Genomic DNA, 72,089 nt, shown 5'->3' with positions numbered 1-72,089 from the left:
CTGAGGCTACATACAAATATTATTTCATTTGATGTAATTGCGTCCAAAATTCCAGTGAATGCTTCATACTCGTTTTCGGTGACAAAGTTTGCTAAAGCATCATATATGACGATCGCTATACCAGAGTGACAGTCTTTAGTGACATTGTCTGACGTTAAATGCCTATATTCTGAGTTCTACGAATATAACACCTGGCATGTGACCTTTAAAAAATGTCAATGTTCAGGAAAGTCCAAAAAATATTGTTAGATCAGGAACACTCATTGTTAATATGATGGTAGTGAGGAAATAACATTTCTTTCGAACATTGGTTAACATAGTCCTCAATTAGTGTTTTTAGATATAATTTTTAGATAGTGGTATATTACATAATGTATTAAATATTGTTGTACTATATATTATATTTCTAATCCTGCAATGTCATATTTGTTTGTTTGCATACCAACCAAAAGAGTTTATTTCAATTAACTAACAGATATGTAGGTTTAACGTATGATAAACGAAAACTGATAATATCTTGATACCCTATGTACTTTCTGTATTTTCCTACCTTATATCAAAATAGGTTGTATTATATGTATTCAAGATTCAAGATTTTTATTGTCATAAACACACAACAGCGTCGAGCGTACAAGCGTCGATATTATAATACAACACATAAATTCTTTCTAGATTATGTACGTTCAATGATACAAATATCATAATGCAACAAAGTAAAAATGTGGTAAAAGTATGCACAGTAGTAACAAGCATCTGTACAAAGTGTAAAAATGACTAGAAAAATATTACTTTAAAAATCTATGTTCCAACACTAAAACTAACAGTAACGTTTCCATCATATATTGACAATTTCATCAACTTTATAAAGACATTCATCAATGAGAACATATTATTCCAGTATTGCAGTATTGATCAATTACAAATATATATCACGTTTAAGAGTAAATAAGTCTTAAAAATATTTATAAAACATTTCCAAAAAATACCTAATTTTTGTATGTCAATTTGTTTAAATATTATTCCAAACTAAACGATCTCTTGCAGGGTTATCTTTCCACGTTAATATCGATCAAGATAGGTTTTAAATAGACATAAACTGCATTATTGTATGAAAAATCTATATAGAATGCCTCGTAGAATATATCACTGACACAGACACAGTATAAGAACGAGAAACAAACCCTCCAGTAAAACAACAACTCTTAACGCACACATCCCTTGTCCAAGTACACAGATACACCCCGACCTCTCAATGTGACTGTAGCCATTCATCTACCAGGATAAGGCAATGGAATGCTTAAAGCTGAAGACAAATGGTTTGTATCCAACACGCTCGTAATCTACGACACTTGATACGCATTGGCGACGTTTTGGATAAACATATATCATTGTGAAACTCTTTTAGTTAACCAAATATAAAATTATATTTATCAAAAAGTTATTGTTTAACCAATATGTAGATGGCTGTAAATTAAAATCAAAAATAAATCTTTTTCAATGATAATGTGAATATATAAAGGTTTAATGAATTAACTTTGAAGTGTAACTCGCATCTAGGAATTTGAATTGTCCTCATTTGGAATAGCGGAAGGTGTAAATATAAATTTATTGTGATGTTACTTGCATTAAATAAAATTAATACAAAGACAGACAACTTTTTTACGGTTTGCTGTTATGGATATATTTTTCATACAGTGAAGACTGTTGCAGTACGATGTAATGCTGTAACAAGCTGGGGATATTAAGGTAATATTTAAATGAAACTGGATTTCAAACGTAATCCACCTATGCAACAACCACAGAAAGATTAAGTCAGATTTGTTGTCCAGCGACTCGTGGTCATTATAAGTACATCTGTCAAAGTCCTACACAGTGAACTGAGAGATGAATTACTTTTGATATGAACTTCAGTTGCAACAAAATTACTAAATGTATTTTATGAAGTGTTTTATCATGACCTTTCTACAATACTTTTTTTAATAGATGTGTACACAGATTTTATTTTTTTGAACACAATTGCAGACAAAATAATACTCAAACTCTCAAAAAGGTTACTGTTCCAAATTTAAGAACAATTTTCTATCTTTGTTAGTTATAAAATTATGACGTAATATATTCTTCATCATGAAAATCCAACTATAAATTGTATTGGGAAATACTAAAATCCTAATATTTTTTATATTGAAGAATTACGATACTACATACAATTCTCATTATTTTAGGTAAAAATACGTAATATTTGAATTTTTTGAACTACCTCTTCCCCTAAAATAGATTGTATGTATCAAGTGTTGTCAATATTAGATTTGATGTAAAAAAAAAATAAAATAATATTACAGTATTTCATTTTAAAAGTAAAAATGTTGTCGTTGAGTTAATAAATACAAAATATTTGTATAACTGTAAGAATATTCTCAGAGATTACGTTAAAAACATTTGTTTCCCATGTAATGTGGCCCAAATAAATCAAATGTTAACGCTTTTAACAGATTGCTTAAATGCTGGGAAAAAACAAGTTATCATAAAATATAAATGTTATTTCAAAGTTTTATAAAAGTAAAGCAATTGTCATAAAGGAAAATCAGGGCGCAGGAAATTGAAGTCGGAAACGAAGATACGATTCACTTCAGTCCCTTCATATTTTCTCCTTGAAAACCATAAATGGCTCCCTTTTTGCTCGTTTTTATGTAAATCTCATACATTCTCCAAATTTTCTAAGGTTGAAAATATAACTTTGCAGCACTATTAGTTGTCTAAATGTATGACAACAGTTGCTAATTTCGACCAAGCAGCTGGGATACAAAATTAGAACTGTCAAAGTAGGATTGTTTACAGTTATGTTTATGTTTTTTTAATTTAACAAATAATATTTGATAGTGTGTGAATAAGGTGTTGTATTTTTAAGTGCGCAATTCATTACCTTGTTGACTTACTTTTTTTCAAAAATTTTATAAAAAACGATTGTATTTGTATGGTTTATTTCCCAAAAAAATTATTCCCGGGAAACAAAAGTAGTCAAAATGTTTCTATAATGTTTTTAAATTTATTATATGCCTTGCACCCAGTTAAGTAGAAGTTAAGTTTTGTAGTTAATGTTTCATGCATATAAACATATAAGATTTGCACAGTGTAAACGTGTGTATCCCTCAGGGGATTATTACGTGATCGCAATATGGAAGCTTTTGCTTACATTTCATGTTGCATAAGTGTAATATTTACTTTGTCAAAAATAAGCGTAAGATTAGTTGGATCAGACTTAGATAAATAAGAAAACATTTTTTAAAATGACAACGTTGGTCAATAAAAGGACATAGCAGTAACACCCACACTGGGATTCATAAAATTTAAAGTTACCTACAACTTTCATGAGGTATAATAAAAAATAAATTTAATATTTTTATATAATACTAGCTGTACCCGCGGGCTTTGCTCCGTTTAACTTCTTAATTTTCAAGATGAGCTCGTTCGCATGGCTCAATCACGTCCTGGTTGAAGTGCGTTCGCTATGCTCACTCACCTTTAGGTTGGAGCTCGTTCGCTGCGCTCACTTGCCTTTAGGTTAGCTCGTTCGCTACGTTAACTCGCCTCCAGGTTGAAGTTCGTTCGCTACGCTCACTCACCTTTTGGTTGCAAATTACCTGTTGTCATAAATTTAAAAAATAATAATAGTGCTGCAGCCTGTTGGCAATCCTTGTAACTTTAAAGCTATTGAACATCATAGAACAGAACCAACTTGTTTAATTGAAACAGCTGATAAGATTCATTAATTCCTTTTAAATATGAAAAATCATAAAGTTAACATGGGAAACTCCAGAGCCACTGGGGCGGAGCCCGAGAGTCCGATCAGAATAAAAACAACTTAGTTTCCCTATTTAATGCCTAAAGAATCGGTGTACCAAATTTCAGCCTCCTAGGTAAATGGGAAGTGGGAGAATTAGCGATGAGTGAGTGAGTGAGTGAGTGAGTGTGTCAGTGAGGGCTTTGCCTTTTATATATTTAGATTAAGTTATTAGGTACTAAAGAAAAAAATAGTTATTGGGGCAAGATAATAAAGTGAAGAGAAAAGGGAGAAATAGTGTGAAGGTCAAGATGGAAAATAAAGATATGGAAAGGTTGTAATTCAAATAATAAAAGGGGGGGGGGGGTTAGTGTACATTTGTACAGTGATTTAGAAACAAGAACTAACCACTTATTTTCGTTTTAAGATTACATTTGGAAGTTTGAAACATATGATACAGGGAATAAATAAATTAGTTATAAGCACATGGTTCTTAAGAAAAAGAAAACTTAGGTAAACCAAATAATTTAAAATAAAATGTCAAATGTTAAAATAAAAGTAAAAGATTTCACTGATAATTGAGTTTATGAAACATCATTTACGGAATATTAAGACTTCCTAAAAGCGTTTTTTACCTAAAACTTAAGGACACGGAAGCTTAACAAGCATTATTTGTAGCGGAACATTATCTAACGTTAAACTATTATGTTGTTTTGTTATTTTATCTTTCATCAATGTCTACTGCATTTTTAATTATTCTTTTATCTTCCAAATGATATTTACCTAAAAAAAGTACTTTTAAGGGACCTACTAAGCAAATGTTTTAGTATATTGTTTGTATGTTTATATGTTTCACTTTTACTGCATCATTATTTAATTTTTCTCCATTTGAATAAGGTTTAAATTAACCAGCCCATTTTTTTTCTTGTACCTTATATGATAGATCTACTTATATTTTAAAATAAAATTGTATATTTTACACTATGGGTTGGACATTTTTTGTAATATTTCCATGGAAATAAAATTGATAACAACTTCTATAAAATACGGGAAGTTATTTCAATGAAAGAAAAAAATATGCTTTTTAAATACCGATAAGAGCCATTATTTCTGTTTAGTAAAACACGAGGCTATTTGTTACAACCATTTGTCACTGGTACCACTGTGAGGGTTTATTACTTTTGTGTTATGTCTGCATTGACTCACAACATGGGCATTTGTTTTAGCTTAGTATACCTACCAGTAAAAAATGTATACTTAAACAGTTTATTATAAAGTTTACTCCAAGGGGCTTATTAATCACCCTCTTCTGTTCTCTGTTCTCTGCATATATAATTGTACATTTTAATCAACTTGCTTAGCAGGCTCAGCACCGGCCGTCGCATTGCTCAGTATGTAGTCACGAGACACCCGGTAGTGAGTGTTAAGTAATATTGACAAGCAAGTCTTCAGTGTCAAACGTACTTCTGTAAAATGCTATCAAAACATTTAACTATCTCCAAATTTCCAATTAAAATGATATCCCCTAAAAAGGTCAAAATTGTCTCCTTATTTGGAAGCCAACTGCAGAAAACTACAATACAAACATTGGTTTAACCACATAATATTGAAACTGAGATTCTGCTGAGTTTAAGAGAAAAACTACGATATACATCATGAATAGCTGTGGTTATTCTGATGAACTACCGTGCTACCAGCTTTTAGTTGCCATGGAGACTATGAGCTACAAATCATGAGCCTTATAAAAGAAACTTTCTCTGATTCACTATTCTAATTCTGTTGAAAAGCACGGATGCACATAGTCTCTGTATATCAGGGTTATTAAAACTCCGAGAAAAGTGTTTTTTTCCTATCTGATGGCAAAGCTGCCTGATTCCCTTTGAACAAAATTGATCCTCTACAGTGTGTATACGAGTTGCGATATAAAGAACCTACCCGGGACGTTATGACAATAAAAAGCAGCACACGGATGGTTTTTTACCTATAGGTTCACAGGAAAACAATAAGAGAGCAAACCTCTTAATTTACTCCACGGTTTAACCACAGTCACCTGCCACCTTCACTAGGAAATGTCTTTTGATGCCTTAAAGGTAGGGTGATGAAATTCATTTTTACCAAATATTTCCATGCGGAAAAAGTTCCTATGGATCTTTTGCAATAGCTAAGTAACAAAAAATTATGCCCACTATCATACTAACAGGTCATATATCTATATCTACATATCTATATACCAAAAATTGTAGTAACGATACTTGAGTTAGAGAGATTAAGCTATAAATGTTTTACTTGTTACTTAATTTTCAAATAATCGTAACAGATGAATGAGTATCGTCCATTGACTTTGGTTCTGAGAGATTGATAATTATCTCTTGTTAACTTCTTAAAATTAATCTCTTAAGTCTTGTTAACAGTATTATATTTTCCATTTAAGTAGACATTAAACATTTCCTTTAGTACCAAGCCCAATATTCATAACACCACTAAATATTGAATTTCATTGTCTTACATCATAATCTTACTAATGTGTTTTTTAGAGTATACAATGGGATTATACCAATATTTCAGTTTTATATCTGAGGGTCAACTTTTATCATAATAGTTATAACCGTACTTATTTCATGTTAAAATAGAGAAATTATCCTCTTCAGTAAACTAAAAAATTTTATATTTACTTGAACTTCAACTAAATTTTCTTGAAAACGCATTATTCCTTCGTGTGGTATTATATACAACACAAGAAATATACTCCCACGGTGTTACCCGGTGACAAATGGTTGTAACAAATGGGCCGATACTTTCCCTAAACATCACAAGCTGCTTCTAACTGCTGTGTAAATATACATTCGGCAGTATAGTTGTTGCTTATATGGAAATGGCAAAATATTATATATTTTGCTGTTTTAAAGTTTTTTTGTTTTGTTTTTAAACTTATGGCTAAGAATAGTTAAAGTTATATATATTTTTACATTTTATTATGCTGATATTTAAGCATACAGTACCAGGCGTGTTTCTGTAGCAATATAAAGTCTTATAGTTGAAAGCAATACGGTATTTTCTTGCCAATAAGGCGAACTCCAGCCTACCAAACTTGTATGTAGCAATTAAAACAAAACATGGATCCAAGTACAGGAAAAGGACAAACTGTACAGACAAAGTTGATGAAACTGTTCCAAACCACAGACAAAGCGCACGAGTAACCATCGATGTATAATAACTCTACATCGAGTTATTATATCGAGTTATTAGAGGGAGTTGTTAGACATCGATGCGAGTGACGTGGTTGTATAAATTTGTACGAATCATAATTTTGAGCATCTAGTAACCTCGTGTAACGATTACATAGAGTTACATTAAAAATAACATGGCAATTCACCTGAGCAACTTCATAAAGCAGAGATTAGTTGTAAACAACTCTCCCATTAAGTTTCCAAACCAATAGAACTTGTTATACAAAGGCAACAAGACCTTAAAATTTCAATTCAAACTACTGGACTTTTTACTTTCAAATACGCTCTGGAACCAAATAAAGTTGAGTTTATAAACCGAATATTACCGGCAAGCCCATATCCAAGTTTTGATTGTTTCTTAATGTAATTTCAGTTCTGTGATGGTTCTAGATTAAGCCACATACTGTATTGAACTGCCAAACCGGAACCAGCAATGACCATTGCAATCCAGAGATGTGGGTTAGGAGTTTGCACCTGTATATAAAGGCTTGCAAAACTGCTATACTTTACCGGTCTCTCAATAATTACAAAACTTGTTTTAGATTCTAATTTAAATATTTCAGTGTATTTGGTATTTCACTCGCTTATATGTAATGACACAGAACACCTATTGCCATTAAGGGTTTAGTTTTAATGTACTACATTATTAAGTTCACTTTTTTCAATATACATGCATCTTAATTTTATTTTACAAAAATACTACAGTAGCTGCAAAACCTGGCGTTGTCCGGGTCGAAATAAAGTTCACAAAAAGGGTTATAATAGTATATTACGTTACTAGTCCTGAAAAAATAACATTTTGGACGAGTGACGTATGATAATTTACGCCATACTACTAAATCTGTACAAATCCTTATACAGGGTTAGTAAAAAGTGTGGAGACCCCCTGTTATTTTTTAACGGCCCATACTAGAAAAACTAAACTCGGCACACCTTTATGACATGTTATGAAGTACTTTTTGGGCATAACCGTCACTTGGTGTACATCCCCAAAATGGGGGATTTTGGGGGAAACTCAAAATTTTCAAACATAAAGACCCATCGAGTGACCCCTCATTTTGAAGGTCCTTGTAAAAGAAAACCAACAACGCAAATTAGAGGTCTTTATCTCAATCCAGTAAAAAATGGCAGCCAATTGAAATTCTCAGAAGTTAAATTTAACTTGTAGCTTTCCCAAGTCTGGAGACCCGCAGTAAATTTTGTAGTGTCTCACACTAGGATAACTAATCTCTACACACCTTTTTGGCATGTTATGAAGTACTTTTTAAGCCTAATAGCCACTTGCTCACCAAACCCAAAATGGGGGATTTTGGGGGAAACTCAAAAGTTTTAAATGATAAGCCCCATCGAGTGACCCCTCATTTTGAAGGTCCTGGTGAAAGAAAACTAACAATGCAAACTAGAGATTTCTATCTCAATCCAGTAAAAAATGGAAGCTGATTGAAATCTTTAGAAATCAGAAATAACTTGCAATTTTATATTCAATTGGCTGCCATATTTCACTGTGTTAAGATAGAGACCTATAGTTTGCATTGTTCGTTTTATTTTATTATGACCTTCAAAATGTGGGGTCACTCGATGGGGCTTATCATTTAAAATTTTTGAGTTTCCCCCAAAATCCCCCATTTTGTGTTTTGGAACCTATGAGAATTTCAATTGGCTGCCATTTTCTACTGAACTGAGATAGAGACCTCTAATTTGCGTTGTTGGTTTTCTTCTACCAGGACCTTCAAAATGAGGGGTCACTCGATGGGTCTTTGTATTTGAAGTTCTTTAGTTTCCCCCAAAATCCCCCATTTTGGGGATGAACTCCAAGTGGCGGTTATGCCCAAAAAGTACTTCATAACATGCTGTAATGGTGTGCCGGGTTTAGTTTTTCTAGTATGGACCGTTAAAAAAATAACAGGGGGTCTCCACACTTTTTGCTAACCCTGTATATTACCACCCACTAAAGGACTAAAAATCACTAGTCGAGAGGTTATGTTTTTGTTTATAACTACTCATTGCCTCCCAAATACAAATAGTATAATCAATACAAATACAAATAGTATCAATACAAATAGTATGATGGGATTGGTGTCCGGTAAAACTCATTACAGTACGCAATGAAACCCCATTTGATTAAGCTGGTGGCAAACAGTTTTTTTTTGTGGACTAAATCCTTGCATGGGAAGTTCGTAAAAATAGTGTAGTGTGGCGTAAAATATGTTTTTTTTTTAATAATACATTATCTTGAACGTAGCTGATTCAAACGATCAATACCTCAAATGAAAGCCTTTATTACTTTATGTCTTAGAGTATTTTAAGACCAAGACATAAAAAAGTTACTAGAATAAAAATGGTGTTACATATCATGGATTGCAGATAATTCCTTAAGTAATTATAATTATTGATAAATTTAGATTCAACACAGCGCATCAAGTACGTCCGATCATAATAACCAATGGCTCAAAATAAAGCTGGTTTTTCTCTGAAGGTTCTGATGGGATAATGTTGTTAGAACTGGTGATATATATATCTTTAATTTAAGTAAGATCGAAAAATATATAATTTATGTTTTTTTATTGAGTAATACAGTAGATGAGTGAATGGCCATGCTTGATGGAAAGTCTGTGCGTACATGCGTTTAATTTAAGAACAAAATTATGAAAATCCGTAGGGCAGAAGAGCTGAACCTATTCGGAAAAGAAAACCCAATATTTTTTATATATTTCAGTTTGACAAACTAATGTAGCACTTTAAGATCAATTTGTATTAATACTCGGTTATTTTACGCCTCAAACAAGTCACAGTGTACCTGACTGCATTATTTTACGTGGCAATTTTTCATCCTTTTGAGCCAGTTTATTTCGTGGATATTTTTTGAGTATGTAAATGAGGAACCTAGGCGCCTCCTTCTACTTGCTCTCAAGGTGGTTTTGTATACTCTGTATGACCATAGGGTTGTAGAAATAAAAGGTCAAACTTATTCTATTTAGAAAAAGTAATTATTGCTGGATCTTTTACATCTCCTGATAAATTATAGTTTTGTGTACGCTACACCATCGATGCAATTATTCTTTTGTTAGAAAATTGAAAACCGAAAATTGAAAACCCAACATCCACCCTACTCACGAAAAGACGTTTTAGAAATAAGTCTTTCATGTTATGGAACGCTGCCGGGTATGTTACCTGTTTAATCAGCTATTTAAAAACGATAAATTTAAATAGAATATTCATTTCCGTCACTATTTGACACCTAATATTGAATTTAAAAATGACATTATTTATCTCAGTGTAGCATATATTAACCAAAATAAAAATCTAATAATGCAACAATTATATTCTGGTCAAGTACCAAAGTCAAACAGTTTATAAAGTAAGTCGTGACTCTAGGTAGTTAAGCGAAGTTGACACAAACTTGTCGCAGAAGTCAAACACTGGCTGTGGCCAGCCATCTCGTACTTGGCAATATATTATGCAAAGGCACCTGTGACTCTTTGAAGTGTATTTACTCGTAGACCTAATAAGCAAAAAAAATTTTGTTGAAACTAAATTCAATGAAACAGTGTCGTCAGGATAAAGAATGTATTATTGCATACTTTACTCAAGAAAGGTGTTGATAATCAAATTACTAACAAACAACAATTTACGTATGAGCAGGTGGTGTTATTGTGATAATATACTTTAGCTCTGACCATAAGAGCATTGTATTTATTTATACAGATACGGTGTAATTTATATAGGGTGAGGTGTATGTGATCACTTCCCCTCAAACCACCTAAATTTGTAAACGAAGTAAAGTAAGGGTTTGAATCACAGACTATACAGTAAACTTTTTACCCTCTATAGTCTGTGATTCGAACTGTTTTATAATATTATTGTAACAGTTTTTAATTATTGCAGTAACCATTTGTCATTATTATGTTTAAGACATTGGGATTCTGCCATTTGTTCGCAACGACAAAAACAATTTCAGTAACATCATTGCTTTAGAATCAATGCTTTAAAGTATTATAAGTAGCTACAACTAAACTCAGTGGTATTTTAAATAAATCTTGGGATGGTTTGATTCCTTGTGATTATAATATCCATTAACTTGATTTTACTAGCAAACAATGCGAGCTAAAAACCAAATCGTGGCACATTCTCTCCGCCTTAAAGTTAATTAAGTTAAGTTAAGTCTTTAAAGTTAATTGTAATATTATGAGGCCACTTCTTACTTTTATGGTTTGACTGTATTTGTATTTAATGTTGCTTGAATAAGTATCCTAGTACATTACAATTTTAATAAATCTGGTAGTAAGGCCTTTTTTTCTATCTTAAAAAAGTTATAGGAGACAACATCTAAATAGATATTACGTATTTAATTCTAAAAAAACAGTAACACACTAGTATGAGAACCAACAAAAAATAATAATGTTTTGGTTATCCCGTAAAATACTATATTGATATAAAGCTATATTCCTATAAAAAAAGGATTTATTATCAAAAATATTTCTTCTTGTACTTAAAATGATAATTTATAGGCAATTATTGATATTGACATAAAGTTTCTTGCTTTAACCAATACCTTCATGGCAATAACATCAAAACACGTTCTCTCCAAGTGAATTTAATACTTGTCTCAGCATGGAAAATGTATTCAATATGTGTGCATCATCTACGTGTATTCGCAATATTTCAGATACCACCAGAATATTTATATGTATTATAGCATTACTCATATATTCTTGGTACCTTTATAATATCTTCATTTTATTACAAACCATTTAGCTTGAATTTAATGATCCAGAGGCTATTGCAATCACTAAATTTTAGCTTAAATTGCTTAAATTTTGTTAAAAACGGAATAGAAGTAACTAAATTATATTCACTGTGCATTATTTACACAATCCTTGTTCATCGCTACAAACCAGGTCCAAACTAATGTTTTGTTTAAGTTTATAGCTCGTTTGAGTCCCAAACGATGGTTAAACGGTTTCTTCTTCCAAGTTTATGTCCTAACAAAAATACTAAATATAAGTAATTGGTACAGCAATTATCATTCTGGTGTATGACGTATCTTCATGGAATGATCTAGGCTCTACAAATTCAACTATTTTAAAAGTAGTTTAATCACAATTTTTGAACACTCTGTGTAGTGCATATAAACGCTAACCTTCACATGTACAGTGTTAGTTATACTGTACTACGTCGGCTTAAACTAACAATACATGTCGTATTCGGATCAATATTTTATTTAAAAGACTACTTTTGACGTTCACTAAATAATACTTACTGTTTAGTTAAGTGCTTAAACGGCTAGCTACTACCGGAACTTGATATCAATTGTTTGTATCATTGTATCAACTTTACTTAACGAAAGTGTTAAGTAGTTAAATAGTTCTTCGGTCACGTCTTATTTTATTACTTGATCAAACTATAATCAATAACAAGATACATTTCTATGTTGTTAAAAATCTCTTTCACAGGTAAGAATAAACTAGTTCAAAAGTTGACTAGTTATTGACTTATATCAGCAAGTTTTACTGCTTCAGTGACCGAGTAAAGGTTTTGTTCAGCAAATGTATGGAACAAATTGTTACAACCATTTGTCACCAGGCAACCCTAAGGTGTTTTGTTGTTCTTTATTGAAGGTAATTGACTTTCTTCCACCATACATATTTAATGTTACCTTGCTTTCTTGTTTCACACAAATGTATACAATGAATTAATGTTTTAAAAGTTTTAATAATTTCAACATAAAATATTTGTTTCAAAATGATAATTTATCTTTAAAAAATATTATATGCATTTAAAAAAAAAAAATTCAAACATGTACTATAAAGATAATTCAGGTTAATGTCACAAGTTGAAATGATTCCCAGTTCTCGAGAGTTAGAGGAAGGTGATTAGGCAAATTTGTGACAAACTTTGACCTCGGATATAAAAAGTCAAACATCTTAGGATTTTGTTTGATCCCAAACTTTTCATTTCATTTCCTGCTTGTGTAGTAACAATAAAGAATTGCAGGACTAAAGTTTATCAATAAAAGGGTTGTACAGTCGGCAACATAAACACATTTCAAGTGTCATTATAAATAAATGTTTTGAATAAGGTAAAGTTAAAATTATATTAAATTATATTAGTAGATTTCTCATTCATTGATGGTATCCCGACTTAATACTTCTTTACTAAATACATAATGTTAATTCATTCAAGCACAAGTACCCATCCAAATCCAACCGCAAGATCACGATCAGAATAGTCGTCAAAACATTCGGGTGTTGCCAAAAATATACTTTATATCCCCATCTGCATATTTCCATCACTATATTTGATAATATCACTGTACCTCTTCTTAACTAATGCGAACAACTATCTAATAACCCTTTTAACCTTTACACATTCGAATTATTATAAATAATTGGAAATAAATATCAAATTCTTAATAGGTACATTTCATTTACTGTCCGAGTAAACGCTATATACTAAATGCACTATATACTCCTTTTTCAAACGAAATATAATAATTTATTGATAAAATTTCGAATTTTTGTACTCATTTATCCTTTATTTGTATAGCCAAAACTGATTTCTCCATAACGCATTAACTAGATTATAAATTTATATTTTTTATGAGCCTTAAACTATATAATAATAATAAATTTTAAAATCCACAGGCAAATCGTCTAAAAAGAAAAAAAATCAATAGCAAAGATTATTCTTCTTGCAATGGTAATTTATTTAGTAAAAAATATCCACTCATAAAAATCTATTAATCTTATGATGAAATAAATAACCTGCTTCAGTCAAATACTTGTTATTATAATATTTCTTATATGGATCAATGCTGCGCCATCCAAACAACGAACATATTCTCGCCACGTCTCGAGTTGGAAGATATCTCAAATATTTACTGTACCATCTCTGTCGAACACGTAATACTATGGTGATATCTCCACTACCCTGTCTCAACATTAGACATTGTCCATTAACATAATTGTAGTAGCACTTCACAACACATAATATAGTAATTTCCTTATAGCTAATTTATTTATATGAAAATACTATACACAGAATATTGTGTTTTATTTCGTAAAATATAGCGAAAACTGTTAGTTACCTATGTAATGCAACCAACTAAAGTACACATTTTAATTTATAGTTCAGTAGTTTAAACCTGTGCATTTATATAAACACTCCTATTTATAAAATTGTGGATTTTGTCATTATCTCGGATGCTACTGAATTGACTAAGGTAATGTGTTATTCTATTCTCTATCAGAAATATGTTCAACATGACTATAAACAAATTATAGGCAATCCTTTGAGTTTTCTCTTGTTGATAGTTTCTTCTACGAACCCTAACTTTGGAATAAATAAATTTATTACTGTATCATATAAAAAAACCCAGTTTCAGCTTTTTTTCAGAATATGTTTAGAATAGCTAACCATCATACGCATTGTTATCAATCGTGTTGTAAAAACAACATGGAGTGTTAAGCAAAAATATAAACTCACTTACTGTCATTCATGGAACAGAAAAAGTCACAATCGAGAAATAATCACAATTAGTCCCATGAAAAAACATATTGGATGAATAAAATTTATAATAGAAACTGACGTTGACCTCAACAAGTAGGATATTGAATTGTTTGCGAAATCCCACTTTCAGGCTTTATGATTTATCAACAATTTTGATAAATATCAAAACGTAGTGATTTTGATAAATATACATCCAAACGCAGTGGTTTGGATAAATTCATCAATAATCTTGATAAATATATCAAAACCACTTGGGTAGATATCGGCCAGGGTTTTATTACTCACCACATACATTCAACCTTCCATATTGTTTACTTACAGTTTGTGATCCAATAACATTATTTTATCACATTTAAAATAATGTTTTCCATTTACATTTGTGATATTTTAAACTAGAAGGAATTCTTTTACTCAGCCCAAAACGATAACTAGCAGTTGTATAAGTTTAATTATAACCAAAAGATAAAACAATTTGATTTTCTAGGGCAAGTTCTTATTTTAGGCTGTGGTATATACTTATCTGCATATTTATATCATCCATATTATATTATATTATCTGTATATTATCCAGTTCAGTTTCCTTTCTGTTAAAACGTTTTGTAAAGAGCCCAAGTAGACATGACACAATCTGTCAGTGTAACAGCTAAAGTAGACGCTGTCAGTTCAACAGCTCAAGTAGACGCTGTCAGTTCAACAGCCTCTCAGTTAACGCATACAAGGTGGTGAAATGGGTTTTCCCGTCAAAGCCCAGTCACCCTGAAGGAGTATTCAATGTTTTCGAGGCTAGACATATCGCTAGTAAACTTTTTATCTAACTACTGCTAATCTAGTAGTAATAATTTGTGTACCCATTATGATTTATTATATCAATATTGTTTTACTTTATTTATTTTAATAAATTTGTTCACCAATGCATAACTTCTATGGTTATGAATAGGGGGTCAATACGATATACATAACGATGTGCAACAGTATAATCTGTTACCAAAAGCTTATCGGGGTTTTCTTATTTAAAATAATGTATCTAATCCATCCAATTTATAAGACTTCACTGTGAATCCATTCTTTATCTCTTACCAAATGAGTAGAGTATACACTCATCAGACAAATGTTAACGTAATGAATAATTGTATTTAAAAATAATGATATTGTTTACCCTGTTACAGCTCGTACAGGTTCTTATGTTCTTAGCTTTAACGAATAAACTTTATACCATTTATATATTTATTTAATGTTCTATCAGTTCACATTGATTAAGGTTTTGCTCCCTTCAAAATGAAAACTAGCTTTGTTTTTAAGTTTTCGTTTAGTTTGTCAATAACGAAATATATTACCGATGAATAATATGTTACGTTCCATTGTACGTGGTGGGTGCATTAATTTCCACAACAAGTTTCCAATAATACATTGCGATTTATTAAAGTTATTGACAAACAGTTTTCATAGCTCGTCAAATAAATTACTGAAATCGGAAGTACAACTCATGTCTATATACACTGATGCACCGCAGCCACTATAACCATTATCATATTTGGATAAAGCTATTAACGGTTGAAAACCCTCTAGACAATAATTTTGATCCAGCAAAATCCTATGTAAACCATGTATAACGTTTAGGGTGGATGTACCGTTCATATTTTAAATTTCGACTATTTTTACATTAATCCTTGCAAAGTATAAACAAACACAAAAATGTCTCCAAATGGTTAATTTTTTCTTAAAGAATGTGAGTTTAAATTACTTTAAACCAAATATTATATTTATTTAGCCTATCATTTTGGGTAGAAAATTAATGCATTTTGTTAAGAGGGTGTAAACTATTGCCTTAGCCATCGTTAAAATAGCTGATTTATTACAGTTGATTTATTTTTTACGGTTAAACAGGTATCAAGATTTTATGAAAACTTATATATTTAACCTAAGCGTGTTAAGCAGAAGGTTGTTTCAAAAGGCAATATGTCGGTATGATACACAAGATGCACCCAAATAACAACCCAAGATGAAGTCACATTGGATTTCCATGATGATGTAAGCGACTTGTGGTCATCAGAATTGCATCAATCAACGTCCCACACAGAGAATTGAGAGAAGAAGTTACTTCTAATGTGAACTGTATGATGTAGTAATACTTACCAAATACTGTCAATTTAATTTTTATAACATGTACACATAACAATAAGGAAAATCTATGAGTCATTTTAAAAGCTTAGTTACAAATGTTTTAGGTTTACACGAAAGGAAAGTGCATAACTAAACGATAAAAACTACTACACAAATCAACATTATACTATTTGAATTCAACTATTAAGTTAGTCTATGGAATAAAGTGTCCTGTCTTCCTTTAAAAGTTAATAAAAAAAATCACTCAAAAATAAAGTTTTAAACTATTTAGTTGTTGGTATGCAATTTTTACATAGACTTATTTGTGTAATTACTGTTTGTATAACAATTTTTATTCAAATTATGTAAAATCTTTTAACTGTAACTATTTCCTTGTTCAATATGTAGTTAAGCAGTGTTTAAATAGGTTGCTTTGCATCAATTACAATCGTCTTTAATCTCAAGAACGCCAAAATAACTGACTAGCTTTTTATATATAAAAACATATGTAAATCAAGCTTACTGTTTAAATTGAACACTGGCACCATACAAAATCAAACCTAAATAATGAGTAAACGTAAACATTACTTAACTTGCTCAATTCTAAACTACTTAATCTTTATAATTATTTATAATAGTACAATAAGATTTAAGTTTATCAATATTTAAGGATCAATCTATTAAATATGATATTTTGAAATGCTCCATACCTCGAAAAAGGTAGTTTGTTTGTGTAACAGTTTTTTAGTTACTGGTAAATTTTAATTGAATAATTTAAAGGATACTAAGTGCGGATAGGTAAGAAGATGCAATGTACGAAGACTAAGTCTGGATTAAAATATCTAGTATATCAAATCAAATCAAATCAAATCAGTTTTATTTCCACAATATATAAAACATTTACAATTTTTCTAAAAATAAAATACAAATATATGTAGTCTTGAAGCGTTATAGAGTAAAATGATTACGTAATTAATTCTAGTAAAATTAAATTTATAAAGTTATAATAATAAAAACTAAAATACTAGTTGAATGTTTGCTCCGGCTTGAATAATAACTAATGTACAATAATAGATAATGGAAATGAGTCTACATGGACCTCAGTGCTCTGTGCGTAGACTCGAGTTGTTAAAAATTATATATATTTTTTGAGCTAATTTGAAATAGAAGAAATAATTTAAGATTAAATAAAAATGTACTATGTGCTATGGGAACGTGTAAAGATAAAGATAAGTTTAAAGATTATATAAAAAATTGGAGTAAATATTAATTTAAATTTTTATGAACAGAATTGTTTAAGGGGAAGCCAATAAATAAAATGGAAAAGAATTTTGTTGGTTGCCAGAGTTTGCAGAGGCCCTGTCCGTTCAGTGCTGTCAGACAGTGGCAGGTCTCCTGTTATCAGTAGTGATAAGAGCCTCGGCCTCTTCATCGCTGATATCCAATAACCATCTATTAACTCGATTTTTGAATACACCTAATGTAGGTGAATGAAATAACTGAGTTGCTTTATACATAGTGGAATAATTCCGGAACAAAATATGTGCTATGTAGAAACAATTTTTTTTTTGAAAAGGATTTATGCTGCTGAATAGTAGAAATTCCAATTCTATATGCATATCTTTTATTATGAGTGTGGGTTATGGAATTAAAAATTGAATTGAAGTTTTTAAATATAAAAATTAGAAGATCTTTGATAAACAATTTTGCAATGGGGAATATTCCAGTTTCATGAAATAGTAAATCTGAGGGTATATATCTGAGGGGATATTGTATAAGATCACTCTTTAAACCCTTCGCGCTCTTCTAACTCGTCTCACTGACCGCCCCCCTTTGATTTGGCGGTTATACACGTCACAGAGAATGATGACACCTCTTGTCAACAGAACTCTCAGGCAACACATTCCTTGTTTTAACCAAACCATCGAACGTGATGTAGCAACAAACGCATCCATTACTTTGTGATTTTGTGAAAAAAAAACACAAGGAGTGGGAAATTGAGTTCGGAAATGAAGTGACGACTCACTTCAGTCCTTTAACATTTTTGCCTTGAAAAACGTTAAACGCCTCCCATTTCTGTTTTCTATACTGCGTCTCTTGGAAACACTCAACGTTTAGGCCTGCATGACATGGACTCACAGATAACCGATTAAACAGATGCTAAGCGAGATTTTTTACAGTCTTTGTTTAAGTTTAACTCATTCAGTAGTCTTGGTAAGGTTCGTAGAACGTGCGAAATGAAAAATAAGTCAATACTACCCCTAGGGGGGGGGGGGTAGGGGTGTTTTTTGGGACCCGTGAAACGTCGGACTAGATAACTTTTCTTGGATATCACCATTCGAAAATAAAGGTTGGTGATTTTCATCAAATTGAATAAGTAAATATAAATTCAAAACAGACTACTTTAGAATACTGTCCCTTCCATCTTTATATCTTTTATCGTTCTTAATCGCTTATATTTGCTCCTCATAGATACTTAGAGGCTTCTCCATGCTAAGTGGTAAATTCTAAGACTGATTCTGCTAATTCTGTATTGAAGTAAATGTATTTCTTATAACTTGTTTTATAGCTTTGCTAAACATCACTACGTACAACTTTACACCGTATCATTATACAAATTTTAATAACTATTACTTAGCAAAACATTTTTTTCAATAGGGAAGAAGAAATCTATATACTCATCACAATGTTTTTTCTTTTAGGGGGAAAACCCCGTTCTTTTGTAATAATGTGCTGTTTATTGTAATACCGTTATTTGTATGAAAAAAAAACTTAACACAAAATTAAACTTGCTAATGGAAGTTTATACTTCCAGTAATCCAGTGGATGTATTTTCAGTATATCTCTTACTCCTTTTATACAAAAATAAAAATTAAAAGTTACTTCAGGTTAAACAAAATCTTAAGATATTTGACTTTTTGTCTCCGAGTTTAAGTTTGCTACACATTTGCTTAATTGGTGCACTCTGACTCTCAAAGCTTGGAAAAAGTTTCCAGTTTTTAACATTTTACCCGACCTGTTTCCTCAATCAATTTTGATTACCTCCTTACTGCGTTACACGAAGATTTATTGCGTATTTGTATTCTATCAAGTTTCTCAGTCTTTTGATATAGTGTCATACTAGCAGTAATGTTTGTTTATTACAATTCTTTTATTGATTTAGAAATTACTCTTAATTCATTTAATATTATAGATTATTGTTATTGATATTTCTGTAACTGGACGCTACTTTAAATGTACTACTTTATCATTTGGATATTTTATAATAGTATAGATAGTGTAAACTGTACGTTACTCTTATTCTAATTTCATAATAATTATTATACAAATACACGTAGTCTGAAATTGTGTATTTCTCTTCTAATCTCATAAAACACTTTATTTATATCATGTTATACATTTATTCCTACTAAAGATATAAAAGAAGTAAATTTGCGAATACGTAGTTTTTACTTGACAAATTAAATTTCGTCCAAATGTAAATACGTATATATTTTAGTAAGTATATATTTTACTGTAGAGTACTGAAATCGTTTGACAGGAGAAACTAGAAATCGTAGTTAAAACTAGAACAAGAAAGATTAAATCAATGTTAGCAAGGTTCGGGCCCGCGCGGTTATAATATCCATTACCTTGATTTCAGGATACAATCCAAGCTAAAACCCAACACGGCGCTGATTCTCTCCCTCTCTTGAAAGTCAATTTTAAACATTATGAATTCAATCTCTACACAGTAGTAGTAGTACTTTAGTAAGTAGTATTTGCATTTATTTTCATGTAAATAACTAACATAACAACCGTGTGGTTGTCAAACATTTAGGTTTGAGTGAACACATTTTGTAAAACAGATAAAAAAACAGCTTGATGTGAAAAAATATGTAAGCTATAGCATAATATTGTCTATGAATTTGAAAATCAATGGACTGGCATATTTTTTTCAGAATTCATTATAAACTATTATTATATTTTAATAACATCTTCCAACTTGAAATGCTTCAGATTCTTCCTACGCTTGTTATTTTGATCATATAGGCTACACTATGAATGTTTTGTAAAATCAGTTTAATGTTTTTAATTTGTTCGTAGTTAGTATATGAAGCTAATAAATTAAAACTATGTTCAATATCTAATGTTAAACAATGTTTCCCCTATGACTAAAACTTAGTTTTGGGGTTTTGTTGTCTTTACATAAATACATTGCATACCTATATTATCAGTGAAACATATTATCATTGACTTTATATCCACACGCAGTAATATATGTAATATATTCAATTATTATTATATTATATGTTGTAATATATGTATATGTTACATTATAGTATATTATAGTAACATAATACATGTATATGTTGTAATATCTGCAGTATTGGTGTAGATATAAAAGTCAATGATATTATGTTGAATCGTATCATGGTACTAAGTTGCAAATATTAGACCTACAATTAAACAAGTCAACAATCTAATGATAATAACTTAAACACGTTTAAGAATAACGGCAAGAATATTCTCCTTTTTCAGGTAGTCACTTGGATTTCAACTCCAATTAAGTATTTATAATGTTAAATCACCTATGTAAGCCGATTATAAAGTTTGGAGTAGTGCTTAGTCCGTATTCCTAGAACCATTATTAGAATTGGAACCTCTTTTATTTCCTTGAAACCCTTGTATATTTAACATCACACTAAGATTATTGAACCTCTAGAATTAATACTACTTATAGATAAGCTCAATTCAAACAGCTTGTTTTTTAGTTACGTCTAAACTCATCCCACGAGGTTTGAGTGCTAAAGACATAATAATAGTAAATTATTAATGCATGATATTAGTTTTTTAATGATGCTCGTTTAAACTGCAGCTAATGATGAAACAATATCTTTATAGACTGTCATGGTAACAACACTGAAAAAGCATGGTTTCCTATTACAAAAGTCATAAAATTGTAACAGGTGTAGTGGATACATTCGTATCATTTATTGGTTGGTATCCATCTCAAGTAGTATAATTTAAGCAATAATTTTGTAATGTTTATAGAATTTTCATTGAAATAATACGATTATACTTTCACAAATTCTAGATTCTACAATTACACTTTGTTGGTACAGTTTTTTTTGCTTACGTAATAGATTTATTTTGAAAGTAGAATATTGCCATCATAGGTACTGAATGTTTAGGATTAAATACCAGAAGGTAGGATAAAATATCAGAAGATGGTAGCAGCAAAGGTTTTTCACTTTACGCATTTTTGACTGTGGAAGTATGGCACATAATTATTTAAATTTATGACCAACCTGTTTTGGGTGGGTAATGGTGGGTAAATGGTGTTTATTAAAGAACAAGATCTAGTTTAAAAACATTTCATTACGACTGTGTAATAGCTAAAAAGGAAATTCTTGTTTAGGTTGTACATCCTCATAAAATTCAGAAAGATTACGGTCCATTAGGTACAAAAACAACATGACGTGTGATATAAGCTTATTACGTTATTTGATATGGCCCTACCTCGTGTTAGGTGTTGCACGGATTGTTTATTTTAAATCAAGTTAATGGACATTAGCTAAGCACAGTCCGTACCACTACACAGTTTCCCTTAGCTTTACTTATGTAATTGCCTTGAGGAAAAAGTAATTTTACTTATTGCATTCAACGTTTATGTTATTAAAATTTCTCTTGAGTGCACGTCTCAATTATCTTATCCTCTTATCAATTTATCATATTGAAGAGCAAATGTAGAACATTTATATACAGTTTGACTGTAAATCAGCAAAACCATCTAATATCAATTTATAATACACATACGCGTCTGAGGCACTTTTTTTAAATTTAGTTCTAGAAAGCAATCCTAGTACCTAGCTACCAACCTACACAAGTGTACAAAAGCCTAGTTAAAGTGCTCACTTGAATAGACAGTGGTCTCCATACGCAGGTTCAATTAAAATAATATAATTATAACAAAAATGTTTTAGACTCTTAATGTGTGTTCCTCACTCAGATTAAGCTGTTCTTTAATCATAAACAAAGATGCAAAAAATTTATTACTTTTAATTTAAAAATGCATTTAATCATCAAGTAGACAAATCTTAGTGTTTAGGTGTTTGCCGCGTGGATGCAGAAGTAATAACCGAAGTTTTGTTCGTGAATGGATTGATGAATCGCGTCCAAAACGTTGGAAACTAGACAACTTATTCGTCTTTTTTACCTTCTCGACCGTCATACAAAGACTAGGATCTACCAACCCTAAGCATCGACCATGGAGTCTTTCAGAATAATAATATAATAACATCATAATATTTAGCTATTTCTCATATCCATACAGTGATACGAATGCATTCTAAATAACCTAAGTATAACCCAAGAAAGTGTTTTTTTGTTCATAAAATACAACGTAATCCTTTTTTTTTATCGATTTAAGGGCTATAACACTTTACTATTACTCATCTAAACTATAGTAATCATTAACGATATTTTTCCATTTGAACACACCAAAGAAACAGTTTTAAAAAATATTAGATTTGTAGAAGAATTCAAAATTTATATCACAAAGTAGCTTTATAAAAAATTTACTTTAATTGGCATGTGATACTGCCTTAGTGACAAAACCTTTTCTTTGTTAAATTGTGGAATATCAAGTATTATCATATCTGGCTAGACTAAAACGTCATTATGATATTTCCTCGGGTATTTGCTGCTGCAACGTCTAAACAACTTATATACTCTCCCCACGTAAATGCAATAATACTTCTTTCCACGTCTAGAGCTGGAGATGTATCAAATATTCATTTAACATCTTTGACGAACACGCAACACCATAGTGATATTGCCTTTGGATCTTTCCACTACTATGTCTTAACATCTTACAAATGTTACCCACATAATTGTAATATTTTATCGGGCATGAAGTTGATACAACACATTAAAACAACCGATACAGCTAATATTGCACAAGTATTTCTGATATCTGTAGTTTTCACTTTTGGGTTAGTTCGTTCCTTCATATGTTTATGTGACATTTTAATAAGTCTAATCAAAGGCATCCATAAGCCAAGACTTTCAATCACAAGATCATGTGTACAAGCTTAATCTTGCAATACTCCTATTTGGTTTAAATGTAATTATATTAAATAATGGAATATTAATAATTCGATACTTCAACTCCCCATTTCATTCGTGGATAATTTTAATTGTAACACAAAGTAGTATGGACCCTCCTATTTTATTTTACCAAACAATGAAGTCGGTATGAATGTTAACAAGCGTAAAATGCACTTCACTTTGACTGGTTTGACTGACCATTTTATAAAATAGTTTTTACTAAGCCCTCTATAGCCCTAATCATACTGTATAACTATGAATCAATAGGTACTTATGAATTTGGACCTTGTTAGCCTTTTCTAGTGAAACAAACAAGGCATTACATGTTTCGGCGAAATTCTGTCATCAAACAAATCAGTTCTGTAAGTATATCCTGATCAGCTTAAATATTTCAACACATACCACATAAGTAGATTTATCGTTATGCACTGACTGATTTTATTGAAACTGCAGAGGTGTTTTTAAATAATGATACTAGCCATTAAAGTTCGAAGAAGTTGTTGAATGGGTTTTAAACGTGTACTTATAAACTGTTTGGGTGAAATACTGGGAAACACGACTAAACTAATAAACTTTTTCCAGCGTGCAGAACGGGTAAATTGGATGTAGTACAAAGAACAAAATCTTTGATTATCTACAACAAGGCATTCTCTCTAAGTGTAAAGTGTTGTCTATGATTGTAGATTCGCAAAGACATAGAATTGGCTTGACAAATTCTGCCAGTTATGGAGTTAAAATTATAATAAATCAAATAAAGGAATATTTTCAATACAGCATTAATTACTTTTAATGTAGAAAATATATAACATGGCTGCATATGCATCGACAAGAAAACAGTGTCAGTTGGGGTTCAGAACAAAACATGAAGTAGTTAGTGAGTACTCCTATTTGGGTTCAACCAGCTTCATACAAAATATGCAGTGAAATTAGATTCCACGTATGAGTGCATAAATATATTATTTGTATACTTTTTCCTGTTATATCATTTGCAAGGTTAAGAACTTTTCAATGAAATTTAACTTTAATAATCAATGATTCAGTTAGTTAATTTAAATTTATTTAGAAGCAGTGACTTTATAGGCCTACAATAAATACAAAAGCATTAGTGCTCCTCCAACTTCAAGAAATGTGCAATAAAATTATTTTACTGACATTTTTAAATCGTAAAACTCTTGATCAGTTACGCAGTGTAAAATTTTTATTTTATTTAGCAATACCAAAACTTTAAGTTCTCAATATATATTTTTACATATTTTTTTTAATTATTCGTTACCTTACAGACTATGTTTCTACATTGCTGGAGATTAAGGTATTGTTATATTCCTATCGATAAAAGCTTTTAATTTATACGCAAAATCACTGTCTTACCAAATAATTGAAACTAACTTGTTAAACGTACCACTATGAGTGTGGAAATAATTCTAGAACCATACAAATCTTAACGAGCACATCGCTTGTCCAAGTACACAGATACACCCCGACCTCTCAATGTGACTGTAGCCATTCATCTACCAGGATAAAGTCATGGAATGCTTAAAGCTGAAGACAAATGGTTTGTATCCAACACACTCGTAATCTAGGACACTTGAAACGCATTGGCGACTTTTTGGATAAACAGTGTTTACCATTTTTCAATTACTATATAAAAACATGTATTAACGAGTGAATATTTTATATTGATGCCAACCATACATGCGTTCTAGTTGAATGGTAACTAAAAAAACGAAGCCACCGTATTTTTCATTTAAAATCTTAAAACTTGTATATTATAACATAATATAATAGGACTCTTTATATAGTATCGAAAAACTGATATTTTCTTGAGAGCAAATATAATATAAATACATCCTAGCCTTAGGTATATCTTCAAATTAGGTATTGTAACGCTACTTGGATTAAAATAGGATAAATTAAAAAATGATCATTTTTTTATATATTTCTTGTAAAATTAAATATAATTTAAAAGCTTTAGCGGGTAGGTAAACAACTTATATACATCACTGGGGATGTAAGGTAACATTTAAAAGTAACTATATTTTAAGAGAAATTAACTTATGTAAGAACTACTGCAAGATTAGGCCACATTAGTTTTCCATGATGCAAATGACTTGTGGCCATCATAAATACATTTGTCAATGTCATACACAGTGAATTTAGGGGATTAGTTTTATTTAATATCGACTGTTGGTGCAACAAAAGTACTATATTAATATTTTAAGTATGTATTTATAACAAACATGGCAACAAGATACAAATTAAGAAAAATGTCGATAAATGGAGATTTTTATTTTATTGGGAAAACAGTTAGGTACTAACAAAAGGAATACAGTAAAATACTTATATAAAAAAAAACATTGTATAACATGATTAAACTGTTACAACTTATCAAATGTATTGTTATTTCTTGCTTTTAATTTCGCCAATTATTGAATGATAATTATTTAATTCACCAATAAACTAATAAATCTATAAATACATGGCAAAAAACACAATACGTTTAACATGTAAGTATATCTTTTGGAATAAAATGGTTTTATTTAATGGACCTGACTCTTCCTCTAAGAAAGGGGTTCAGGCAAAAATTTTGTTTTATAAAAGCCATTATACACGAGATTATTAAAAAACTATAAATACAATATTTTTGTGCCAAAGGTAAATCATGGTGTCAAAGATACATAGCCAAAAATCACTGCTCTAATAATCCTTAATGCATATTTGTGTACGATAAGTTTTATAAGATACGTTTAGTGATTTGTCTTCCTCAGTTAGCCATAGAAATGAAATTATATAACAAAGCCTATAACATTACTCTAAAACAATACGTAATAACAACGTGTAAAAAATCAAATATGAATGCACTTTCGAAGTTTTGGGAATACGTGAAGCAATTGCTATAAAAGAAATCAGAGGAGTAGGAAATTGAAGTCGGAAATGAAGAGACGATTCACTTCAGTCCCTCAATATTTTTGCCTTGAAAAACGATAAATGCCTCCCATTTGTGCTCCGTTGTTATGTAAATCTTGGACACACTTCACGTTTATTACTAATATAAATAATTTGTTTTTACCTTATGACTCTCATTGTTTCATTAAGCTTTGTTTAATCAAATTATTTATACAATGGATTAGAAAAAGAATTGCTACTTTTAAAAATGGCTTAGTGAAAAAGGAAGTCCAATGTATAATTTCTAAGTACTGTATATTTGACTAAGTTCAAAAAATTAAATCACAATAAACTAAATAAAAAATAGACAAATCTGGGATAAATTGATCGTCAATCTGAATAATTTGGTACAAAGATTAGAATGGTAAAGTTTCCGATTAGTTTTCTAGTAATCTATCACACTAGTTACTTTAGCGGGGTTTATTATATATTCAATTAATTGTAGTTAAATTAAAATTATAAACCAAGTTATCTTTAATCAATCCAGCATTATTGGTAAATATTTTAAAATATTATAAACAAAATCGAGGAAATGTTTTTAGGATACATTGTGGTCCAAAAATATTAAAGCTGAGAAATCGCTATATTTGTGTGCAGTCTGATTGATATGTAATTCTGGAATAGAGACATAAAAGTACATAACGTTAAATAGATTACTATTTCTGGACATTCATGACGGAATGAAGGCTGAGGACGATTTGACTTTTAATTTGCACCGAAGCGTCCAATATTCAGTATATGATTGGTATTGAGTCGCCAATAGGAACCTTTACTTTTCATTCCGTTATTGTTAAATCGTTATGTACATGTTGTGGTAAAAAAGTATGGTTGTGTTATACTGGTTTCAGAATTGTTACAGAATTTAGACTAAGATTTGTATTTATTTTAAGCACAGTTGTTTCTTACACCTTATCAAAAATAATATTGGGCTAAATGGAGATTCCTTAGAAAAAACATAAACAAAAACTTGCTGGTTTTTATAATATTTTTACTGATAATTCCTCATAAGTCGTTTGTTATACCATTGACTTTATATCTACACAGTGTAGATATAAAGTCAATGATTATAGTACACTATAGGATGTCTAGTGTAGATATAAATTCAATGGTTATACTTAAAGGAGAAGATTAGTGTACTTTACTCGTATTGATATTCCCTATTGATACATATAGACAACCAATTTCCATGTTAATTCGGTTACCAGTTTTAGAAAAAAGTGATCTTACCGTAATACCGTAGTTGATTTGAGGGGCCGCACTCAGTGGCACGCTGACATTATTTACTGGTAGCTACCTAATTTGCCGACTTTAAGGCAAGCTGAACTGAAAGACCAGTGTAATGTAAACTTGCAGGAACGAAAGTAAGAAAATAAAGGATGTTTCAAATTATAGCACATTTTTTCAAGACATACAGTTGCAATACGGAGTTACAGTTGAAAGCACAATGTATTGAATGATTTATTGAGGTGAAATCTGTGTTTGCTGGGGGATTGTGAAAGATCAAGTGTATTGCTCACCGATTTCAAACATGGATAAACTCAAAATAAAGATGGAGCAAAGGGAAAACTTTGAGGAAATATCTAATGATATGCGTTACAATGTGTGGTCAGAGCTGGAACACCCACTTGCACTTTATCGGGAATATATCATGGAGAACATGTACATGTTAAACGGTAAAGCCATGTTAGGAAAACATTATAAAGTTAAGGAAAACGGTATATAAAAGTTAACGTTTTAAAATATTTGAAGTGTTTATTCCAGTTTACTTTTGATCCATTCTATTCTGGACACTAGGTGTTGTAATACAGCAATGAAAGAAAAGTAAGGAAAAAAGTGGCTATGAGTTAGTTTTGTAAGAACACTGTTTTGGTTACGTAGCGAAACACTAAATATATAAGAGATCCTGACTTGAAAGATGCGTATACAAGATCATCCGTTGGGACGTGAGTTAAGTGGAAGGATAACCCTGAGGCTCACCAACTTATAAGCTGAGCCAACCAAAACTGGCTCAATGTATTAACTGTGATTAACAACCACTTATATCCAAGCAGTATTGACGTTGAAGGCACATTTAGTATCTTAAATTGTGTGTTTAAAAACTATGCATTAAGAACAGCTATTACGTTCAAATCTGCATAAAACGACTGGATTTACATGGCTACAGTATGTTCATGTTTGATAAAAAAAATTAAATCTTAAAAGGTATAATGGAATGTTTTGGACGACCCAAACAATGTTTCTAGAGGTACTTGCTATTTCTCTTTGTGAATAGGTAATAAAAACAAAACTTTTGAACAGTCTAGTCTATATAGAAAGTATTGACTGTTGAAAAAATGTGTAAGTACTGCCATATCTGTTGTCTTAGCATTTGACGATTGAGAAAATAGAAATAAATATGCGGAAACAGTAACAATCAATAATTTTATCATAAAAAATTAAACATCCATTAATATTGAAACTTTCCATAGCACTTCTTCAATGATATGGCTATGTTCTGCATTTTTCACCTGATAGACAACAAGTTTTTTAAGCATCCTAAACAACACTGTTGGATTTTATACATTGTTTCGAGTTTAATATATCTATGAATTTGTTCTATAAGCATAGATTAATGTTTTATAAGCAAACTATAGATTTTATCTAAGGAAAAATTAAGAATCTCGATCAAGGCAAAATGGTACTTACGTATTAAACGGAGGCCACATTTTGTCAGCGCGCTGCGGCGGTTATGTTAGGTTGGGTTATCATAATAGAAAGTATAACTCGTCTGGTATCGTTCGATTCATAACGAAGCGAGGAAAGTCCTACACACATAATATTTACGATAACCCAACCTAACATAACCGCCGCAGCGCGCTGACAAAATTTGGCCTCCGTTTAATACGTAAGTACCGGCAAAATCAACAACAAATTTATTTGTTATACATGATGAAACCAGTCTTCATGCAATATAAAGCTTATTGAGATTGCATCGAGTCAAGAATATATCAGTACATGTGTCAAGATGTTTGTCATATTGCCTTGTTAAATATTCATTCCAACCTCTGCAGTTGACAAGGCAAAGGAACGGCTTGTTACCTGTGGTTGAGAGCAAACTCACAGATTCGTTCGTTCAAATATAGTTCAAATAAAATTGAGGAATATATTGATATTGTCGTACCTAAAGGTTTCATGTTGCTTCCAGATTACTGAAGCAAATAACTGAGGTAACCCATGGCAATACTTTGATAAACCAAAATTAGGCTTCATTGTTTTAGACGGTAATAACTTGAATTGATAAATAAAACTACTACCAAACTTATTGTGTGACAGCTATTTATTTGACATATATACTATTCAATGTAAATCAGTGAGAGGTTCAATTAGTGTACATGATGATGCCTTAACCAATTTCTAGACAAAAACATCAATAACGTCCGACACAGGAAATTAAATGGAAGTTACCTCTAATGTCCCATGCTACAGAAATACGAAATAATTTTATTCTTGGCTAATGGAATAGTGTTAAAAACAAATTAATTCAAACATGTCTAATGTTTAATATTTCACCCACAAAAGTATATTGGTAAAATTTTATTTTTCCCAATTTCTGCTGAAACCGAATCTACATGATATTTACTTTCCTTGAGTCCAGAAGGCTTAGCCTTAATCTTACGCTTATCAACCAGTATCATTTTTTTCATTTATTAAGATTAGATTTCTTCAAACAACCATTTATCTGCAAGGGAATTTTGACATGGTTTTGTAATTAAAGGAACGGGAAGAAAATATAGGATACATCAAATCAAATCAGTTTTATTTCCACAATATATACAAAATTTACAATTTTTCTAAAAATAAAATACGAATATATATAGTTTTTAAGCACCATACAGTACATTGTTTACGTAAAATACATGTAAAATTAAATTTACAAAGTTATTAATAGTATAAACTTAAATACTAGTTGAAATATGCTTGCTACGGCTAGAATAATAACTAATGTAATGATGGAAAGGAGTCTACATAGACCTCAGTGCTCTGTGCGTAAACTCGAGTTGTTAAAAATTATATATTATATACATCTAATAACACTAAAAATATATATTTACGTTTTTACTGTCAACTCACAAGACGGTGAGTTGACATAAAACGTGGTGATCGATTTCGATTGGACACTCCAATCATCATCAGACCCAATAGCCGAATGACAAGAATCTTGAATGGCGTCACTACTTATATCCTATTGGCTACCGGAATCACCTGAAAATACATTTGTATAAGTACAACCAATGAATACAGAGGTTATGTATTCATTCCTACAACTAGAGTCGTATTGGCCGGTGATTCCGGTAGCCAATAGGATATAAGTAGTGATGCCATTCTTATATAAATTATTTATTTATTTATTTATTTATTTATTTACGGCAAAATCGCCATTTGTACACCAATTACATGCATAACAATTTGTGGATCAATAAATACTATTAACATGCTATAAGTTTTACATCTTGCTATTTGGTTGTGCTTTATGAGTACATGCTAACACCACTAACACTAATGATTCGCTACTGAGTAATGAAAAATGAAAAACAAATATATATTCTATTAACATACAACATCGGCAAACAAGAGAGAGAGAAAAAAAACATGCAATGGTCTTAAAATTGAACTAACATTAACAGCCTGCTTCACTAAATACAGGATCGAAAAGGAAAATATAAAAAATTTGAATATTTGACAGTGCAATAAAATATAAAAACTTAACAATAACAAGTATGAACAATGAGAGTGTGACAATGATTGATTGTGACTTGAAATCATTTGTGGACAAGGATTGCTAAACGAAACTCCTTATTATGTAAGATGCAGTTTTGGTCAATTCGTTTATTTGGTCATTGGTTTAGTTGGCTGATTTGGTGATTTGAGTGTCCAATTGAAATCAATCACCACTTACCATCTTTTATGTATATTTACAGTCTTTTGAGTGAATATTATAAGCGTAAATATATGTTTATGTGTTATTAGGTATTCTTTATTTACTTTAAGTAAATTTAATAACAATTACAATGCTGATTAAGAAGTTATTTAACTAAAGGAAAGAATAAAAGGAGATGGCTCAAAATGAAATGACCAAAAACGTACACAGTGTTCAAAGCTATATTCATCAATGTGATGACAGCACTGATCGTATTATTTACTTTTTTAGGTTATTTTCCTCAGAATAATTCATAAAAAAAAACACCAGAAAAACTTTAATAAAATCCCCACTTGGTACTTCTATATAATATTTGGTCATATTTTAAGGTAATGCATAAACTCTATTTATAGGAGGTAAAATGTGTCCTTGGCTACAACATAGTTTGTCGGTTGGGAGGCGAGAGAGGTATTTTTTATTGGGTTGAACATTCCATTTTGCCTCATTAACTTTCTGTACCTTCCCTTTCAGCAACGCTATTCACATTTTCCCTTTAGTTCCAAGATTCCTACGATGTTTAAAAATTGGGGGAAAACTGTATCAAATAATAAATTGTGTTCTTTTCTCAACCCTAGTAGTACCTAATCGATGAATCATCTGTAAACCATTTAAGCCCGTAAATTATTTTTATCATTAATGATTTGTTTTTATACAAACTTTCGTACTACTGACAAATTTGGGTAGATTTAAAGCGTTTAACAGTTTACCCAAAGGACTAAGCACCAAAATATTCAACCAATAAAAAGAAGGTATGTATATTGTGTTCATAGCATTAGCTTAAGAGCAAACAGTTACATCTATACAAATTATGGCAGCGTATTTTTTTACTAAATTGCATGCTGCCAAAAAAGTATAGTCTCTGAAATAAACGGCAATTTCTAAATAAAGAACTACCTAACATTAGCAATAAAGACGTGGTATATGTCTTTCCACATCGGTGTGCACCATTGAGTAATTCAATTGGAAACACGGCCCAATATCAATAAATTGTTTGGTGTACCTTACCTCAGCTAGTGTGAAATGTTGTTGCAACACTGGAGCTATACAATGGCTATCTGGTTATTTTCTGCTCCAGTGAATTTATATTTTAATCTAGACTTTTGATTGTATTCAGTTAAATAATTGTTACTTAAATAACGAAAGAGTTGTATTCATTTAATTTTGGACAAGGATTGCTAAAAAAATCTTGCTATTTTGTAAGAAAAAATTTTGGTAAAACATTATGTGGGCATAGCTCCAATTAGCCTATCTAGTTTTGGAGGTGAATAGGGATTTTAAGATACTCTACAGGTTTTTTTATGTCGTGTGACTATTGGGATGAATACTTATGACTTGTAGATTTATGAAAAGTCTTCGTCAGGGTTAATTAACGTTTTAAATTCCTTCTATCATGGTTTTATGTATTGTGTGTATGAGACAAATCAATAAAAAAAAAAATATGTTATACGGTAATGGAAAGTGTGGAAAATATTTTGCAAAAAAGTGTCTGTTAAAAAGCTTTAAAAGTTTAATAATACACCTTAAATGCATTTACTTTATTCCTTCATATTTTTAATATTTTCAATTTTACGTGGACGTTTAGTTCAAACTTTATAAACTCCAAAGAATGGACTATTTTCTTTCTCACAAACGGCACATTGAGTAAGTGGTCAGCGCCCTGAAAGTCTCACATTCCTACATTCCATTATTTGGCATTCCAACGAAATAAATGGAATGTTTGACTGCACAGAGAGGAGGGAAGTTATTTCAAATAGGTTATTTTTAATTCATTATATGACGGAGCTTTTAAATTAAAATTTTAAAATGTTATTTCTATAAAACTTATTGCTACAATTGTACTAAATAAATAAATGTCTACAAAGGTTTGATAGAAAAATTAATCAGTGATTTCAACATTACATAGAAAACTCGTTTGGAACTTTTAATGTGAAGTAAACGTTTTAAAACTTTGCAAATCCCTTCGTATTAAAATTATAACTTTAAGATGTGCTTATTATTACTATAGCCATCTTTGCATTATAACAAAGTAATGTCTTTTTGCATTACTTTGTTATAATGCAACAAAGTAAAAATGTGGTAAAAGCATACGCAGTAGTAACAAGCATCTGTATAAAATGTAAAAATGACTAGAAAAATATTACTTTAAAAATCTATGTTCAAACACAAAAACTAACAGTAACGTTCCCAGCATATATTGAAAAAAATCATCAACTTTATAAAGACATTCATCAATGAGAACATATTATTCCAGTATTGCAGTATTGATCAATTACAAATATATCACGTTTAAGTGTAAATAAGTCTTAGAAATATTTATAAAACATTTTCAAAAAATACCTAATTTTTGTGTGAATTTGTTTACATATTATTCCAAAATAAACTATCTCTTGCAGGGTTATCTTTCTAAGATAATATCAATCAAGATAGGTTTTAAATAGACATAAACTGCATTATTATATGAAAAATAAATAGGCCTACATACAGAGGTATCAATTTAAGATGCCTCGTACAATATATCACTGACACAGACTAGTATAAGACCGAGAAACAAACCCTCCAGTAACACAACAACTCTTAACAAACACATCCCTTGTCCAAGTACACAGATACACCCCGACCTCTCAATGTGGCTGTTGCCATTCATCTACCAGGATAAAGTCATGGAATGCTTAAAGCTCAAGACAAATGGTGCTACGACACTTGATACGCATTGGCGACGTTTTGGATAAACCATTGCCATTGTTCAAATTTTAGTTAACCAAATATAAATATATATTTATCAATAAGTTATTGTTTACCCATAATTCAGTTGGTTTTAAATTTAAAATAAACTATTAATAGGCTTACCTAGTTGAATAGTGAAAAAAATAACTGAAGTTTTGGGTCCTTGCATTCCTTTTTTTAAGCATACAGTCAATAAGAAAATTGATTAACTTTTAAATGTATCTCGGATCTTTTCATTTGAATTTTCCTTGAGAACAATGGTATTTGGAATTGCGGAGGGTGTAAATATAAATTTATTGTGATGTTAATTGCATTGAAATGGAATAAATACAAAGACTTGCAACTCGTTACGGAGATATTTTTCATACAGCGAAGAAAGGTATATCACGGTGTAATACTGTAACAAGCTTGGAATATTAAGGTAATATTTAAATGAAACTGGATTTCAAACGTAATCCACCTATGCAACAACCACAGAAAGATTAAGTCAGATTTGTTGTCCAGCGACTCGTGGTCATTATAAGTACATCTGTCAAAGTCCTACACAGTGGACTGGGAGGATGAATTACTTTTGATATGAACTTCCGTTGCAACAAAATTACTAAATTTATTTTATGAAGTGTTTTATCATGACCTTTCTTTAATATAAAAGACTTTTTTTTATAAATGTGTACTCAGCTTTTACTTTTTGAACACGATTGCTGACAAAATAATACTCAAACTTTCAAAAAGATTATTGTTCCAAATCTAAAAACAATTTTCTTTCTTTGTTAGTTATAAAATATGACTTAATATATTCTTCTTCATGAAAACCCAACTAAAATTTATAGTGGGAAATACTAAAATCCTAATCTATTTTTATATTGAAGAATTACGATACTACATAAAATTCTTATTATTTTAGGTAAAAATACGTAATATTTGAATTCTTAGAACTACCTCTTCCCCTAATAATAATTGTATGTATTAAGTGTTGTCAATATTAGATTTGACGTAAAAAAATATAAAATAATATTACAGTATTTCTTTTTAAAAGTAAGAATGTTGTCGTTGAGTTAATAAATACAAAATATTTGTATAACTGTAAGAATATTCTCAGAGATTACGTTAAAACATTTGTTTCCCATTTAATGTGGGCTAAATACATCAAAACGATAACGCTTTTAACAAATCCCTTAAATGCTGGGAAAAAACAAGTTGTCATAAAATATAAATGTTATTTCAAAGTTTTATAAAAGTAAAGCAATTGTCATAAAGGAAAATCAGGGTGCAGGAAATTGAAGTCGGAAACGAAGATACGATTCACTTCAGTCCCTTCATATTTTCTCCTTGAAAACCATAAACGCCTCCCTTTTGTAATCGTTTTATGTAAATCTCAAAAACACTCCTTATTTAACAAGGTTTAAAATAAAAATTATTTGAAAAACAAAATTGTACCTTATACACACTCGTAGTTACCTTTGATTTTACTTACTCAATATGGTTATTTGATAAATTTATACTTCTGTGGGTGTAGGGTGTGTTATGAAAAAAGAGTATAAATTACACAAATAACATAATATTGAGGTTATTGTTAACAGGGGTTTCAAGCTTATCGGAGAAATAGGATATTGAGAAACATATCCCCAAGCTTTATTTTTCTAAACACTGTTTACTGTATAATTGTAATACATAAAATAAACTTTAAATGTTCAATCGAATACTGAATTCAGTGATGATGTTATAAACACGTATTAAATTTTGTACATAAATACAAAACAGAATATTTCTGTACAAGATTTGTAGCGTTAGTTTATCGATTGTGGTTTCATTCTGTAGGATAATTATTACTTTAATAGATTTTCAAGTATTAGAAATAGTCTTTATTTGACCTTCCTCGGAAATATTACTGTTAAAAGTTCCATTGACAATTAATTTATCGTTAACACCACTTTTAATGAGATATGCATAAGAGATTCCTAGAATATAAATCTAAATTTCAATCCATATTTTTGTATCTCAAATGAGAAATATAGTTTTTTTCGCAATTTAATTTGTGTTATCAATCACTTTTCTATTGTTAGCGTTTTATGGGAATGGCCCAAGACTTAATATGACTAATATTTAATATAGAATTAGGTAGCAATATTAGGTTGATAGCCCAATGATTTTGTCTTTTGTATAACTATTGTATGTGAATGTATCAACTTGTTGCTGTTTGATAGTCAAGATACATGACAGTGGATGCAATGACCAAAAGCTTACCGTGTTTGATGCATTTTTTTTATAAATAAATAAGATAGACAGCCAGAAAAAAAAAATACAAAGTAATATTTGACCTGGGCCATAGCATGTTTGGCAGGTATAAATTAGATTTAATAATTAAGTACTCGAATGTTTTATTTTTTATTTAACTGTAAAGGTTTTTTTGTTTTTAAATGTATTATATGACTTGCACCCGGTTAAGTAGAAGTTAAGTTTTGTAGTTAATGTTTCATACATATAAACATATAAGATTTGCACAGTGTAAAGGTGTATATTCCTCAGGGGATTATTACGTGATCGCAATATGGAAGCTTTTGATTACATTTCATGTTATAAATCATCTTATACAGGTGTAATATTTACTTTGTCAAAAATAAGTGTAAGATTAGTTGGATCAGACTTAGATAAATAAGACAACATTTTTTAAATGACAATGTTGGTTAATTAAAAGGACATGGCAGTAACACACTGGGATTAAAAAAAATTTAGTTACCTACAACTTTCATGAGTTATAATAAAAAATAAATTTAATATTTTTATATAATATTAAGTTATTAGGTACTAAAGAAAAAAGTAGTTATTGGGGCAAGATAATAAAGTGAAGAGAAAAAGGAGAAATAGTTCGAAGAACAAGATGGGAATAGAGATATGGAAAGGTTGTAATTCGATAATAAAAGGGGGTGGGGCTAGAATATATTTTTACAGTGATTTCGAAACAAGAACTAACTACTTATTTTCGTTTAAAGATAATATTTTGAAACAGTAATACATGAAATAAATACATTAGTTATAAAAACGTGGTTCTTAAGAAAAAGAGAATTCAAGTAAACCAAATAATGTAAAATAAAAATGTCAACGTTTCACTGAAAAATTGATTTGATGAAACACCATTTACAATCCCGGAATATTAAAACTTCCTAAGGGCGTTTTTTACCTGAAGTTAAAGGACACGGAAGCTTAACGAGCATTAACACGTTTAGTGCTGACTACATCAATTGATGTAGTCGCGACACGAGCGGCCTACATCAATTGATGTAGTTTCGCAACCCCCACTACATTAGTTCAGTATGCGCTCAGCCATTGCCGGGGAACGTTAAAATCGTTGCTAGCCCGTAGCTTAGAATGTAAGCTTTATTTTGGTGTAGGTTGGTACTAAAATTTCCCGTAAAATCCCGTCTGACGATGCTTTTGTACCGGTTTTGGGGATTTTCTCTCTTCAAGCCATATTACAAAGCCACTGACTACTGATCCAGGCAGTGCTGCTACCTTTGGGTGTTTTAGGGAACTACGTTCAATCTCGGGGTAACGTAGTACAATCGCCGCTGCTCTTTTGTTTTTCGTCAGATTGAAATATTCGAATGCCAATTGCGTTTGCTTTTGGTACGGCACCGCGCCGGGGCTTCGCCGCCATTGGCGAGCGCCTGTTGGAATGCCTGCCGCACTGAACGTGTTAACTGTAACGGAACATTATCCAATGTAAAATTATTATGTTTTTTTTTTGTTATTTTAATTTTCCTAGTTTTCTACTGCATTTATTGATTCATCTTTCATTTATTCCAAATGATAATTACTATAAAAAGGACTTTTAAGGGACCTACTAAGCAAAATGTTTTAATATATTGTTTGTATGTTTATATGTTTCACTTTTACTGCATCATTATTTAATTTTTCTCCATTTAAATAAGGTTAAAATTAACCAGCCCATTTTTTTGTACCTTATATGATAGATCTACTTATATTTTAAAATAAAATTGTATATTTTACACTATGGGTTGGACATTTTTTGTAATATTTCCATGGAAATAAAATTGCAAACAACTGCTATGAAATACGGGAAATAATTTCAATAAAATCAAAAAATATGCTATTTAGATACCGATAAGAGCCATTATTTCTGTTTAGGAAAAGTACGAAGCTATTCGTTACAACCATTTGTCACTGGTACCACTGCTAGGGTTTATTACTTTTGTGTTGTGGCTGCATTGACTCACAACATGGGCATTTGTTTTAGTTTAGTATACCTACCAGTAAAATCTGTATACTAAAACAGCTTATTTATCAAGTTTACTCCAAGGGACTTATTAATCACCCTCTTATGTTCTCTGCTCTCTACATATATAGTTATATATTTTAATCAACTTGCTTAGCAGGCTCAGTACCAGACGTCGCATTGCTCAGTATGTAGTCACGAGACACCCGGTAGTGAGTGTTAAGTAATATTGACTGGCAAGTCTTCAGTTTCAAATATACTTAAGTAAAATGCTATCAAAATATTTAACCATCTCTAAATTCCCAATTAAAATTATATCCCCTAAAAAGGTCAAAACTGATTTCTTATTTGGAAACATAATAAAGGCCAATTGCAAAAAACTACATTACAAATATTGTTTTAACCATATAATACTGTAACTGAAATTCTGCTGAATTTAAGGGGAAAATTACGATGTACGTCATAAATAGATGTGGTTATTATGATGATCTACCGTGCTACCAGCATTTAGTTGCCATTGAGACCATGAGCTACAAATCATTAGCCGTATAAAAGAAACTTTCATGATTCAGTATTCTAATTCAGTTGAAAATCACGGATGAACATAGTCTCTGTATATCAGGGTTATTAAAACTCCGACAAAAGTGTTTTTTTTTCCTATCTGATGGCAAAGCTGCCTGATTCCCTTTGAACAACATTGACCCTCTTCAGTGTGTATACGTGTTGCGATACAAAGAACCTACCCGGGACGTTATGACATTAAAAAGCAGCACACGGATGGTTTTTTACCTATAGTTTCACAGGAAAACAAGAAGAGAGTAAATTTCCTTGATTTACTCCACGGTTTAATCACAGAGCCACCTTCACTAGAAAATGTCTTTTGATGCCTTGAGGAGAGTGATGAAATTCATTTTTACCAATTTTTTCCATGCGGAAAAAGTTCCTATGAATCTTTTGCAATAGCTTAGTGACAAAACATTATGCCCACTATCATATTAACAGGTCATATATCAATATCTATATATATATATATATATATATATATATATTAATAATAAGTAATATATATATATCACTATTTTCAATATACATGCATCTTAATTTTATTTTACAGAAATACTAGCTGCAAAACCTGGCGTTGTCCAGGTCAAAATAAAGTTCACAAAAAAGGTTATAAATTTTTATTTTTATTTTTTTTTATATATATATAAAAATTTTTGGTATATATATATATATATATATATATACCAAAAATTGTAGTGTTGAGTTGAGTTAGAAGAGATGAAGCTATAATTGTTTTACTTATTACTTAATTTTCTTATAATCATAACAGATGAAGGAGTATCGTCCATTGACTTTGGTCCTTAGAGATTGATAATTATCTCTCTACAAGTTCTGTGTAAGTCTTATTAACAGTATTATATTTTCCATTAAAGTAGACACTAAACATTTCCTTTAGTACCAAGCCCAATATTCATAACACCACTAAATATTGAGTTTCATTGTCTCAAATCATACTCTTACTTATTTTTTGTATAGTATACAATGTGATTATTACAATATATCAGTTTTATACCTGGGGTCAACTTTTATCATAATAGTTATAACCGTACTTATTTCATCTAAAATAGAGAAAATTATCCTCTACAGTTAACTAGGCAGTTTTATATTTACTTAAAGGACAATTATATTTTCTTAGAAACGCATTATTCCTTTCTGTGGTACTACAACACAAGAAATATACTCCCACGGTGTTACCCGGTGACAAATGGTTGTAACAAATGGGCCGATACTTTCCCTAAACATCACAAGCTGCTTCTAACTGCTGTGTAAATATACATTCGGCAGTATAGTTTTTGCTTATAATTAAAACAGCAAAATATTATATATTTTTTTTATTTTTAAATTTTTTTTATTTTTTTTTTTAACTTATGGTTAAGGATAGTTAAAGTTATATATTTTACATTTTATTATGCTGATATTTAAGCATACAGTACCAGGCGTGTTTCTGTAGCAATATAAAGTCTTATAGTTGAAAGCAATGCGGTATTTTCTTACCAACAAGGCGAACTCCAGCTTACCAAACTTTTATGTAGCAATTAAAACAAAACATGGATCCAAGTACAGGAAAAGAACAAACAGTACAGACAAAGTTGATGAAACTGTTCAAAACCACAGACAAAGCCCACGAGTAACCATCGATGTATAATAACTCTACATCGAGTTATTAGATCGAGTTATTAGAGGGAGTTATTAGACATCGATGCGAGTGACGTGGTTGTATAAATTTGTAAATTCTGTATCATAGTTTTGAGCATCTAGTAACCTCGTGTAACGATTACATAATTACATTAAAAATAACCTGGCAATTCACCTGAGCAACTTCATAAAGCAGAGATTAGTTGTAAATAACTCTCCCATTAAGTTTCCAAACCAATAGAACTTGTTATACAAAGGCAACAAGACCTTAACATTTCAAGTCACACTACTGGTCTTAACCTTTTATTTTCAAATACGCTCTGGAACCAAATAAAGTTGAGTTTATAAACCGAATATTACCGGCAAGCCTATATCGAAGTTTTGATTGTTTCTTAATGTAATTTCAGTTCTGTGATGGTTCTAGATTAAGCCACAAACTGTATTGAACTGCCAAACCGGAACCAGCAATGACCATTGCAATCCACAGGTGTGGGTTAGGGGTTTGCACCTGTATATGAAGGCTTGCAAAACTGCTATAGTTTACCTGTCTCTCAATAATTACAAAACTTGTTTTAGATTCTAATTTAAATATTTCTGTGTATTTGGTATTTCACTAGCTTATATCATTGACTATTGGATACAGAAGCTAATATGTAATGTCACAGAACACGTATGCCATAAGGGTTTAGTTTTTATGTACTACATTATTTATGAAATTCACTATTTTCAATATACATGCATCTTAATTTTATTTTACAGAAATACTAGCTGCAAAACCTGGCGTTGTCCAGGTCAAAATAAAGTTCACAAAAAAGGTTATAAATTTTTATTTTTATTTTTTTTTATAATACTGTATCTAGAACGTAGCTGATTCAAACAATCAATACCTCAGATGAAAAAACTTTATTTCTAGGCGTATTTTAAAACCAAGATATAAAAAAATTACTAAAATGAAAATGGTGTTACATATCATTGATTGCAGAAAATTCTTTAAGTAATTATAATTATTGATAAATTGAGATTTAACGACGTGCATCAGGTACGTCCGATCTTAATAACCAATAACTCAAATTTTTTAATTCAAGAATAAAATTATGAAAATCGGTAGGGCAGAAGAGCCGAACCTATTAGGAAAAGAAATCCCATTTATTATAAATTTCAGTTTGACAAACTAATGTATCACTTTAAGAAACTAGTTTCATTAAAACTCGGTTATTTTTCGTCCACCTTATTATTAGCACAAAAAGGTGAACGTATGACGATACAAACATACACAAAAAGATCAAATCTTTGGTAACAGTAAATATATACACTAGTATGTTTCCAAATACTGCATAAATTATTAGCCTAGCAAATTTTATAATGAACAAAAACTATTATCATCGCTATAGCATACCGACTATTATACAGATTGAATCATCATGTGTGTAGTGTTTTATTAAAAGATAATAATAACTTAATATTGAAATATTGTTCAAAAAGGATGATATACTTTTCTTATTTATTTTATATTTTATTCATAACACAAATTAAGACCTTAGTTTGATAAAATGATAGACTCCTGAAGGGAAGATGTCTCTCGGCAAACCTCACGAGCGTGAAATATGAATAAACAAGTTGGTATTTCATTTGAATTATAATTGAGAGGATGTAGTTTAATATCTGTCAGAGTAAGGACAAGAGATTCATACTTTGATCACGTAATAAGTTCCTGACGCTTAGGCGTTATAACTATATAAACCTCAGGTGCGAGAAAAGGTAATAAAATCACTGTATTATTGCATCCATGTCTCGCCTGTATTGTATTGTATCATGTATTGACGCCTGAAGATAGCTTCGTAGAAAGTCGAAACTAATTGCGACATCATCAGTACAACGAAGAATGTATCTACAACAATTTAATATTGTGTAATTCGAAGGCTAACATCACAAATTAAAAAATAATGTTAACGCAATGTTGATAAGAGTTATTTGTTCACGACCGAGTGAGGGATACATTGGTAATAAACTAGATGCAGACATGTTCACATGACCATAAAACATGTGGAGGTAGAAGAAGCCATAGCCCTCCCACTCCAGCGAACCGCAAGCAATATAGCTGAAAGTAATGTAAACGTTGAGTTACTCAAGTCAAATTAGTGCATCAATGTTTTTCGAGATACGTTCAGTGTTGGTAGTTTTTGTGTGATTTGGCCTTTTGTCATATTTTAGACATGTACATAAATAACTTCTTGATCAGCATTGTACGTGTCATTAAATTTATGGAAAGTAAATAAAGATACGTCTTATAACACTTAAAACATATATATTACGCTTATACTGTTACTCACAAGACGGCAAATATACAAAAGATGGTAAGTGGTGATCGATTTCGATCGGACACTCCAAACATCATAGACCCAATCCAGAGGAAGGGGGTATCCAGAGGACAAGTATCCATAGGAAGTAGGTATCCAGAGGAGAAGTATCGAGATGGAAGGGGTATCCAGAGGACAAGTATCCAGAGGGAAGGGGTATCCATAGGACAAGTATCCATGGGGAAGGTATCCAGATGAGAAGTATCCATAGGATATAGGTATTCAGTGGAAGGGAGTATCCAGAGAATATATAAGAAGTTTCCATAGGAAATAGATATCCAGAGGACAAGTATACAAAGGAGAGTTACAAGTATCCAGAGGAGAGGTATCCAGAGGACACGTATCCAAAGGAAGAGAAGTATCCAGAGGAAGAGGGTATCCAGAGGAATGGGGTATCCAGAGGACAAGTAACCAAAGGAAAGGGGTATCCAGAGGAAGGGGGTATCCAGAGGACAAGTAACCAAAGGAAAGGGGTATCCAGATGAAGGGGGTATCCAGAGGACAAGTATTCATAGGAAATAGGTATCAAGAGGAAATGGGTATCCAGAAGGAGGGGTATCCAGAGAAAGGGGTATCCAGAGAACAAGTATCCAGAGGGAAGAGGTATTCAGAGGACAAGTATCCAGAAGATAGATATGGTAAGTATCCAGAGGAGACGTATCCAGAGGAACGGGTATCCAGAGGATAAGAAGTATCCAGAGGATAAGAAGTATCCAGAGGAAAAGTATCCAAAGGAATTGAGTATCCAGATGGCAGGTATCCAGAGGACAAGTATCCATAGGAAATAGGTATCCAGAGGAAATGGGTATCCAGAAGGAGGGGTATCCAGAGAAAGGGGTATCCAGAAGAGAGATATCCAGTGGAGAAGTATCCAGAGGAAAGGGGTATCCAGAGAACAAGTATCCAGAGGGAAGGGGTATCCAGAGGACAAGTATCCAGAGAGATGGGGTATTCAGAGGACAAGTATCCAGAAGATAGATATGGTAAGTATCCAGAGGAGACGTATCCAGAGAGGACGGGTATCCAGAGGACAAGTATCCAGAGGATAGATAAGAAGTATCCAGAGGAAAAGTATCCAAAGGAATGGAGTATCCAGATGGCAGGTATCCAGAGGACAAGTATCCAGAGAATAGATAAGAAGTATCCAGAGGAAAAGTATCCAAAGGAATTAGATATCCAGAGGACAAGTATCCAGAGGAGAAGTTTCCAGAGGAAAGGGCTATCCAGAGGAAAGAGGTATCCAGAGGACAAGTATTCAGAAGACAAGTATCCATAGAAAATAGGTATCTAGATGATATAGGTATTTAGAGGAGAGGTATCCAGAGGAAAGGGATATTTAGATAAGAAGTATCCAAAGGAGAGGGGTATCCATAGGACAAGTATCCAGAGGAAAGGGGTATCCAGAGGACAAGTATCCAGAGAGAAGGGGTATTCAGAGGACAAGTATCCAGAAGATAGATATGGTAAGTATCCAGAGGAGAAGTATCCAGAGAACAAGTATCCAGAGGATAGATAAGAGGTACACAGAGGAGAGGTATCTAGAGAAGAAGTATCCAGAGGAGAAGTATCCAAAGGAATGGAGTATCCAGAGGAAGGACAAGTATCCATAGGAAATATGTATCCAGTGGACAAGTATCCAGAAGATAGATATGGTAAGTATCCAGAGGAGACGTATCCAGAGGGACGGGTATCCAGAGGAGAAGTATCCAGAGGAATGAAGTATCCAGAGGAATGGAGTATCCATAGGAGAAGTTTCCAGAGGAAAGGGGTATCCAGAGAACAAGTTTCCAGAGGGAAGGGGTATCCAGAGGACAAGTATCCAGGAGATAGATAATGGTAAGTAATTATCCAGAGGAGACGTATCCAGAGGAACGGATATCCAGAGGACAAGTATCCAGAGGACAAGTATCCAGAGGATAGATAAGAAGTATCCAGAGGAAAAGTATCCAAAGGATAGATAAGAAGTATCCAGAGGAAAAGTATCCAAAGGAATGGAGTATCCAGATGGCAGGTATCCAGAGGCGGAAGATGAGTTTTGATGTAAACTTGAAATATACCTCGAAATTTTTTAGTAAATTGTGATTAATTTATTTTAGTGATGAGTAACCGACAACCTAAGAAAAACAAAATGTTTTAGTATTTTTTTTTATGTTTATATGTTTGACTTTTACTCCATCATTATTTAATTTTTCTCCATTTGAACAAGCTTAAAGTTAACCAGCTAACTTTTTTCTTGTTACTTATATGATAGGCCTACATATTATATGACACATAAAATTATATATTTTACACGATGAGTTGAAAATTGTTTGCAATGTCTCCATGGAAACAAAATTGCTAAAACTGCTGCTATAAAAAACGGATGATTATTTTCCTTAACAACTAAAAATTTATTGAAAATATGCGATTTAAACACCGGTAAGAGCCATTATTTCTTTTTAGGAAAAGTACGAAGCTATTCGTTACAACCATTTGTCACTGGTACCACTGCAAGGGTTTATTACTTTTGAGTTGTGGCTGCATTGACTCACAGCCTGGGCATTTGTTTTAGCTTAGTATACCTACCAATAAAATATGTATACTAAAACAGCTAATTTGTAAAGTTTACTCCAAGGGGCTTATTAATCACCCTCTTCTGTTCTCTGCTCTCTACATATATAGTTATACATTTTAATCAACTTGCTTAGCAGGCTCAGCACCGGCCGTCACATTGCTCAGTATGTAGTCACGAGACACCCGGTAGTGAGTGTTAAGTAATACTGACAAGCAAGTATCAGTGTCAAACATACTTCTGAAAAATGCTATCAAAACATTTAACTATCTCTAAATTCCCAATTAAAATGATATCCCCTAAAAAAGTCAAAACTGTTTCCTTTTTGAAAGCATGTTAAAAGAAGCCAACTGCAGAAAACTTTTTTTTTAGATACATTTCATGAATAGCTGTGGTTATTATGATGAGCTACCGTGCTACCAGCTTTTGGTTGCCGTGGAGACCATGAGCTACAAATCATTAGCCGTATAAAAAAAACTTTCATGATTCAGTATTCTAATTATGTTGAAAAGCGCGGATGCACATAGTGTCTGTATATATCAGGGTCATTAAAACTCCGACAAAAGTGTTTTTTTTCCTATCTGATGACAAAGCTTCCCGATTCTGTCTGAACAACATTGACCCTCTTCAGTGTGTATACGTGTTGCGATATAAAGAACCTACCCAGGACGCTATGACATTAAAAATCAGCACACGGATGGTTTTTTACCTATAGGTTCACAGGAAAACAAGAAGAGAGCAAACCTCATCATTTACTCCACGGTTTAACTACAGAGCCACCTTCACTAGAAAATGTCTTTTGATGCCTTAAAGGTTGGGTGATGGAATTCATTTTTACCAATTTTTTCCATGCGGAAAAATTTCCTATGAATCTTTTGTAATAGCTAAGTGACAAAACATTATGCCCACTATCATATTAACGGGTCATATATCTATATCTATATACCAAAGATTGTAGTGTTGAGTTGAGTTAGAAGAGATAAAGCTATAATTGTTTTACTTATTACTTTATTTCCTTATAATCGTAACAGATGAATGAGTGTCGTCCATTGACTTTGGTCCTTAGAGATTGATAATTATCTCTCTACAAGTTCTGTGTAAGTCTTGTTAACAGTATTATATTTTCCATTTAAGTAGACGTTAAACATTTCCTTTAGTACCAAGCCCAATATTCATAACAACACTAAATATTGAGTTTCGTTGTCATGAATCATACTCTTACTTATTTTTTGTATAGTATACAATGTGATTATTGCAATATTTCAGTTTTATATCTGGGGTCAACATTTATCATAATAGTTATAACCGTACTTATTTCATGTTAAAATAGAGAAAATTATCCTCTACAACTAAACAGTTTGATATTTGCTTGAAGACAACTATATTTTCCTTGAAACGCATTATTCCTTTCTGTAATACTACAACACAAGAAATATACTCCCACGGTGTTACCCGGTGACAAATGGTTGTAACAAATGGGCCGATACTTTCCCTAAACATCACAAGCTGCTTCTAACTGGTGAGTAAATATAAATTCGGCAGTAGAGTTCTTGCTTATAGTGGAAATGGCAAAATAAATTATATTTTTTATTTAAAAAGTTTTTTTGTTTCTAAACTTATGGTTAATGATAGTAAAATTTACATAATTCTTTACATTTAAGTATGCTGGTATTTAAGCATACAGTACCAGGCGTGTTTCTGTAGCAATATAAAGTCTTATTGGTGAAAGCAAGGCGGTATTTTCTTACCAACAAGGCGAACTCCAGCTTACCAAACTTTTATGTAGCAATTAAAACAAAACATGGATCCAAGTACAGGAAAAGGACAAACTGTACAGACAAAGTTGATGAAACTGTTCCAAACCACAGACAAAGCCCACGAGTAACCAGCGATGTATAATAACTCTACATCAAGTTATTAGATCGAGTTATTAGAGGAAGTTATTAGACATCGATGCGAGTGACGTGGTTGTATAAATTTTTACGAATCATAGTTTTGAGCATCTAGTAACCTCGTGTAACGCTTACATAGAGTTACATTAAAAATAACCTGGCAATTCACCTGAGCAACTTCATAAAGCAGAGATTAGTTGTAAACAACTCTCCCATTAAGTTTCCAAACCAATAGAACTTGTTATACAAAGGCAACAAGACCTTAACACTTCAAGTCACACTACTGGCCTCAAAATGTATTTTCAAATACGTTCTAGAACCAAATAAAGTCGAGTTTATAAACTGAATATTACCGGCAAGCCTATATCGAAGTTTTGATTGTTTCTTAATGTAATTTCAGTTCTGTGATGGTTCTAGATTAAGCCACAAACTGTATTGAACTGCCAAACCGGAACCAGCAATGACCATTGCAATCCACAGGTGTGGGTTAGGGGTTTGCACCTGTATATGAAGGCTTGCAAAACTGCTATAGTTTACCTGTCTCTCAATAATTACAAAACTTGTTTTAGATTCTAATTTAAATATTTCTGTGTATTTGGTATTTCACTAGCTTATATCATTGACTATTGGATACAGAAGCTAATATGTAATGTCACAGAACACGTATGCCATAAGGGTTTAGTTTTTATGTACTACATTATTTATGAAATTCACTATTTTCAATATACATGCATCTTAATTTTATTTTACAGAAATACTAGCTGCAAAACCTGGCGTTGTCCAGGTCAAAATAAAGTTCACAAAAAAGGTTATAAATTTTTATTTTTATTTTTTTTTATAATACTGTATCTAGAACGTAGCTGATTCAAACAATCAATACCTCAGATGAAAAAACTTTATTTCTAGGCGTATTTTAAAACCAAGATATAAAAAAATTACTAAAATGAAAATGGTGTTACATATCATTGATTGCAGAAAATTCTTTAAGTAATTATAATTATTGATAAATTGAGATTTAACGACGTGCATCAGGTACGTCCGATCTTAATAACCAATAACTCAAATTTTTTAATTCAAGAATAAAATTATGAAAATCGGTAGGGCAGAAGAGCCGAACCTATTAGGAAAAGAAATCCCATTTATTATAAATTTCAGTTTGACAAACTAATGTATCACTTTAAGAAACTAGTTTCATTAAAACTCGGTTATTTTTCGTCCACCTTATTATTAGCACAAAAAGGTGAACGTATGACGATACAAACATACACAAAAAGATCAAATCTTTGGTAACAGTAAATATATACACTAGTATGTTTCCAAATACTGCATAAATTATTAGCCTAGCAAATTTTATAATGAACAAAAACTATTATCATCGCTATAGCATACCGACTATTATACAGATTGAATCATCATGTGTGTAGTGTTTTATTAAAAGATAATAATAACTTAATATTGAAATATTGTTCAAAAAGGATGATATACTTTTCTTATTTATTTTATATTTTATTCATAACACAAATTAAGACCTTAGTTTGATAAAATGATAGACTCCTGAAGGGAAGATGTCTCTCGGCAAACCTCACGAGCGTGAAATATGAATAAACAAGTTGGTATTTCATTTGAATTATAATTGAGAGGATGTAGTTTAATATCTGTCAGAGTAAGGACAAGAGATTCATACTTTGATCACGTAATAAGTTCCTGACGCTTAGGCGTTATAACTATATAAACCTCAGGTGCGAGAAAAGGTAATAAAATCACTGTATTATTGCATCCATGTCTCGCCTGTATTGTATTGTATCATGTATTGACGCCTGAAGATAGCTTCGTAGAAAGTCGAAACTAATTGCGACATCATCAGTACAACGAAGAATGTATCTACAACAATTTAATATTGTGTAATTCGAAGGCTAACATCACAAATTAAAAAATAATGTTAACGCAATGTTGATAAGAGTTATTTGTTCACGACCGAGTGAGGGATACATTGGTAATAAACTAGATGCAGACATGTTCACATGACCATAAAACATGTGGAGGTAGAAGAAGCCATAGCCCTCCCACTCCAGCGAACCGCAAGCAATATAGCTGAAAGTAATGTAAACGTTGAGTTACTCAAGTCAAATTAGTGCATCAATGTTTTTCGAGATACGTTCAGTGTTGGTAGTTTTTGTGTGATTTGGCCTTTTGTCATATTTTAGACATGTACATAAATAACTTCTTGATCAGCATTGTACGTGTCATTAAATTTATGGAAAGTAAATAAAGATACGTCTTATAACACTTAAAACATATATATTACGCTTATACTGTTACTCACAAGACGGCAAATATACAAAAGATGGTAAGTGGTGATCGATTTCGATCGGACACTCCAAACATCATAGACCCAATCCAGAGGAAGGGGGTATCCAGAGGACAAGTATCCATAGGAAGTAGGTATCCAGAGGAGAAGTATCGAGATGGAAGGGGTATCCAGAGGACAAGTATCCAGAGGGAAGGGGTATCCATAGGACAAGTATCCATGGGGAAGGTATCCAGATGAGAAGTATCCATAGGATATAGGTATTCAGTGGAAGGGAGTATCCAGAGAATATATAAGAAGTTTCCATAGGAAATAGATATCCAGAGGACAAGTATACAAAGGAGAGTTACAAGTATCCAGAGGAGAGGTATCCAGAGGACACGTATCCAAAGGAAGAGAAGTATCCAGAGGAAGAGGGTATCCAGAGGAATGGGGTATCCAGAGGACAAGTAACCAAAGGAAAGGGGTATCCAGAGGAAGGGGGTATCCAGAGGACAAGTAACCAAAGGAAAGGGGTATCCAGATGAAGGGGGTATCCAGAGGACAAGTATTCATAGGAAATAGGTATCAAGAGGAAATGGGTATCCAGAAGGAGGGGTATCCAGAGAAAGGGGTATCCAGAAGAGAGGTATCCAGTGGAGAAGTATCCAGAGGAAAGGGATATCCAGAGAACAAGTATCCAGAGGGAAGAGGTATTCAGAGGACAAGTATCCAGAAGATAGATATGGTAAGTATCCAGAGGAGACGTATCCAGAGGAACGGGTATCCAGAGGATAAGAAGTATCCAGAGGAAAAGTATCCAAAGGAATTGAGTATCCAGATGGCAGGTATCCAGAGGACAAGTATCCATAGGAAATAGGTATCCAGAGGAAATGGGTATCCAGAAGGAGGGGTATCCAGAGAAAGGGGTATCCAGAAGAGAGATATCCAGTGGAGAAGTATCCAGAGGAAAGGGGTATCCAGAGAACAAGTATCCAGAGGGAAGGGGTATCCAGAGGACAAGTATCCAGAGAGATGGGGTATTCAGAGGACAAGTATCCAGAAGATAGATATGGTAAGTATCCAGAGGAGACGTATCCAGAGAGGACGGGTATCCAGAGGACAAGTATCCAGAGGATAGATAAGAAGTATCCAGAGGAAAAGTATCCAAAGGAATGGAGTATCCAGATGGCAGGTATCCAGAGGACAAGTATCCAGAGGAAAGGGGTATCCAGAGGACAAGTATCCAGAGAGAAGGGGTATTCAGAGGACAAGTATCCAGAAGATAGATAAGAGGTACACAGAGGAGAGGTATCTAGAGAAGAAGTATCCAGAGGAGAAGTATCCAAAGGAATGGAGTATCCAGAGGAAGGACAAGTATCCATAGGAAATATGTATCCAGTGGACAAGTATCCAGAAGATAGATATGGTAAGTATCCAGAGGAGACGTATCCAGAGGGACGGGTATCCAGAGGAGAAGTATCCAGAGGAATGAAGTATCCAGAGGAATGGAGTATCCATAGGAGAAGTTTCCAGAGGAAAGGGGTATCCAGAGAACAAGTTTCCAGAGGGAAGGGGTATCCAGAGGACAAGTATCCAGGAGATAGATAATGGTAAGTAATTATCCAGAGGAGACGTATCCAGAGGAACGGATATCCAGAGGACAAGTATCCAGAGGACAAGTATCCAGAGGATAGATAAGAAGTATCCAGAGGAAAAGTATCCAAAGGATAGATAAGAAGTATCCAGAGGAAAAGTATCCAAAGGAATGGAGTATCCAGATGGCAGGTATCCAGAGGACAAGTATCCATAGGTATCCAGAGGAAAAGGGTATCCAGAAGGAGGGGTATCCAGAGAAAGGGGTATCCAGAAGAGAGGTATCCAGAGGACAAGTATCCAGAGGAGAAGTTTCCAGAGAAAAGGGGTATCCAGAGGGAAGAGTATCCAGAGGACAAGTATTCAGAGGATAGGTATCCAGAGGAGACGTTTCCAGAGGAAAGGGCTATCCAGAGGAAAGGGGTATCCAGAGGACAAGTATTCAGAAGACAAGTATCCATAGAAAATAGGTATCTAGATGATATAGGTATTTAGAGGAGAGGTATCCAGAGGAAAGGGATATTTAGATAAGAAGTATCCAAAGGAGAGGGGTATCCAGAGGGGAGGTATCCAGAGGAAAAGGGTATCCAGAGGACAAGTATCCAGAGGAAAGGGGTATCCAGAGGACAAGTATCCAGAGAGATGGGGTATTCAGAGGACAAGTATCCAGAAGATAGATATGGTAAGTATCCAGAGGAGAAGTATCCAGAGAACAAGTATCCAGCGGATAGATAAGAAGTACACAGAGGAGAGGTATCTAGAGAAAAAGTATCCAGAGGAGAAGTATTCAGAGGAGAAGTATCCAAAGGAATGGAGTATCCAGAGGAAGGACAAGTATCCATAGGAAATAGGTATCCAGTGGACAAGTATCCAGAAGATAGATATGGTAATTATCCAGAGGAGACGTATCCAGAGGGACGGGTATCCAGAGGATAGATAAGAAGTATCCAAAGGAATGAAGTATCCAGAGGAATGGAGTATCCAGATGGCAAGTATCCAGAGGACAAGTATCCATAGGAAATAGGTATCCAGAGGACAAGTATCTAGAGGAGAAGTTTCCAGAGGAAAGGGGTATCCAGAGGAAAGGGCTATCCAGAGGACAAGTATTCAGAAGGCAAGTATCCAGAGGGAAGAGTATCCAGAGGAGAAGTATCCAGAGGATAGGTATCTAGATGAGAAGTATCCATAGAAAATAGATATCCAGATGAAATAGGTATTTAGAGGAGAGGTATCCAGAGGAAAGGGATATTTAGGTAAGAAGTATCCAGAGGAGAGGGGTATCCAGAAGGGAGGTATCCAGAGGACAAGCACCCAGAGGGGAAGTTTCCAGAGGAAAGGGGTATCCAGAGGACAAGTATCCAGAGAGAAGGGGTATTCAAAGGACAATTATCCAGAAGATAGATATGGTAAGTATCTAGAAGAGAAGGATCCAGAGGGAAGGGTATCCAGAGGACAAGTGTCCAGAGGATAGATAAGAAGTACACAGAGGAGAGGTATCTAGAGAAGAAGTATCCAGAGGAGAAGTATCCAGAGGAGAAGTATCAAAAGGAATGGAGTATCCAGAGGAAGGACAAGTATCCATAGGAAAAAGATATCCAGTGGACAAGTATCCAGAGGAGAAGTTTCCAGAGGAAAGGGGTATCCAGAGGATGGATAAAATGTATCCAGAGGAGAGGTATCTAGAGAAGAAGTATCCAGAGGAGAGGTATCCAGAGGAAAGGTATCCATATGAGAGGTATCCAGAGGATAAGTATCCAGAAGAGAAGTATCCAGAGGAGACGTATCCAGTGTAAATGATATACATAGGATAGGTATCCAGATGAGAAGTATCCAGTGGAAGGGTATGCAGAGGATAGGGTCCAGATGAGAAGTATCCATAGGAAATAGGTATCCAGAGGAAGGGATATCCAGAGGAAGGGATATCCAGAGGAAGGGATATCCAGAGGACAAGTATTCAGGTAAGAAGTATCCATAGGAAATATGTATCCAGAGGAAATAGGTGTCCAGTTGAAGGGGGTATCCAGAGGACAAGTATCCATAGTAAATAGATATCCAGAGGAGAGGTGCCTAGAAGAGAACTATACAACGCTATATCCAGATAAGAAGTATCCAGTGGAGAGCGCCCTTATATTCTTCGAACCGCAACATTTCTATATCTTTATATCCATTATATCCATAGTCCTTCAAACTATTTCTCTCTTTTCTCTTCATTTCATTATCTTGCCCCAATAACTAATTTTTTTTGTAGTACTTAATAACTTCATCTTATATTTGAATAATTAACACTTTATTTCTAATTATGTCTTATGAAAGTTGTAGGTAACTTTAAATTTTTATGAATCCCAGTATGGATGTTACTGATATGCCCTTTTATTGACCAACGTTGTAATTTTAAACAAAAATTTCTTAATTATCTAAGTCTGACCCAACTAATCTTACACTTATTTTTGACGAAACGACCCACCACGTAGAAATCAAATCAAGTTTTTTTTTATTCTTCAGTTTTCATAACAAATCAGAGCTGAAATTAAATTGTTAGGGTCAGATTTCAAGAGAATGACAATTTGTCTTCTTCAAAAATATATTTTTCGTTTGAGAATATATGTGGATTTAATATTGATAATAAATGGTAGAGCTAGATAGCCTGTTCCTTACATCTGTGATGTTGTTTATAGGTGGGTCCGAAAGGGACTGAATATCTTTCACATATATTACCGAAATATAAGAAACTAAAATAAGTTTTCACATTGGTTATAATGTTCGTACTTTCGGGATTATTTTGACTTACCACTTACAATTTTCAAAAGTAAATATGTGGAATTAGGTTTTCGACTATTAACACTATTTTTTGCATTAAGGTGTACAAAATAAAATATTGCATTTTAAAATCCGGTCATATTCATGCTGACTACTACCAGAGCATATTGATCGAAATAGTTGTTATTAGGCCCTAATATGTACCTTTTTCATGTTTTACCACACGGGAAGAGCTCGTAGAATATTCATATACTCTTATATTGTCTAAGACTATTCATCTTTTAATAGTAGTGTTGAATGGGTAACAATTTAAAGTACAGATTTAAACTGTGTACTACTTTTATTGGAACTCACGTTTAGCTGTGAACATACAGCGGGGCCTCAAAATAGATCCATTTTATTTTAATGTCAGCCTATAGTAAATGTACGACCGTTCCCGGTGACGAAGGTTGGTATAGAACCATAAATGGCGTCATCAATATAAGGGGTTCTTTCTCGACATTATGTGATTAAGAACGTCTGATATCCACGAATGTACCACTGGTCGGAGACTTCTTAGAAGATCTGAGTCCACTTAAAATTAATAAAAACACATTTGTTTTATGACCATAATTTTACTGTTTAATTAAAAAGTGGAGGTTGGCTTTTCCTCAGGATAGGGATCAAGAAGCAATATAAAACTGTATCTAATTCAGAACAGGTACTGTACGGACTAAGTTAGATTTTCTTTAAATCTGTAGACAAAAACATGACTTGCAATGGAAAATTCTGGCAGTTTCAATCAAAAAATTAACCTTGCTTTCAACCGATTGAACGCTAACAAATTGGACATTTGTAAATTAAATACTTCAACAATAAAACAACAACTTTGAAAAAGACTTCTAGTAACAGACGTGTTTGTTAAGTAAAAGACTTGAGCCTGGTTGGAAGTGAATTGAGGGCTGATTACCACTCAAGTTATTAGTAGCTATATCTACATACTTTCCATTGCAAAAGTCTATCCTTATGGTAAAGCCTTTCCTCCGTAGTCAATGAAACCTCTAACCTAGTTAGAAAGTTATATCGAAGATTACTAATATTTTACTAATATATTCCATTTTGAAATTCTTTATAGCTTAGGTATTTGTCTAACACCACCAAACTCTTAACAAACATTTAGACCAATTTTAATTTGGATTTTTATAAACTTTTTCTTGATAAACTAACATTACTCCTTTTTGCCACATAGAAAGTTATAAAAATTAATAAAACAATGATTAACAACCAGCCAACCTTTATAACCTTCTAAAGATAGGATGTATTTTCTGGAAAATTAATGTGTAGAATTATATAATTGAAGATTAAATAGATGATTCAAAGCCTTGTATACTCATTCATTGCAACGAATACAATATATTGAATCTGTTAAATGTGTGTGATAGTTGTTTATTATTGTAGCTGAGCTATTTTGGTTTGTATTTGAGCATAGCTAAGCCAACTACATACAAACTAACAAACTACAGTTATCTATTAATGCCATGAGTGCTTCGGGGAAAACACGCTATGCTCCTATTCAGTGCACTTTAGTGCAGAGCTGCATCAAGTGGGTACAAATAACTTTTCACATGTTGGTTTTGTATTGTATAATAATTTAATCCGTTCTTTGGTGAGGGCAAATTTAATTAAACTATAATTGTAGTTTTAATAAGGACAGGATGTTTTAACCAACACAAGTTACAGGTACAGAGTAATTTTATTATTATGCTTGGCATTTTGCGCGATTGTTAAGGGACAAAACAAGCTCATAAGTTGGCGTCCTTGCTTCCTTTACTCCATAACAGTCAGCTGATATGCATTACTGCATTGTAGTCAACACGGTTTGGTGTTATTGGAAATTGGGACAGTAAACATCTTATATCCAGATCTGTAGAGTAATTTAATATGTTTTATCTATAAATATGTTTGCTTTAACGGTTCTTTAAATGCTTTTTTGACATCCAAAAAGTATACAATTGCATTATTACCTGAATAAAAGAAGTTCCCCAAACAAGTTGCAAGAAAATTTCATAATTTTTTGCTTTTGGAAGTTTTAACTATGTAAGTTAAAGATTTACATTGAAATAAGAGTATATTCGTAGTTCCGTTATTGAGGTGTAGCGAGAATGGAAAAACACAAAAAAATCTATAATAATCCTAATACATGTCATCCTAGGACATGATATTGCTTTTAATAAAAAGTATTACTGTACATTACTATTTTATTACTATTACTATTTACATGTATTGTATTATAAAATATTGCAACAAATATAAGGACCCGTCTGTCTGATAAAAAAAACTAAAAGTAAAACATTCCATAAAATCTTACACCTTAATAATGAATTAAATGATTTTTTGTGGAAAATGTTGAATAATTATTTTAAGTATGTCTATTATTGCTTTGTGGAGAATACTGTAAACATATAGTTTATTACAGTTCCCAGTATTTAATATTAATTCTTACAAATTTCATATAAGTATTTCATAATTATTTGTTCATGGTTAGCAATAAACGACGATTATTGACTCTAGTGTTATTACTAAAGTTGAATAGTTTATTATACCATTTGTATCGTTATTTCCATACAACCACAATAAACACTGTATAAGCCAGTGATGTTTACGCATGATAATCCGAGGGTTACTTCATAATATAAGCTTTTTACCGTTGTGTATTGCATTTCCACCCCATAACTCCTCGTTCGCATTAAACCCAGTATTTATGGTTCGCAAACAAAATCAAGTTAATCCAGCTCTGAACATTCCCCTCAAATTTTAAGTCACCAAAATGACTCGATTTATTGTGTTTTTGGACATATATATATACTAGTTTGATCAAATAGTGTTTTTGGCCTCTAGGGATATCAAAAAGAAAAAGTAAATCGGTCCAGGATCTAGGTATTTCCTTGGAAACTACGTTAATCACCCTCCTCAAATGAATATTCGCTAAAAATTTAATTAACAGCACAACCACACAAATATAATCAACAGAAGCCGAAAAAATAACACAAATTATCTTAATATACTTTAAACTATTAAGTAAGACAAAACAATCGGATACAAGACAACAAAAACACATGCGAATTGTTAATCAGAGTAACATGGGTTCGGCATCACTCATTTCATCGTATTGGTGTTGATAAAACAAGCGTAGCAATTTGTAATCCGTCGTTGATTTTAAATAGCTATTTATGTAGAGTTTCTTGAGTGTTTCATAGTTATAGAATTTAAATGAAACTGTAGTAAGAAACATTACAATATGTTTTAGACTGTGAAATCAGTTAAATCAATAGGCATTTATAATTCTTTTGTATAAAAAAATATAATAATTACGCTACTAATAACTCTTGGTATCTTGGTTCATTGATAAATCGGAACTATATTGGACCTCTAAACACAATAATAATTTTATACATGCAATTTTTCACATCGTATAACGCAAAGTTTTTTTCCCCCGAACCTAATTTGTGATTGTCTATAACTTAAAGATGTAATTCATTCTGATAGGATGTATGTACCCATAAATTCAGTTTATTACAATGATTTTATTTCATTTAACTTTTAATACAACTTAGGTGGTTTGTTACTCGCTTTGTATTTCATATTGATTATGTTCAAATTAGATCTTCTCTGCACCATACTTGAAAAAATGTAAGAATCTATAATAGCAAACACTTACAGTACAAAGGTCTCAGGTTCAGTTCAAATCAGTTATACAAGAGACACACATAAGGCTAACTATTAAAAAAGTCCAATGGTCTTACATACCATTTTATCTTGTACAAAGTGTTAAAATAAATTGAACTTTGAAATAGAAAATAATAAATTGTAATGCTCATAGTTTAATTATTTAAATAATTTCACAACATAAATTGCATAGCATAAATTCCAGCTTGTTTTATAACTCGAGTTTTGCAACATTTCACACTAGGTGAGGTAAGGTACACCGAGCAATATATTGGTATATTGGGTCGTGTTTCCAATTGAATTACTCTATGGTACGCACCGATGTGGAAAGGCATTTCCCACATATTTATTGCTTGGGTTTGTCCGGCCTCTATTTTAAATTGCCTTTACAACCATTATTTTCTTATATTGGCATTAAGTAATTTTCTGGTTGTAAATTTGAAAAAATAATCTGGTTCATATTTAAAGAGCGGTTGATTTAATTAGGCTTATTATGATTGTATTTGTAACTTTTTTTACTATGTGTCATTTTTCAATACCTATCTCATTAAACATCAGTATTTTGGTTATTTAATCTAAAATGGCAATTATTTGCATCTATTAATTTTAATAACTCCATCAATGCAACCCATTTTGGTGTCAAAATACACAAAAGTACAAAACAATTACTATTTGTTATGATTTACGTGCTTATTCAGGCACGTGTTAAAGTTCCTCTATACTCCCTATTGTTATTGTACACAAAATAAGTCTTCTTTATTTTATCATCACCCATTTAATCGTCAAAATATCACAATTCACAGCAAGTGACCTATTAACTGTTTAATATGATCAACTAAATAGCTTCTAGGTAAGCAGTAATATGTAAAACAAAGAAAAAACTTGAAAACATGTGTTTTTCTAATATTTAATCCACACATTGTTTGGGTACAGTGGGTAAAACGTAAATACTTTGCTGAAAGAGAAGGTACAGAAAATTAATGAGGGATAAAGGAATGTTAAATCCAATAAAAATTCCTCTCACCTTTTAACAGTATTGTGGTGAAGGACACATTTTTCTCCACTCCAACCTCTTTTACCTTGTATTTAAGATTTATGAGTAAATAGTGTAGTTTTAATTGTAGCGTTGGCTTAACATGTTTTTAACTTTTGAAATGTACACGTTTTTATTTTCCAAATATTCGAAATAGCGTATACATGTAATAGTTAATGAGCCCCCTTCCAAACACAATTCACTACTCCTCAGCAATCCACTAAAATACTCAGAGAATATCCTGCATTTTTCTATTGCAAATAATTAGTAATGCTGAATATGTTTTTTTATCAGTCCAAAAATTTGTAAAATAATAACCAAACTTCTTCGGTTGACATATCCTAGTTTCAATGTCCTGTTAAAAGAAACCCAATACTTCCAGTTTTGAATTTTGTAAGATTAAATTGAATTTATTTTTAAAAGGATTTTCTTTCTCGGATTTAAAGTTCCTATGATAACAAAGTTTTCAATAAATATGTCTTCCACTAAACTTCTTATATTTGTTCCTCTGATAAAAAGGATCGTGTTTTTTATATATTTTTTATCAAATAGAGTCATAACTTTTAAAGGAGACTGACATCTAGGTCATAAATAGTATTAGCTAGGAAATAGATAGTAGCTTCTTTCCTTTAATAGAATTTTGCTAACATGTATTGAGAAATCAAAACTTGTTTCTCTTGGTGAACCTTAAATTAGTTATAACATATCTGATCTCTATCTATTTTTCCCAAGAATACATACCCAAAAGGTAATATGAACTAGAGGATGAATTAATTTTAATAGAAGAGAATGTAGTTTTAAAGAGGAGAACATGAAGTATTGATTTGTGAGGAATATGATGTTGTTCAATTACCATAAAGAGAGGCCTTTATTGTCATTATATACCGAGCAGTTTCAAATATTTTAACAAGCCCTTCTATGATATTTGGCAAGCAGTTGTCGTGGATTAATAAGCCACTCTTCATAACTTTTTGGAATTAAATCCTTAAAAAGTTCAAGGTTGAAGGTTTGACAAGTAAATTAATTACAGATTAATCCTTAAGCCTTAAAGACATTAAATGCAATTTAATTTCGTGTTACGGTTCTTAGAGTTTAAAAGAAATTAAGTGGAGATTTCATTTCAGTCTTGTCTGATGTACGCCAGGTTGATGTGCGCCGTCCTGAATGATTGATTATAAAAGGAAATTACCTTTTCATGCTGAAGTTACTTCAAACTATTAATAAGATTAACTTATTAGGTTAATATAGTTTTGCCACAATGTTGAAATGAATATCTAATATTTTGACTTATCTAAATCAGCATTGCAACAGTGTATCCTAATAGTTTTTACAGCTTCTACATGTTTTTTAAAGAATGGAAAAATGAAATTGCTTAGTATATGCAAACCCCTAAGTTAATGCATTCAATAATTTTAGTAATGTAATTAGAGTAGTAAAAGCTTTATAACTTTATGAATTGGGATGCGTTGAGCGAGGATTTAGAATTATATTTGGCTTTTCCTATATAATGCCCATTTCAATTTAAGCGTATTTAAAATAAATCAAACACACTACCTGCCCATTATTGCTAAATCGTTTCTTTTGGTTTCGTTCATCTTCGTTTTAATAAAAAATAAAAACGAGATGGAATAGACAAGTGTGCGTTAAAAATATAAAAAAGTTTTAATTGCGTCTACAAGATTATCAAATTTGTTAAGGAACATAATTTTGCAAATAATGGCTAAAACTTCTGAAATGCACTATGAACTAAAAGGTTTTATTTTGAAAAGAAAATCGTGTAGGGTGCCAGTATTTTTGTTTGAAATTCTTCGTATAAATCCAAAGTACTATACATAACAGATGTAAGATACACAACCGTTCTAATTAAGTTTTAGGTGTTGACTGCTTTAATTTATTTATTTCGTTGTTTTTAATTTATATAACCAAATCTAAATTGGAACATAGCACAGATTGAATAAATAAAATGAAACAAATTGGACAAAAACGGCAATATAAAATACATAATGAATTATATAATTAGAAATTTCTTGTTTTTGTTGACATTTGAAGGAGCTATTTTTTTTAGCAAATTACTTTCTGTAATTGTAAACCACGTCGCCAAAATGACTATGTACACAGACAACGACTCACACCAAAGGTCAGATACATTGGCCATGCAAGTATTACGGACCTCAGCTTAAACTCCTTCAATTGGTAGGGGAAACGGAAGCCTGGCGAGCTCTGGCCCTAATCCGGGGTCGAACCCTTTTACGCTTCATTAGGCTTCAGTTCGCACACCAACTAGCTTTCCCTCCAAGAATACCTCTCTCCCCAAAAAGTACCTGACCCGTGGGTAAGAGAGGAGGATGACTTTGGTGCTCCGGTGGGGGAGGTAGATAGGCCTAGGCTTCTGTTGGACCATCTAACCTCTAAAACTGGTTAAACACGAATGTGAGATAATAATAATAAACTTTACGCATTACCTCGAAACTTAATTGAAATTCAAAATTATTTTTAAAACAAATAACAATTAAACATATTTGATCAAGTTGGTATAGTTTATTTCGTTATTGAACCAAACACATAAATTTTACCTACGGCCGTTATTTAAAGTAGCTATTTCAGTACAGTTCTTAGAATTGAAAAGTATCTCATAACAGCATTGTTTACTTTCATAACAGCATAGTTTTACTCATAACAACGGGTAACGGACCAATGAGGTTCAAGGATTGAGAGAGGAGAAGTAAAATTGTAATGATTCGAATTTCAACTAATCAGCTGTTCAGGCCAATTTAATTGTTGATTGGTCCAATTAGTGTTTGATACAATGTTTTTTTGCATCACTATCAGTGACAATGAAAGGTTATGAACGAAAACATAACCTCTCTTAAAAGTTATGAGTAGTGGTTTTTAGTATTTAAAACACTTTCGTAGGTAAAGTAGTGTACACAACTCGCGTAAATAGTGTTAACGACACTCGTAGAAGTTTTTAAGGCATTCGCCAAGGCTCGTATCTTAAATTTTCTACTCGTGTCGTTAACACTATCTTTACGCAATCGTTGCGTAAACTACTATTTCAATATACCGTAGTTTTAAAGGATATATTGTAAATAATAAAAATATGTGTGACTCCTCTAAATAGCATTACTATTTTCATAAAATATATAGAAGACATAGGTATGATATTTCTGAGTAATTCAAGACAAGTTAGTTCCTGATTTAAGTTGTCTCAAGAGGTTGTTACTCGGCATATTGATTGAAACGTATGTTACAATGTTTACTACAAAGTATTTACTTTAACCATCCATTAAATATACTCCCCGTCCGCTTTAACTATGCTAAACGTTCTAGGTATAGTATAATTGAACATTTTGTTCTCCCATGAACACAATGAACTTTTTTAAACATAAATTAAGAGTTTATTTTATTATTGTCTAGGTTCATAAATGTTTATTACTATGCATTTCACAATTTTTCATAAAGTCCATAAAGCTTATTTTGAATGGTGTCAAAATAGTAAGTTTTTAAAGTTGACAAAATGAATCAATAATACTATTTGCAGTAGAAATTAAGCAATTAAACTCCTCAGCACCAAGAGCATACAATTCTGACTTTTTTAATTCCCTTCAGTTTTAAGTAAAATCTATCTTTCGAAGGTATAAACCTTGATCATTAAACCTTAGTATTAAGTTTTAAGTTATCAACAGATTTGATTCTTGGTCTGTTATTGATACGTTTAAGAAGTTTTATTAATGTATTTAATTGAAAATTTAATGTAAACAGAACTTAACAAATAAAACAATACAATTCAATTTGAAAATCTCTGACCAACTACGTAATTACTATGCCAATCGCACTGAGCTGTCAATTAAAATGCATGAGATCGGAACATGTCGTCCTATTGAAACGTTTAATATACGGGATTGCCCGTCTAGTGTGTAAACATCATGTAAATAAATACTTGAATTCAGAGTAGTTTTGGTTTTATTAGTAATTTTTTAGAAACCTTGGTATAGTTTTTGTGTTTGAGAATAAAATAATTGGGAAAACACAGTTGTACGACAGACAGAAACTGGAATCCTAAGTGAAAACTTTTGTTCTGTAATATACCTGTAAACTTGGAAGAATATATTCGTCAACCTGTCTCAAACTTTGGTGTATCCGAAGTGAAAGTTACTAGAGTTTGTTGACTTTTTGTAGGCAGTTGGATACTGTAAGCTTGACAATCATAAAACAATTTACTATGGTTGATCAAATCGTCTCGTATAGACGGGGTTTGACATTGTCTCACTCTACAGTGTTCCTAAACCACCAGGGTTCCTAATATCTTATCTCCGAAACCAGCTTACAAGACTGCGTATGGATTATAAGCTCGTAAGTATTCTGGACTTTAATTACCTGTTGTTGTAGTTAGTTGGAATATGGTTCCCTAAAGTAGGTAACTAGGTTGTTAGTTAAGGGCCTTTGAGGATTATAGAATAAGAATAAGTATGAATTTATTTATTATAATAACCACATGAAACATCGTGCAAGGATTTATTTATTACTTTAATATACATAAAAAAGCTGTCCATTAAAGGCATGGTATATCTTACAGTACTTTTGGAAAATTTCGCTTAAGCATGTAAACCTATGTGGAAGGAGATAGTGGGAAAAGTTTTCTGATCAAAATATTACGTACCGTATGTAGTTTCAGAGTGAGCAGTCCGAAGCTCCAGGTAGAAGGGCAGTATATGTAATGTAATGAAGAAGTATCTTAGTTTAACTTAAGTGGTACAAATGTTTAAATTAAATTTTCGTGAGAAAAGCCACGACTGGGCAAGCTAGTAAATTGTATAGTTCTCATCTCCCCAACCGTCACGTTAGCTAAACATCAACCTTTCTTCTTTTCCAAATTGACATTTTCGTTGGATATTAACATTTAATTCCACTATCAATACATACGACGGTTTAATATTCACGAGATTCGTTGGAGCTTTCACTTTGTCTTGATATTGCTTTAGACTTCAGATATCTGGAAAAACCTCTTCCCTTAACAAAACACATTGATTTCTCCAGTATGACAGTTGCTACTGTACAGGTATGGTTACAGTTACAGCATTGGTGCAAGTAACCTAAAAAATTTACAAATACCTAAAAAATGATGACTAAGTTTTTAAAAACTTGGTTTATTTTTGTGTTTGAGGATAAAATAATGGGGAAAAACAATTATAATTTCTGTTGTACGAAAGACAGAAACTGGAATCTTAACAAACTTTGCTGTAATATACCTGTAAACTTGGAAGAATATATATTTGTCAACTTGTTTCAAACTTTGGTGTATCTAAAATGAAAGTTACTAAAGAGTTTGTTGACTTTTTTAGGCAGTTGGATATTGTAAGCATGACAATCAATTTAGGCCTACAATGGTTGATATTTTAATTTAATCACGTAATTATCATTACCTAGAAAGAGTTTTTACAGTTAGTTGCTTTATAAAAATGTTGGTGTCTGCTTAACTCCATAACTGGTGTTTTTGGCGTTGATTCTTTTTTCATTTCATTTTTGTAATTCGAAATCAATTTTTTTCTATAAGGCTAAATACTAAATATGTTTATTAGTGCTTACAACTGGCATAAATATCACGATAAGGAAAAAAAGCCGATGACGATCTTATGATTCCTGATTTATGATACGGTTGTTTATTAAAAAACTTTAATCAACCGGTTACTGTAGAGTTCTATTAGGAAGAGGAAAGGTACGTTAAAACCCGTATATATCGAATTGACGTTTATTGATGCTGGCAACTGTTTTGGCCAAAACCAATTCAACAAGTTTATAGGTAAATAAACAAACAACAGCTTTGAGGATTAAGCTTCGTTAAATGCAAATTTACCTGAACCGAATAAAATCCGAGGGTTTTGTTCATGCATTTCCAAACGTTTTTCTTTTAGCGGATTTCCCATAAAGGGAAATAAACTATTACCGTGGGTCTCATGGTAAGACCTGGTCCTGGGACCGATTTACTTTTTTAGATTTGATGTCCCTAGAGGCAAAAACACCATCCTTTCAAATTAATCTGTGCAGGTGTGTGTGTGTCCGTTAGTACGATATAACTCAAGCAAAATTCATCCGATTTCGAATTTATTGTGTACGAACGTATAAACCTACGGTTGTTCGAACAAGTTCGCGAACCAGCATGGTAGGACCATGGGAACGGAGTTTTATGGGGGTTTTACGGAGTAAAAATAGATTTTTGTAATTATCGATCCTCAAACATAAGATTTCCCAATTTTTCTTGAAACAATTCTGAAAAGGTAACAAATAATTTAGTATATTGAAGTGTTTTTGTACGGTTATTGGTTCCGGAAAAATTCTAAAAATTGTAAATTTTTATGGGGAATTAGTAAACAGTTTCAGTTTGCTTGTTTATGGATATATTTTGATCAAACTTGGCAAATGTATTTATCTTATACTAATCCATTCAAATATAACAAAAAGAATGTGTTTAACCCCTCTGTATATGAAAATCTTGGTACTCATTAAAACTAATGTTATGTAAATAGATTTAAGTGAAAATCAAATCAGGCAAATGGAAATTCCTTTGTCCGCAGGTTTGCTGCGGAAGGGTATTGTATTAATACATTCGTCGTAAAATATCCTAAATCGTGTGTAACGTTTGTTACAAGTATAAACAATTATTCCTTTCCATATACTAATTATATAATATTTTTCTGTAATACTTGAATTTATCTTATGACTTCATAATAAAATATTTCAACTAAATCTGTCCTTGAATCAGTTTTGAAACATCAATTCTTAATAAAGGCATTGCAAACACAATTTTGTAGTAAATAGCTACGGCTAGTAATGTATTATACCAAAATACTCTGTAATAAAAAAAAATACCTCGTGGGAAATACTCAATGCACTTTTCATCACTTTAAACTTCAAAGTTCAGTTTCATTGCACTGATTAAACAATTATTTTTAAAGCCCAATGGAAACTAATTGCATTCTATATTCCTACCAAGCTATGTCAAACATCAAATCCTAGCAAATAATCGAGCAATATTTATTGACTCCTGGGTAAATTACAATTCATTAACGTGTTTCATGTTTGCAAACAAATATAAATCCAATCATGTTCGATATGAAAATAGAAAACCGCCTGAATAGTGGTATTTACATAGCTCACTTGATATAAGCCTATTAGCTTTATTACAATTTTAACTGAAACTTAGCGTATCACAGTTTGATGAGCTTATATTCACTTTCATTACGTAACGCTGCCACTGCATAGTGGTAATAAAATACTTAAACATTTATTTTTTTATCAATGAATATTATTTTATTATTTTCTTCTACCTCAAACAAACAAGCTTACTTTCATATGAGACGTGACTTCAACATAAAATAACAAGCACTAAGACGAAAAGCTAAATGAATATTTTAACAGTGATACTGTCGATCATGGCAGTACACAAGTATTACGATTTATTAAATATAGTGTTCTCAGGTGTAATGTGTATACAGGTATTTTATACACACCTAAAACTGTACACATTAACTGTCTATTTTTGTTGGTGTTTAAGTTTCATTAACAAAAATATAGCTGGTTCTGAATCCCTCACTTTAATTCATGTTTTTAATTTGACAATTGTTCTGATAATAACTAAGTAATCAAATTTAGAGTTAGTTTCAACTAACTATACTTATTTTGAATTTGTGTAGTGAAAATGTAATTAAAGATTTAAAAGGTTAACATAGTTTTTCCAACTATAATATTTCCCACAGCCTTCCTTGGCTAGTCGTAAGAGGCGATAATACGGATTGGGGTGTTTCTCTTCATGATCCCAATTTTCTCTGAGGTCAAGTTCTCGACTTTAGGGACAAGTGGACCGGAGTATTCTGATCAATTCGGGAGTTTCACACTACAGACTGCCCAACTGTGTGCGTAAAAGTATTTTCCTTCCCCTCCCTTAATAAATATTATGTTATATTCTAAATTTTGGATTCAATCATTAATGTGATGACAATTTTATAAACATTTTAAAGGTCATAAATCCAAGATTATTTCGTTTTAAACAGTCCAATAAGACACAATCAAAGTGATTAAATACATTAGATGGCTCATTGAAAACATCTCAACAGTAATGGCAATCTAAAACAGTGTAGTTCTATGCTAAGAATAGATTAGTTTAGGTACATTATCAAATAGAAAAACACAACTGCCCGATCTACAAACAATGCAAAAATTGAAATACATATTAATTTTGAAATCATTAAAACTATTTAATTATTTAAATACTTTTTTATAGTTATTTCCTATCAGATGCAACAGGTTAAGATTTTTTTATGGAATCGTGAGCTGAGAGATTTTATGTACACGTTCTGCCAACACATGTGTAGCCATGTTGGCCAGTGAGGTGGAAGCTTATCTACCGCCTGAAGGGGTCTTAACCGAGGTTAGCAATCCTTGCTTTACATATATCCTTCTCTAAGGTTCCAAAACCACCTCAAGTTTGATGTTTTCGTTTGAACAAATAAACATTATCCATTAAAACTTATTTTTAAAATTTATTATTTATTTTTATTTATGAAAATACTAGTATTAGGGGTTACTAGTCATTTTAAATTAAACTGTTTCAGGTTTTACATGATCAAAGCTAAACCAGAAAAATTAAAAATTAAAAAAAACTATTGTTCTCCGTAATGTTTGTAGGGAAACGAACAAGACTTATAACTCTAGTTTACTGAACGTTTATAATGCCATATAATTTTGCTTGAGAAAGATCAAAAGACGTGTACTGTCTTCAAAGAACTTTAATTGTTAACTTGGACTTGGTTCACTGGTCATATTCACCATCCCTTCATACGTACAGTTTGTTTTTAAACTAAACTTTTAATAATTCAATCAACAACCGAATTAAAAACTTATCGGTCGATCCATAATCTAAATACGTACCGTTAACTTTGTTAGCATCTCACCTGACTTTTGAAAACAAGCATATAACGAGTTTACGTTACCTTTGTTAGGATAGCCTAATTGCATTTGGAATGATTGCAGACATCTAATCAGGTTAAAGCTAGCTTCAAAAGAGTTGCTTGATTAAGTTACCCAATTGTTCTTTGATAAAATATGTGTTCTTTGTTCTAGCGAAGAATTTATTTATGATCGTATTTGAAATCGGTAGTCAATTAATTACGAATTGTAGTTCGATTAACTGACACTATCCGGTAGTATAACTATAAACTTGGAACATATATTCGTCCACTTCTGGCGTTTTCGAAGTTATTAGTTACAAGCAACTGCTGAAGAATTTGTAGCGGTTGTGTGTAAAGAGTTGAACATTGTTAGCAGAACAATCCCTAAGCAATTTACTACAGTTAAGTGGTTGATTAAATTCTGCCTTTTGAAAAGTTTTTGTTATTTGTAAGCTAGTGAAATATTTTAAAGAGATATACTTGCAATCTGTGGCAACTTTTGTGGCTTTAATACGTATGAATTATATGTATTTTCGTTTTTTCGGTAATAAACTGTTGGTGATTAGAAGATAGGTATACAGTACATCATATGTGTAATAATATGGAAACAAGTTATACAAAACTTCATGCATTGATTCAAAATCTTAATCGTATAAAAACACAACGAATAAACGTCAAAAAACCCACAATTAATTCCCTGGACTGTAAATTTATTGAGTTGTGATTTTTTTCTTCTTCAAAATGTTGTTGTTGTTAACCTTTTTAGTTCGCCTGCCTGCTCTAAGCATTATGTTAGTTAGCTTCTGTATTTCCTGGCAATGTTTAGGTTGGATATGATTATTATTCGTTATGTTTCCTTATTTTAAAAAAAAAGGGTCGGATTATAGGTAGCCTGATTGTATTAAACTTTTGTATTCCTAAAAACAGGAGACATTTTAACAATGATACGTTTTAAAACTAAAACTCTACATATACAGCAATTATTATGTATTCAAATGAATAAATTTTTGCTGGGAACTTGAAATTAGTTACTTATACCTAATTTTAAATTTTCTTGTACACATTAACTGTTAAACAGAATTAAAGTATATTTTTTACCAATATAATGTAGCTCATGTTGAAAAGAGTCATTTCAGACTCTAATTGTGAAATATAAGTTACATGAAAGGTAATTTTTCAGAAATACAAACTTTTATCAGCAATTGAATCTTAACCTACAGCAAAACACAAAATGGAATAGACAGTAATGTTGTTTAAGTTTTTAATATACCGAGGATAGCTTCAGTTTGTATTAGGTGTGTCCAGTTTGTATTCATGCATACATTTTCATCTATAACATTGTGTTATTCCTATTTTAAGTCTTTTTCTGGAACAGTAAATATTAGTGAGTATATTATATAAAATAAAAGAATCTAATTGAAGTATCCATAACACATCTATTATACTATTTAGCTCTTTTATCCATTAAAGTTTTCATTGTTCAAAACATTAAGAAATAACAAAGTTTCATAAGGTAGCTTAGGGACGTAAAGAAAAGTGCAAGTCAGAAGTTAGGGATAAAAAACCAACATCATATTAAAGTTGTTTAAAAAGAATCTAATTCTGTAAGTGGTTTGTAGAACGTGTATTTAAGTTATGCTATATCTCTAATGCATTACACAAAATGCGTCAACTTTCTACACAAACCATCCCTGAATAATGCTTAAAACGCCAGAAAGTTTTATAACAAATCTGTCGAGTGGTTTTGTAGTCCATAGGGTATATACATATATACATACATACATACATATATACATACTTCCTCTTTTATAGATATAGATAGTTTAAGTATAGCAAGGGTTAACGTAAAATAGACAATCAATGATATGTAGTAAACATTAACTAACAACACATTCAAACGAATGGGTTATCGATTTAGTAAACGTTTAGTTTTTGAATGGGTTAATTATGTTGTGCAGAGCCCTGATAAATAATGTCCTGCATAAATTTAACAGTCAAATCGCATTGGTGGCCATTAGTCTTTTCAATGGGCATAATGTGAAAGCCAATATAAACCTTTACTGAATTGTTAAGCATGTAGTTAATTTAACATTCAAAACCTGCCAGTTCTCTTAGTTTTTATCTCTGTTAGGATATTTTCACGACAAAACAGAATTATTCTTCAATTAAGCTGCTTATATGAAAATAAAAACACATATATTATATTTCCTTAACTGTTAGAGCTGTTATTCGATATATTTATTTAGGTATATTTATTCCTCCTAACCCATATTTTTCCTTATTTTTTTTATTAATTTGTTTTAACAAATGAACACAATAATACATGATTGTGTTACAATAATAAATTAATACAATAAGGTAAAATAATACATTCTATGTATGGAATCAGTTTTGTTCAAAAGGTAATAATTTACCTATTGAACATGTGTCCTTTAATTGAGATCTAATTACAATTAATCTGTCTAAGGCTATGGTAACTTTCCAAATTGCTACAGTAATGTGCGCAGCATACCAAAGGGAGGTCTAAACCAACGTGTATTGTTCCAAGTCATTGTATTGTTACTGTCGTGTGTATATCTCCTCTGTTACGACGACTGAATAGCATAGAAGATGTGACCAACAATGGTTAGGTAGTTTGTGGACACACAGACCACTATTCGATTGTTGCAGGCTTACGATATTTGTTTATATGCCATGGTATCTGAGGAAAGTAAAATTATGTCTATGGCCACTATTTTGTGAACGATTTCGAATACAACAAAAAGAAGATTACTGATGCTTGTTTAACTTAGATCAGTTGGTCTTTAACATTTATTTCTGGGTACCTACAATGTACACCGTGTCATATTATTTAGTTTATTTATAGTTTATCCTACCTGTCCTTTGCAGGTAGAGACTTAGGTATATAGTATATTAAAACTATATACTTGTTTGGTTAAATATTAATCCTGATAATCGGCATATATTTCTAAATTAAAATGTTATAATGGCTTTAGCGAATTCGGAGAAGAATTTATTCATTAAATGTAGGCTATATTCATATGCCTCCTCAATACACGTTGCAACTCCTTGACTATACAAAATAAATCAGCCTTATTTTTTCAATCGGGGTAAATCCTGATCCATTAAATGAATTTCATAAACCATATGAAGGAGCTGTTTTAAAATAATATTCAGCCGTTTGGAAACACAGCTACTGAACTAGAAAACTCAATAAAATAACGTGTTATTAATTTATATTAGTTTCTCAAATGACTGAAATGGATAAACTATTTGTATGAGGTTTACCTAGAGCATTACGCATAGTTAAAGCATACGCATAGTTTAAACACTTCACAGTAAACACACACATTTCAATCAACATGAGGAATGATAACTGCCTGAGGAGGCAACTCATATATCTCGTATAGGTTTCTTGTATACACATATTTTCCATATTCCTTTATTCCTTTTTAAATAAACAATATTATACTCATGTTCCTTACTGAAAATTGTTGAACAATTGGATAATTTCATATACGAATAACCCATTCCGAATAACCCACAAACAGACCAGCAAACAACATATTTTGAAAATAAAATATCAAAACTCTTCTGTGCAGATTGTATTAATTAGACTTCAATAAACAAGGGATTCAGACTATTGTCAAGTATACCAGTCACAAAAATAAATCTTATAGTATAATTATTACTGATGCAAAGGTGTGTTTCTAAAACACTGCTAAAACCATGGTGAAAGGTATGAGAATGATTCACAATAAATGTTTGATGGTGATTGTATATGCGATTAAGTAGGAGAAAGAAATCGCTCCACTCCACAGATTGGCCAGTAAACTAAGTAAATTGGAATCCCAACCCAATATTCCAATAACAGCGAGTGTGTAACCCACCTCAATTACTTGGTGATGTGCAGTGACAATACTCGACCAATACAACTGGCTAACTGGTGTTAGAGGATTAACAGTACTCAGATTTACTCGTAATACAGTATTTTTAAAACAGTGTTTTGATATGGTAACAATTTGCTCGATGATTGAGATACGAGGAAAATACAAACGGTATTTTTATCTTTTTTTACTTATTTCATGTGAAGCATTTACTCTGTAAATGATAATTATTATCTTTTGTAAAAATTCAGTCAGTTGGCTTCCAACATTTGTTTTTCGTATTTTAAACAGCATTAATAAATTATTATTCACTAAT

The 72,089-nt window shown here is 31.8% G+C and overlaps 2 protein-coding genes across 2 annotated transcripts; both read left to right on the top strand.

The window, feature by feature from the left end:
* Positions 1–43,655: 43,655 nt before the first annotated feature.
* Positions 43,656–44,396, top strand: LOC129003592 (uncharacterized). The gene is made up of 2 exons (XM_054431890.1): positions 43,656–43,793; positions 43,902–44,396. Exons 1-2 carry the CDS (start codon positions 43,656–43,658, stop codon positions 44,394–44,396), a joined length of 633 nt encoding a protein of 210 aa, XP_054287865.1.
* Positions 44,397–51,242: 6,846 nt separating this feature from the next.
* LOC129003591 (uncharacterized) lies at positions 51,243–52,290 on the top strand. The gene is made up of 3 exons (XM_054431888.1): positions 51,243–51,442; positions 51,632–51,869; positions 51,934–52,290. The coding sequence occupies exons 1-3, from the start codon at positions 51,243–51,245 to the stop codon at positions 52,288–52,290; spliced, it is 795 nt and encodes a 264-aa protein (XP_054287863.1).
* Positions 52,291–72,089: the final 19,799 nt, after the last annotated feature.

The sequence above is a fragment of the Macrosteles quadrilineatus genome, unplaced genomic scaffold, assembly GCF_028750875.1.
Source record: "Macrosteles quadrilineatus isolate MER2022 unplaced genomic scaffold, UCM_ALF_1.0 Scaffold_9__3_contigs__length_116548681, whole genome shotgun sequence".
Taxonomy (NCBI): Eukaryota; Metazoa; Arthropoda; class Insecta; order Hemiptera; family Cicadellidae; genus Macrosteles; species Macrosteles quadrilineatus.
Note: the sequence above shows the minus strand (reverse complement) of the source record. Positions and strands in the feature narration are given on the sequence as shown.

Coding starts and splice junctions, on each gene's coding strand:
- LOC129003592 (XM_054431890.1), top strand. CDS start 43,656: ATGGGTATCCAGAAGGAGGGGTATCCAGAGAAAGGGGTATCCAGAGAA. Junction 43,794..43,901: donor AGACGTATCCAGAGGAACGG/GTATCCAGAGGA, acceptor AAGTATCCATAG/GAAATAGGTATCCAGAGGAA.
- LOC129003591 (XM_054431888.1), top strand. CDS start 51,243: ATGTATCCAGTGGACAAGTATCCAGAAGATAGATATGGTAAGTATCCA. Junction 51,443..51,631: donor AAGGGGTATCCAGAGGACAA/GTATCCAGGAGA, acceptor TGGAGTATCCAG/ATGGCAGGTATCCAGAGGAC. Junction 51,870..51,933: donor GGGCTATCCAGAGGAAAGGG/GTATCCAGAGGA, acceptor TAGATGATATAG/GTATTTAGAGGAGAGGTATC.